Source organism: Zosterops lateralis, assembly GCF_965231275.1.
Source record: "Zosterops lateralis genome assembly, chromosome: 7".
Taxonomy (NCBI): Eukaryota; Metazoa; Chordata; class Aves; order Passeriformes; family Zosteropidae; genus Zosterops; species Zosterops lateralis.
In genome coordinates, this window is record NC_139767.1 from 2,855,883 (window position 1) to 2,924,032 (window position 68,150).

Here is a 68,150-nt window from a genome sequence, read left to right on the forward strand (position 1 = left end):
CCTTTGCTTCTCTCCTCATGTGTCTGCCACAGCTCTCATCTCTGCAGCAGCTGTGATCTGCTGCCAAGATTTGCTCTACTCTCCCTGTAATTTATGACCCTGTCATGCAGTTTATTCACACACACTTTCCCAGTGGCAAGGCTGAGGATACCAAGGTATGTAAACGCTGCTCACAGAGGTGCAGGGAGCCAGCTCTGGATACACACAGCACACGCCTGCCTTTATTCAGGTGACAGCTGAGGTAAATCAAACGGTGGAATAACTGCATCAGGTAAAGCTACACACTTTAATTGGTCTTTGCAGGGTCAGAATGTGAACCTTTCAGCTGCAAAACCTCGTAGATCTCCAAGCTGAGAGCCAACAGCAGCGAGGAATTCAGTGCCTCGAGCTGCCTCTGGCCTAACAGTGCTTCCCCCAGCTCATCTGCTTCCCATGGAACCAGACCCTGTTTCTACAGGAGCCAGGGGCATAAATGACATGGCTGTATGGACTCAGGCACTAGGACACCAACACTTCCTGTCTTTCAATGAGATTCAGGCTCACAGCTCTCTGGGACCTGGCCTGTCAGACAATCTCAGCTCATAAACACAAGGGAGGTAGATGTCCTTAGGCCTGAGCCCCCTGGGTTTCAGAGGGGTTTAAACACCAGCACTCCAGAGCCCAGAGCTCTTACAGAGCCATCTTACAACAACCTTGGTAAAACACCACTGATTTCTCTGTGATCCTTAGCATTCTGTTAAAGATTTCTTTCCCATCTGCAGATGCTCCATCTTCTATAAAAATTCCTATCAAAGGTACGTGTCTCTCTTCCCCACTTTGTCTTACCTATAAGAAATGTCTCAGGCTGCTTTATTTCATAGAGGAAAAAGAGGAATTTTTTAAATTTATATTTCAGGAAAATTTTCTCTAAAGAAACGAGATTTATACGGCCCCTTTGCAGCCTTCCATGTCTATCCCTGTGCACCACTGAAACAAAATTTGAAAAAAAGGAGAAGGGAGAGTCCATCAGGAGATAAATTCTTTGTGTAGCACTGATTTTCCATACTACACATGACATTTTTGACTGTAAATTAATTGAAGAGACCTTCTGTCAAAACTTTCTCCTCATTTTATGAGCATGTAATCTTCACTTTATGCTAAGGCACTCTATGGAAAATGTGAATGTTATTCCTGGAAAGTGAGCTATGACCTCTTTCCACATTGTATATAAATCTGGAGACTATAATCAGATGCAGAAGCAATGTATATCTCCAGACCCTGAAGCTTCTGCCTTTCCCTATAAATCTTTCAGATGCGGAATGGACAGCAAGTGGATTTATACAAATCCCGCCAGATTAATACCCCAATCTGATGATACGTATTTAGGTAATGTTTACTTCAATTTCTGCATGACCTGGCTAAGCAAAAATGTGCCTCCAATAAATATAGCTGGCTTGGGACACATTCAATCAGTACAAACACCAGATGCATCATCAAGAGCTTTGGGATATTTGTTTTTAGCATATGACCACAAGATATGATGCATCTTTGAAACACTTCCTACTTCACTTAATAAAGATGTTCAGCTTTTTTGGTGTTGCCAGAAGTTATCCTGGACAACATAAAGAGAAACTCTCCTCTTCAGACAGTGTCAAACGATTCAGGATTTTTTTTTCCCTCTGTTTCCATACCTATGGAAATTATAATCATAATTCTAGATCATCCTGCTAACAGGCTGAAATTCTGCTCCTTTTAAGAAAAATGTGAAATTTTTTGCAACCGCCTTATGGTAAGGTAAGAGATTTAGTTTTCTATCCACTACATGCCTAAGTACTTGCCTGACCACTGCTCCCATGGCATTACAGGAAAAGTGTAGCCAACAAAGTGGAGGCCAAACTATGAATCCATCCCTCTGCCCAGCACTCAAAGGTGCTGGCTGGTCTTGAGAGGAGAATTCTGCAAGAGAAGAGATGTGTCTGAATCACCAGCTTTCCTGCAAAACACTCTGAAGCTTTAAATCAGTGTGGAAGTGTTTGGAAGCAATGAAACAGATTCCTGGAATATGGGCATGGCTTCTTGTTCCAGGCAAACTTGTTTTCACTTGTGATGTCCCAGTGGAAAACCTCTTGCAGCATCTCTAGCTAAGCCAATCCCACACACACCATGGCTGAATCCCATCAGTGATAAAGCTCCCATTTCCACACAAACTCCTTTGGTGTGGCTGTATCAGGCTGGGTGGCAGAAAGAATGATGTAAAATGGCCCATGAAAGCCATGTATATTTATTGTTACTACAGTAATTCATCATCTCAAGAGTGAGGACACTGCCAACTCTATAAATACTGTCAGAAAGGTAAATGAAGTGAGTGACAGCTGTTGGAAAGCTCCAAATCTGTATGATTTCATGGATAAGTAGCTCACTACAGATTGAAAATACAAGCTCCAAGCCAGTCCAAGATGCAATGAAAACCTCAAACCAGAACAAGGACCAGAATAAAAAAACATATTCAGCCTATTATCAGTTTTGAGTGTCAGGAGAAAAAGTCTAACCCACTATAATCAATGGTTGAAAATAAAGAAGGAATTCAAAGGGTTAATGACAGAGCAGAAACTTTCTGAGTCAGTATAGGAAGTCCTTTGCCATGAGGCCCAACTTTCAACCAAAACTAATCCAAGCACAACTGGAAGGTAACAGGAAGCCACCCCAGAAACAGCTAAGCAATGAGACATTAGGATTAGGGTAACTCCATTGGCCACATTGACTCTCATTAGAGGTTTCCAATGAAAGGGATAGGATAGGATAGGATAGGATAGGATAGGATAGGATAGGACAGGACGGGACGGGACGGGACGGGACGGGACGGGACGGGACGGGACAGGATAGGATAGGATAGGATAGGATAGGACAGGACGGGACGGGACGGGACGGGATGGGATGGGATAGGATAGGATAGGACAGGACAGGACAGGACAGGACAGGACAGGACAGGACAGGACAGGATAGGATTTTTCAATGATATTGAAAAACTATTTCAATACTGATGTCTATAAAGGACCAAAACTGTCCCTTGGCAAAGCTCCCCAGAGAAGAATCACACCTATAAGAAGCCCTGGCTTCAGACTAATTATGAGTTGACAGACTGACACAGAATGAAGCTCCAGCCTGCTTTATTATAATTTCTTGCTAGAAGCTCAGCCTCCACAAAGGGTTTGAATAAGTCGGAAACAGCCCTTCTGCCTTATTCTGGGCCTCTCTCTGGGCTGGATTCCCATCCACAGAAGAGAAAGAGTTGTGAAAATCCCACAGGAGAAGTGACACTATTGCAGGGCCATAGAAACAGCCAAGTTGAAATAAATAAATCAGAAACCAAGGAACATCTTGCTGGCCTGGATTACCGGAAGGCAGAGGGTGGAAAAGCAAGAAGAAGAAAGTGAGAATGAAGACAGGGAGAAGACTCAAGTTCTACCCCAGAAGCTGGAAAGTATAGAGCAGGAGGCCAATGGGAACTTCTGGGTAGGACTGAAAAACAAGTGAAAGTGAGAGCTTCTCCCATCTCTGAGAATGAAGCCAAAAAATCAGATTACTTACAGTAAACGAAGAAGAAGGAAACAGAAAAAAGAAAACCCCCTCAAAGCTGGCAGCAAAGAACTATCCACACTCCTTGGCTCCATGCAATGCTGGGTGGAAGGGGTAAGAAAGAAACAGGGGACAAACTGCAGCCTGGAGCCAAAACATTTCCTTCCTGGATGCTCCTGGCTCAGTTCAGCCCTTTGTGACTCTCAATTTCAACCCCTTATGCACTCCCCTATAATCATCATAATATGTGGTTGTTTGCTTGCTCAGTGTACTCCACTTCCTCACAGCAAGCCAAGCTCAACCCAGCACTAGCATTTATTTCTGGATTTTAACCAGGACTGCCTATAACCAAACAAGACTCGGTGTGGTTTGCCATATTCACTGGGAGAGAATAAAAGGAACTGTGCTCAAACACCAGGGTTTGTGGCCAAGTTCCCCTCATGCTGCTGGTGGTGATATCACCATTATTTCACTTCACTTCAGTACTTTTAAAAGTGCTGAGGAAAAAGGGAGGGTTTCAATTCTGTCTCTCGGCTTTGAGGGAGATGCAAGTGATCCTAGCAAAATGGACATAACTCTTGCCCTTTCATTAAAAGAAAAAACCCTTTATTAGTCAAAAGTCAAATTATTGTTAGAAACATGTAATGACTAAATAAAAACAGCCAACAGAATGTGAGCAGGGCAGACATTGACTGGGAGATGGAACAGCCCTTGAGACAAAATAGTTCCAACTCTGCCTAAAATAACATTTTTCAAGAGCTGGCCCCACTGTTCTTGGTGTGGGACACCAAGCCAGGTCTCACAGCCCCAATCAGTGGTGCTTGTGACATATCCTGAAACGCCAACTCAGACTTCCAGAGCTGTCCTGACAGTTCCCACAAGTGCTGCAGAACTCCCTGGAGGGACATCAGGATGGACTATCCAAAGGATTTAGGGCAACATGGGTAGGATTCAGGAATCTATGAAAGTCTCTGCCAAACATCTCAAAGTGTGACGAAAAACAGGTTCTCAGCTCTTTGAAGCTGTTGCTGCCCACCCAGAAGCTTCACCTGGGAATGAGGGACTGTCCCATGCCACTTGCCTGCCTATTCCCATTGTCGTGGGTCTAATGAGAGTTCCCATTTTTGTTGGTGTTTTGGCAACAGGAAAAACGTCAGGATCTCAGTTTCTGTCCTTAAATCACTAGTATGTGATGCAAACACCTCACTGAAAATCAGGGAAACAAACAAACAGTCTGAAAGCCCCAGGAGAACTCCTCTTCCTGGGAAAGAATGGAAATCTCTTGCCCTCCAAAGGTGCTCCCCTGATTTTATAGGAAGTGGCTCATGAAGGCTGACAGTACTGCAGACTCGAATGCAAAACAAGACCCGTGGCTGCAAACTTCTCATCACTGGCGAACTACAACAATTTGGGTAGACCAAACAAAATATCCTAATCCACGGACAGCTAGAGAAAGGAAATGCATTTTTCTGTGTTGATGACACCGAACAATTCCATTCGTTGGGAAGGACCCGGGAGGAGGGAGAAGAGAAGGAATTTCCACTGAGAGTGCCAAAGATGCAATTAATGTCCTGTCACAGAGCATTTATACCCGGTGAAATCCATTCCTGTGCCGAGAGCTGGCATGAAGTTACGTCTCTCTCCCTGAAGCTGCAGCTAACGGGCAGAGGGAACGGATTTCATTTCGAGAGAGATGTTCCGGATTCCTGGAGGAGACACTCAGCAGTGAATGAAGCACTGTGCAGCAAGAGCCTCAGCAGCCTTGAAGTGCATTTTGCTGTGACCTAACAAAAACCACAGACTTGAAATTGTGATGATTCAGAAATTTTCAGGTCGCAACAGGGGTTCTTGCAAAATATTTGGGAACTGCAGGAAGCGTTTAATGGTCTCCCTATGTCAAGGAGAGGAATCCTGACCTTTTCACTTCATGATTCTTGTTCCTTATAAGCAACAATTTTAGAAGGAGATAATTAAGCCCAAGTGGCCTTTTTTCCTAAGGTTCTTATAGAATAACAAGTGAGTTGGTCCTTTGTGTACTGATTCATCCTCTCTTTGCTGTTGGAATTTGCTGAGGAATGGCTACAGGGACAGACTGTGCTCCCAGTCACACGTGTGGCTCCCCACAAGTGTGTGAAGTAAAGGAAATCAAGTGGAGAAGTTTATCTGCAGAGCAATATGATGGAGCAACAAAAGTCAGGAAAACCTTATAAGGGTATGTGCCTTTCCTAGCCAAGAGTCAAAAAGGTAGGATTTCAGTAGGAAAAAAAATAATTGAAAAGACCAAGAACATGAATCAGAATACCAATGGCTAAAGCAGAGGTTTGGGACATTCCTAATCCTTATTTGGAGGCAGAACCCATGAACGGGTGGTTTATGAATTCAAACTGATGTTATTTGGAGGCAGAACCCATGAACGGGTGTTTTATAAATTCAAACTGATGTCATCTGAAGGAAGACTTCAGGTGAATCTTCCTTTCATTTCCTGTTAGCTTGAGGGACAAACTGACAGAGGGACAGACAAAGGAGCTACATCCATTTCCTGAAATAAATAAGAGACATCTCACCAAGTTTAACAACATGCAATATAATAATTACTACATGCTTGTCGTGTAATTACTGTCAGAGATTCCTTTAAAAAAAGAAACCAGACTGTTCCAAATTATCTTGAAATAATACTTGTAAGACTATTTCTGCTGGCTTGTAAATGATGGCTATGCAAGAAACTAATTTGAGCATCACTGGAAATTATAATTTTGTTTTGTGTGCTTCCAGTAATGTTTTCTCAAACAAGGATCTTACATTTGTCCCTGTATTTGTGTAACTAATTCTGTGGAAAGCATTAGACACAAGCATTAGACAGTTTGCTGACACTCTTTTCTCATTCAAATTTCAGACAATACAATTTTCAGTTTGTGTAAATACTTATACAGCCCTTGAAGACCTAAGTGCAGTGCAAAATGATGTGAACTGGACTTAAAATAAACAGAAATTAGGTCAATGTCAATAATTTAACCTTCATGGGAATGATACCTGACACATGAACCTTTTATATGCCACTTGCAAATAATTGCTAAAAGCAGATATTTCTTCCTCATGTTAGCCCATTCCTACATCCTGTTTCTCAGGTACTTAGCTCTTACATTTAAGCAGATTTCCCTGAGCAAATTTGATATATCATAACCCTGCTGCCCTGGAAGACTTCTCATAACCCTTTCCTTTTCCATGTCAATTGAGCTTAATTAGCAGCTTGTATCAGCAGCAGGATCTGTTCACACATTCATTGGCTCTATACTCAGTAACTGGAAAAATTACCTCAAATTGCCTCCTCATTGCATGTATGTGTTTCCTAGGATGGAAACTCCTCTTTTCCACTGATTCCCACTCAGTAATTCTAGCTTTGGAGCAGGCTAGGTAAAGTACATCAAACAGTCAAACAGCAACATTTTCTGACTATGTGCTTTTCACCTGGCTTTTATCAGAGAATTCCAGACAGAGGGTGGAATGTGAGATGGAATTTGAGGACGACACATCATATCTTAGCTCTCAGAAAAGCAGGAACAGTTTCTTAAAGCAGGTTCTCACTTCAAGAAACTTGACATTTGCTGGTTTATGATGCTGTGTCCCGCTTCAAGAGCTAATACTCTCCCTTGCTGTGGCCACCTTAGTTCTGTGAATATTATGAGGGATAATCTGTGTCTGGTGAGTCAAAAAAAATAGATAAATTTAAAAAAAGGCAGTGCAGTGGATCTAAAAATAAAAATTAGGAAAGGTGGGAATTAGCTCACCACAGCTCACCTCAATTGCCAGGTCAGGTTTCAATTTCCAGTAAGTTTTCAGTAGAGTAGCTTGTGTAAATGTATCTGTGGGCACTCCTCATACAGGGGAAAAGAAATGTCCTTGAAAACAGATACCTGACATCACAACTACATGTTTTCCTGGAACAGAGCACACACTGGATCAGTTCTCTGCCTACTGACATAGTCTTATTCTCAAGAGTGGTATTACTGCTTGCACATCAGTAAAGAGAGCACAGAGGCTTGGAAGTGGAACCAGAGCACGGTGCTCAACATGCTGAACGACTCTTCTGGAGAGCTGTGGATGTTCACCTTACAGGTGTCTGGAAGCACTGTAGGCTACTTCACACTCAGGTTTGAATGAAGAGTTGCTTTTATACCTCGGGAACTGCAGAAGACCTTTTAGGTTAACAATCCCTTTGCCAAGACAAAATACGTGTGAGAAGCATGAAAAGGGTCATCAACACAACCTTCCAGTATGATCTGAACTCGGGTGCTGGTGCAGGCACTGTCCCAGAATGGGGCATGCACTGTGCTTTGTTCACTGGCAGCCTGAGAGCCACACTCACTGTGCACACTCTGCTTTGCACTATTCCTTCAAACCAGGGGAAAGAGACCCTGCTCAGAGCAGCAGAGATACTCATGGGGAGAAAGTGGATGGAAGAGGCTGACAAAATCTGTGTACAGCAGGGTTACATTACGGCATCACACTGAAGAACCCTTCCACTTAATAAAGGTTCAAGACCTAGTATTTATTTTTTTTCACTTTTCTTTTGTTCTCAGAGTTCATCTTGGACAGCAAGAAATAAAGTCAGAGAAAGAGGGTGTGAAATCTATTTTGAATGGAATGCAATGGCACCGATTTTTCCACGTGAGGTGTGAAAGCTTTTAACCTTGAATTCCCAGCAGCAGATAAAACATCACTCGGGGTTTCTATTTCCAACCCGTGTGTTACACCTCACCTTCTCTCCTGTGCAGAACATTACTCCTCCTGAACGGAGCGGTATCCGCTTACAGCCAGCGCTGCTTCGAGGGGAAAAAAAAATAAAAAAAAGAAAAGTAAAGTTTGCCTCTCCCTTCAAAAAAAGCCATTTTGTTCAGCCAGATGTTGTACAAAATGGCACGGCCGCCGCGCTCGAGGGGGGCCGGGCCTCCCACCCGGCGGGGCTCTGCGGGGCGGTGGCGGCCCCCGCCCGGCCCCCGGCGGCGCCCAGGCCAATGGGCGCTGGGGCGGCGGCGGCCGCCTCTCCCCGCCCAGCCCGCCCTATATAGCGCCGGGCAGCGCCGCCGTCCCGTCCGTCGGGCTGTCCGTGCCGAGCCGTGCCGTGCCGTGCCGTGCCCAGCCCAGCCGTGCCAGGATGCCGGACCGCGCCGTGTGGCGGCTGGCGCTGCTCGCCCTCTGCCTGGGGGCCGCGGCGGCGGGGGGACAGCGCCGAGGGGCCGGCGGCAAGAGCCGGCGGCAGGCGCAGACCCAAACCACCTCCTTGCCGCAGGGCACCGCCGCGCAGGGAAAGCGTGAGTACCGCCCGCGGGAAGGGCAGGGCAGGGCACGGAGCGGGGTGGGCAGGGAGCACCGGTGGCCCCGGGGGGCTTTGTCTGACCCCTGAGCCGCCCCTCGGACCCGCACACGTGTGCGCCCCTTCCCTCCCGGCTGCTGCCCCCGGTAACGCCGAACTTCGCTTTCTCTGCCCCCTCTGCATCCCCGTTCCTCCTCCTCTCCCCCCAGAGACCTGCTTTGACAATGGACGGTACTATCAGATAAACCAGCAGTGGGAGCGCACTTACCTGGGAAACACTCTGGTCTGTACCTGCTACGGTGGGAGCCGAGGGTTCAACTGCGAGAGCAAGCCCGAACGTAAGTTGGTGGCCCCTTTTGTCTGCGTCGACACCCCAGCGCGGCTTTTGGTGCCGGATAAGCCGAGCCTTGTACGAGTTAGGGCTGGCAGCCCGGGTTTTCCGCTGGAGTTTGGTACTTAGGGTCAGTAATGGGATCTACACTCAATTACACTGAAGATGTGGCTTGGGATTTTCAGAAATGCTTTTCATTAGCGATGGGCCTGCCACCAGAACCCCGAGCCAAACATCACTCATCTCTCTGGAGGATTGGATCTAAACATTAATTTTGGAGCCAACCTCTTCTTTATAATGAACTGAACTGACTCCTGGACTCGCACGGAGAAGTTCAAATCTGGAGTCACTTTGCAGCTCTGGCTCTGCTCTGTTTGATTGCTTCACCCCAACTTTTCATAGCTGTGCAGTGTCGTCAGCTTGTTTAAAAATATTTCAGCTTACAACTTTCCGCAGCCTCCCGACCGTGCTGTGAGCTTTCTATAATTGAGTGTAAAATGAGATTGTTTAGTCTGTGCAGAAAAAGTTTAGGGAACAGAAAGAAGTTTAAATGCAAGGTCTGCTGGAGGATGAGTCTCTGGGATTTGGTGTAGTCCACTTTATCAGATGCAGTTTATCTGTATTTATTGGTCTGAAGCCACTGGTTTGCCGTAATTCCTTTATGTTGCTCTGGAGATAGAAGAGACAAAAAACTGGTTCCTGGCTGACAGTGTTCATATAAGACAGTTGTGAGCATCTCAGCCATCTGTTCTGCAAGGTTTGTGTGCTGCCTGCCTCATGGCTGGAGTATTTTAAGGAGTGCTCAGTCCCCTTACCCCATAAAAGAGGGTTCAATCTACTTTTCATTCCCCTGCGGAGATTCCTGAGTTTTCCTTATGACACAATGAACTTTATCTGCCCAGCAGTGAAGAAAGTTGTTCTGCCTCACATCTTGAGTCTGGTGGCAGCACTGATGTTCTGTAATCACTTACCCGTGCATGAGTGTGAGCAATTCACAAGTAGTGAACTTTGCTGTTGACTTTGGTGGGACTGCTGCAGAATTTGGGATGAATCTGCTCAATTTCTGCTGAGTTAGAGTGAGGAGGATTAGCATGACAAAGCACACAGTTTCCAGGGGTTGTTTGCTCCTTCCTGTCTTCTCTACTGTTGCCTTCAAACAGCTGGGAATGATGCTTTCAGGATGCCTGCCATGTGCCACTTTTGGTTCCCTGAGAGAGAGAAGAAGAGGTTGCTGAGCATCATGGGGGCCTTGAGGGGGTAAATTTCACCCACTTTCCTCTCTACTGTTTCATCCCATGAGGAAAGAGGAGACGGATAGACATTTTTCCCCAGGAGAAAAGGAATATCTCTGTGAGGAAGCAAGGAATGTGTTTCTGCTGACTGTACGTGTTACTGGTGTGGTTACATGAAGCTGATTATTTAATTCCTTTTTTTCCCTTTCCTCATAGCTGAAGAGACCTGCTTTGACAAATACACTGGATCCACTTACCGAGTCGGGGAGACCTACGAGCGCCCCAAGGACTCCATGATCTGGGACTGTACCTGCATTGGAGCTGGACGTGGGAGAATCAGCTGCACTATTGCCAGTATGTAACTAAGAGCCTGTTCCTAGAGCTATTGTTCCTTAGTGTCATATTTTCCAGAGTAATTTACATGATATTCCCAGTGCCTATTAGCTACAGTTGCATGGGGTTTAATCCAAAGCCCACTAAAGCTTTGAAATTAAAAGTCCTTGCCCCACCTACATAAATTTGCACAACTGTGGGAAAACAGCTAAGAAGCAGGACTCAAAGTACTGCTGAACTCATTACAGAAGTAGATATGCTAGATTTAGTGGGCCACAAGCCCTGGAAAGACGAGGCAAAACCCTGAAGGAGGAAGAGATCAGGATGTATGTTTGTATGCATGACATTACAGGCCTGTACAAGTCTGTGCTAGCCCATAAGTAAGCAATGTTATTAAGAAACATTGATATGGTTGTTACTGCTTAAGCAAGTAGTTATTTTTAGCTCGTGCCTGACAGGTATATAAACCAGCAGTGTCCAATAGAATTGGCTTCATGATGCAAACCATGGGGACCCCATCTCTTCAATTGCCTGACACACAACCAAACTCCTCTTTTATTTAAGAGGTCAAGCGTTATGTGAGAAAACATAGGCCAAAAATTACTGTTAGTGTCCAGCCATACAGGCTAGTAATTTATTATGTACAAGAGTGTGTGTTACATCTTCACAGATGAATTACTAAAGTAGTTTTTTGGTTGGGGGAAAAAGTCTGCTCTGCAGCTAGTGGGTCAAAATAACAACATCAGCCTTAATGAGACTAATCAAAATAAATGATAATAAATGAATGCCACCTGAGAGCCAGTCCTTCAGTCTCCAAAAATGTAATTGAATGCTTGTCAAGGGAACTGGGATTTGATGTCCAGACAGCAGCTTAACATGTTTCTGCAACTCCTTTTTCACTAGCTTGACCCATACTTTCCTCTTGCTCTTCCCTCTCTTCCCTTGGTCCTTTCTCCCCAGCTCCCCTTTCACATCTCTGTCTGGAAATCCTTTCCTTATTGAGTCACTGAATTGTTCACAGTTTCCCTTTAGTTCATAATTGGACTTTCTGTGAGCACAGAGGAAGATTGCTGTGTGTCAGGATTTTTATACAGAGATTTCAAAGTCTCTGAGGTACCTTTTGAGAAAAGTCTTGCTGTTAAAAAGTATCCAGTTTCTTGTTTAAGACACACATGCACATCCTGGTAGTGTTGCCACAGAGGACTCGGAAACCAGCCATCACTGTAGCATGGGAAAAAAATAATGCATTAAATCTAACAAGTAAAGCTGGAGCCCTTCTGAATTTAATGGCATTTTATTGGGCAGGGTATGATAAGTGCTGTAAGAAAAAGAGTCAGTAAGGAAATTGCAAGTGTAAGAGCAGCCTTGTTTCCTCATCATCAGCCTGGTTTAGAGCTCACTGGAGAGTCTCGCTGACTGCAACTGGCTTTGAATCAATCTTCAGAGCTCTGAGATTCCCTGCTTTCATAAATGAGCCCACAAAACATTTTACTGGCTCTTAATAAATGATGGCATGTGGGTGTTTTTTCTGTCTTCTTTTTTTTTTCCCTTGGATTCTTCCAAAGAAGCAAACTCTGTGTTTGCAAACTGCCCTGCACTGTGCTACCCTCCCTCAGCCCGGGCTGCCTCAGGGCTGGGGGGCACGGATGGGCTGGAATCTGCTTTTCCAGGGCAGGCTTTCCAAACCCCAAAAGAGCTCTGATTTCCCACTGGGCTGTCACACCAAGCACCTCCTTATCCTCCCCGTGCTGTCCTGGCCACCGTGTCCCTCACGAGTGGCCGCAGAGAAGCCCAAGTGCCTCAAACGCAAAGATGGAGGCAAAGCCTCTCTCACCAGCCCTCAGCCTGAGGGCAGGGTCTGAGGGGGAAACTCATCACTCCCTGGCATTCCCTTGTCACCAGCCAGGCTTTGCCTGTGGTTTGGAACCTGGAGAAGCTGGCCGAAGGAAGGACAGGAGTTAGCTGAGGACAGGGCCTGGGAGGCTCCGTAAATGGTGGGCACCAGCGGAAAAGGGCGGGAAAATGTTGAGCGCCATTTTACAGGCTGATGTCTCCCCTCATTCTCCTCAGCGTCCCTCCTCCTTCTTGCTGCCCCTTCCCCCAGCTGACCCCCTTGGCCCTTGCCCAGATGGCCCTTACCTTGTCACCCCCATGCCGTCCCTGGAGCGTCCCTCACCTCAGTTCCCCTCTCCCCCCACAGATCGCTGCCATGAGGGTGGCCAGTCCTACAAGATCGGTGACACGTGGCGCCGGCCCCACGAGACGGGCGGGTACATGCTGGAGTGTGTGTGCCTGGGCAACGGCAAGGGCGAGTGGACCTGCAAGCCCGTGGGTGAGTGCCTGCTGCTGGGCCTTCCCCCTTGGCGCGCTCGGGGCGGGTGGGCCCTTTGCCCTTGTCTCCGTGTGGGAATGCCCCGGGTGGGCTCTGATCCGCTTTCCCCTCACAGCCGAGCGGTGCTACGACAACACAGCCGGGACATCCTACGTGGTGGGAGAGACCTGGGAGAAGCCCTACCAGGGCTGGATGATGGTGGACTGCACCTGCCTCGGCGAGGGCAGCGGCCGCATCACCTGCACCTCCAGGAGTAAGTGCTGCCCTGGCAGCTGCTCTGCTTTATTTATATTGCTTATTTATTTGTTTATTTTCTTACTCATTTTTCATCCTGCGTGAGAAAGTTATTCCTTTGTCTGCCCTGTGCAAGTGGCTGTAGTTTGAGAGGGATGGCCATCCTCTGGGAAGTGAAGAGGGGACAGAGATCTGTGTGGTGCCCCGGTCGCCATCTGCAGTCAGGGAACACTCCCCAGAGCTGATCATCAGCGCTGGTCATCAAGGGTGCCTGCATTATTTGGGGATTTAATCTCATGGAGAGAGAAAGGTTTAAGGAATCTGTATGTCAGCTGAGCCACAGCCAGGCATCTCCCAGTGAGTCAGGGAAATCTCTTGGCCCACAAAAAGGCAGAGTTTAGCTTAGGGATGTCAATTTCTGTGCTTTCAAGGAGCCTTCTGAGGGACAGTTGAGGGGTTTTTAACTTAAATACCCTTTCCAGCAGCAGGATCTGCAAGATTAAATTAGTTTCTTACTTTTCTCTCTCTGTTACTATTTAATTTTTGTGTTAGCTAATCCAGGGCTTCTTTTGCCTGCTCTATCATTTCTCTTATCAATTTCCCCCCCCCCATTTCCCGCTCCACCAGCACAGGTGATTTTTTAACAAAGTTTTTGCATCATTGAGGGACATTACCGTAAATACTCCATTTTATTTGTGTTTGCAGAGCAAACAGGACTTTTAAAACTCAAAATCTTGCTTGTTTATTGACCTTCTCTTCCAGTCCTGTTAGCTCCACCACAGAGCTTACTTCTGTCTCGGGTTTGCACTAGTTGCCTCAAGAAAATTTAACTTTGTACCTTATGCCTTGGTTATGCAAGGTTTGAGAACTCTTCTGCAGCTTTTCAGTTGCCTCACATTCAGTTGCCTTGGGGCACACAAATAATGGATTTTTGCTAATGTAAACAGCAGACTTGTAAAGAATAAGACACTTAGGAGGGTGGAGATTAAAATGGAAGACCTGGAGAGACTTGGTCAAGAAATAAGCTATAAAAATCAACCCAGCCTTGACAATATTAAGTCTGTTAAAGACATATGGGGAAAAATCATTAGCTGTCAAATTGGAATGAATAAAACAGAATGTGTTGTTTGTGAATTTTGGAGGACTTATTATTACTAATAAAATGTATTTGGCAGTAGCTTTCTTTCCATAACTCAGGTCCGTGCTGTTGTATCATGGGGAAAATTGCAATATAAGGACCTCTTCATTTTTCATTTTGTTTTCCAATTACATTTGAATAGAGAAATTGAAATTTATGTATATAAAATGATACCTCTAGGCCACAAAATGGCATTGCACTTCAAGTGTGTGCTGCTGTTATGTATCTTTTATGGCCAGCATTTTCCAGCATCACAGCTGATTGCTTCAGTGACATTTCAGCTATTCATTGGGAAGAGCGTTCATGAGACACATTTTTTTCACATTTGCAAAATTGCATGATGAATACCTCACCAATTTACCACACTTCTGGCAAATGCTCAATTTCTGGTCATTCTAGCAGTGTGAATCAGTAACATGTTTTCTACATTCACATTCTGTCCTGTGTGCTCTCTCAGTGGCAGTCTGGCTTAATGCACATGTCCTTCCACAGTTCTTCATAAATCCATGTTCATTGATCTGTGATTATATTTGAGTCACTGTATCAAGTTTCCCTTGAATAAGTAGGTAAAATGTTGTAATGGAAGAAGAACTAGTTAATCCATGTGGCTCTGGCATCCAGACAAAAGTAGTTTGTTGTGCTGTCCTTTGAACCCATTTGCTCAATTCATCGGGGGCTGTGGGTTATTAGAGAGATTTAGGAAGTCTGGTACTCCTGGTGTTACTTGAGCAGCTTGTATTAACTTCACTGCAGCTTCAGGGAGGCTTCTTTTGGAAGAAATGGGATTTTACGTGTTGCCCTCAAACAGGTTTTAGTCCCTTCCAGAAGAGAGAGAGAGCCCTGATTTTGAACTGTGCCCTGTGTATGGTATAAAATGGTATAAAATGACCAAGCTGCAAAGACTCCTGGTTTTTTTCCTAAAAGAAAACCGAGGGTCATAAAAGTTTAGCTTTAAAGGTGTGTGCTAGACCGAATGGCTTTAAAAAGTAGCTCATTTTGACAGTGGCTGCAAAGTGAAAGCACAGTTCTGGAAATTAATGGAAATCTTTCCTTAGGCTAAAGCACCAGGATTTGGGGATGCTCTCAGCCTTTGCAGTTTAGGCTTTGCAGGCTTTAGTGCATGTGGGAATTGCAATAGTGGGCTCCAGAGGATGAGGTGAGCCTTTAATCTGGGTGAGCTTTGATGGAGTTGGTGGTGGAGAGCTGGGCACTGCCCAGTGCAGCCCAGCTGAGAGTCCTGTTCCTCACACAGATCGCTGCAATGACCACGACACCAAGACTTCCTACAGGATTGGGGACAACTGGAGCAAGAAGGATAACCGTGGGAACTTGCTGCAGTGTGTCTGCACTGGGAATGGCAGAGGAGAGTGGAAGTGTGAGAGGCACACGTCCCTGCACACCACCAGCACTGGTAAGTGGGACATCCTGCCATGGAACACAGGGGAGGGGAGGAGGAATGGCACGTTTTCACAGGTTAGGACTTGAAGTTAAGCTGTTCCATCCTAATTGAAGTATTTGAGTCTTGTCTGGGGAGGATCAGCAGCAAAGAGGGTCAGAGTTCAGGAGATGCTCCTTGTTTGTGCGTGTGGAGATAAGATTAATTGGTACCTTGTTTCCCTGCACAAATGGGGCTGGCACGTACAGATGGGGTTGCCTGCACAATCGCAGGGCAGTAAATCACACCTGGGGCCCTGCATTCACAGGAACTGTCTTTGTCTTGGGAGCATGGCACTCCAGGTTAATGTTTGAACTTTATGTATTCACCTCAGGGTAACTTTCCTGAAGTGTCCTTTATTTAAACCCCACTGAGACCATCTGGTTTCTTTGACATGATAAACACACCTACTAATGGCTGAGCTTTAAAAACTCAGAAATGTCAAGGAATGTATACAATGCTGTTTAATACATGTTCCTGAGATAGCTTGTAATTTTGGTATGAAATACTGCCTAGTTTACAGGTAGCATGTTTTTTGTGCCCAAGGTTTAAATCTTCAGCTCCTAAATTCTTTTGTTTGTCATTTTAAGGGTCTAGGTTTCTTATCAGTGAGTGCAATGTAAAACTTCTGTTTTCCTGCACTGCCTGCACTAAATTTTACTTGGCAAATGACCTTTAACTGTTTGGTGCCATCAGGTTAACTTAAAACTCTCAGAAGATCTAAACTTCAAAATGTGTAACACTTCAAGGGTGCCAGTGTTTTGTTTCCATTATTATTTCCCCTGGAGGTTCCTGTGGGAATCAACAGCAAAAATTTATATGATATAGACAACACCAAGCCTCTCTGTCTCTTAGTATTGTTCCAAATGACAACATGCCAAAAACTTTGATTCAAACTTTAAAAATTGCTGACTGAAAGAATACATTTTAAGTTTCTTCTTCTTGTTTTTCAATGAAAAATTAAAAACTAATCCTTTTTGCCTTATCTCCCTACTTCCTTGGTAATTTTTATTCTCTTGTCACTCATCTTGATTTTTTTCTATTCTACATTTTCTTCAAATATATATATATTTTTGTTCTAAAAAAATTGTTTTCTAAACTATTCGCATGAAAGTTTCCAAATCCTTTCTAAAGCCACTCCACAGGGTTGGAAACCAGAGGCTGTCATTAGGAGAGAGGGGGAGTTGTTCTTCCGATGTTGAAATTTGCTAAGTGGAATGATTAAGCTGCATCCCCGGGAAGCTGAATGATGGAGTGCCTAAGGTTTTATTATCTCAGCACTTAATGGCAGCCTTCTGCTGCTGAGCTTTGAGTGCCACATGTCTCCTGTGTCCCCCAGGCTCTGGCTCCCCCAGCATCACCAACGTGCAGACGGCGCTGTACCAGCCGCAACCGCAGCAGCCGCAGCCCCAGCCCTACGGCCAGTGCATCACCGACAATGGCGTCATCTACTCTGTGGGCATGCAGTGGCTCAAGACACAGGGCAGCCAGCAAATGCTCTGCACCTGCCTGGGCAACGGGGTCAGCTGCCAGGAGATAGGTATGACTTGGTGTGGAGTGCCTGTTTGCTCCAGTGAGGCCTCCAGAACTCTTTGTGTGCATGTCAGAAATGTCCCCTTCTCCAGGGGACAAGGGGGGAGGAAATGGTTTGGTTTTTTGAAGTCTGGTTCTTTAGGGCAGGAACATTTCCCAGTGAGCTATATATAACCTGCTGAAGGGAAACAGAGCCCTTGGGGAGCAGCATTAATAACTTCATTCAAATGGAGCTGCAATAACGTATGTTTGGAAAAGAATGTAAAAGAATGGCACGGCTGTGGAGCTGTCTGTTGGTGTGTATTGGCCTGGCTCCATGGCAGTCAGCGTGGGTTCCCTGCAGCCAATGACTTGGCCTGGAGGGGTTGTTGCTGTTTCAGAGCCCTGAGATTTGGGGATTGCTTTAAACCGCAGTCTAATGCTGTGACTTTCCTTCTGAAGCCGTGACCCAGACGTATGGTGGCAATTCTGATGGGGAGCCCTGTGTCCTGCCTTTCACCTACGATGGAAGGACTTTCTACTCCTGCACCACCGAGGGCCGCACAGATGGGCACTTCTGGTGCAGCACCACTTCCAACTTCGAGCAGGACAGGAGATACTCCTTCTGTACTGAGCAGAACGGTGAGTCCTTCCCAGAGGGTCTTTGTGTGCATGTGACCCTGGTGTAGGGATGGAGGAAGGAGCAGGGGGCACAGGAACAGGCTACCTGACCTATTCCAGCAGTCTGGAAGGACTCAAGGCAGTGCTGTGAATGGAGGGCTGCCTGATGACAGCATCAGTGTGATGCTGCCTGATGAGTGTGTGCTCTTGGCATCTTTGGAGGGTTCTACAGATGAACCCTTTGAGTCCTGTTCTGTCCTCTAAGCTGGCCTTAGAATGGGAGTACCTGGTCATGATGGAGCTTTGGCCCAAAGGATGCTTATCTTTGGCTTTGCTTGGGTGAATTGCTTCAAGCAATGCCCATATTAGGCTGCAAAGAGGAGGATATCCATGGAGTACAGTTTGTGCAGTCCTGTCACTCCCTCCATCCTGGATATCTAGCCAGGCTGCCATATATAGCAGTGATCTTGATGTGGTTTGTGGTGGCTGATCGAGAGCTGGGGTATGACTAAGCCAGCAGCATTCCCTCTTGTCTGTGGATGGTCAGTGTTCCCTTCACAGCACAGATCTATCTACCTGTGTGGTTTGACTTCCTGGAATGCCTGTCAGACATCCATGGAGCAGTGTCCAGGCAGCTTCTTGGGGTCTGACCTTGGGAAGAATATTGGGTTGGACTTGATGATCTTGAAGGACTTTTCCAGCCTTGTGATTCTGCATGTTCCCACATGAAAATTCTGCTTCTTACACTGCACAGAGACTTTTTTTAAAAAATTCTGTTCTACTGTGGTTGTTTTTTTCCTGATCAAAGCCAAGCCTTTCTCTGCAGGGCATGTAGTACTTTCTTTTTAAAAAACCAAACAAACTCACCCCCAGAAAAGCACCCAAACACTGTCTCTGTCCATGCACACATGCATGTTTTAGAGGGGCTTCTTGTGATACTCTGTGGAAAAGAGAAATGTGGTATAGAAAAATCTCAGTAAATGTCTTCTTGTTCTCCAATATTTGTAAAGCAGAGTTGCTCAAGAGGTGATTAGTTCAGGTGGATTACAGCTCTCTTTCCACTGCTGCTTGCAAAACATGAAGCTTCCAGCCTGCAGAGAGGTTTTGGCTTGTCCTGTTGTACATAACTGAACTGTAACCCTTTCCTGAGGGTGAATGCTTCCCTTAGGGCTGGTAGGCACCACTGGGGGATAGCTTCAGTGAGATAATGCAGGTATGCTGAGAGCTGTGAGTTTTTCATTCCCTAGGCCTTGGGAGAAGGGATCTGCAAAGCTACTTCTCAAACACAGTAAGCTTTGGTTTTCCCTGTTTCCTGGGAATTCCCATGGCTGGCTGTGCTGCTCGTTCCAGAGCAAAGCTTGAACTGAGCTGACCTTGTGCAAAGCTTATGTTTCCACATCTGAATTAATTAAAGCCGAGGAAAGAGGCCTGTGGATTGTATATAGGGCACACGTGGGAAAACACAGTGCTAGTGGTTTGTTTTCCAAGCTCTTCCATGCAGGCTGCATTTGCATCTGTTCCTTTTCCATTTTTTGCACAGTTTTGGTCCAGACACGTGGTGGCAATTCCAATGGTGCTCTGTGCCACTTCCCCTTCCTGTACAACAACCGCAACTACACCGACTGTACGTCCGAGGGGCGCAGGGACAACATGAAGTGGTGTGGGACCACTGAGAACTACGATGCTGACCAGAAGTTTGGTTTCTGCCCCATGGCTGGTAAGGATGAGAGCCATCAAGGGGTTGTAGAGCTCCTCTGTGTGGTCCTTTGAGCTGGAAAGTGAAGACCTCTCTGTTGTTGGTCAGGTACTGATGATTTCTAATGAGCTGCATCTCAGCCCAAAGGCCTTTAAGGCATTTCTGAAGTTCTGTTTTGTCCCTTTTTTCCCCATTAACCACCTCTAGCAGAGATTTAGGCAGTGCCAGGAGAAAGCAATTTTCATTACTTCTTTGCTACAAGACAGTGGTAGGCATGCTCTTCAGCTGGTGCCAGATGGTGTAGATCTGCTGGAGAACATAAATTTGAGTGTGTGTTTAAAATTTCTTTGTTTAGTTGCAGAAATCACTACCCAGTATGAAGGGGCATTGCAAATGGTCTCAGTCCTCAAGATCTTGTGAATTCTGGCCTCATGAATATCCTCTTGCTTTCTTCTCACCCAGCCCATGAAGAAATCTGCACAACCAATGATGGTGTCATGTATCGCGTTGGGGACCAGTGGGATAAGCAGCACGACATGGGCCACATGATGAGGTGTACTTGTGTAGGAAATGGCCGTGGAGAATGGACCTGCATTGCCTATTCACAGCTCAGAGGTACTCAATTTCATGTTGATATCACGACTTTAATTTAAGTGGGAGGTGAGAGAAATCGGTATTTTTTTCTGTCATTGTGGGCTTGAGAACTGCACTTCACTCTTTGGAGTAGGAAGTGGATTAGAGGAGCTGTGAAGTTCTTATCTTGGTTATGTGCTGGAAAAGTATATTCCAGCCTTTACAGTCTCTCAAGTAGAAGCAAACCTTGATTATCTGGATCATTATATCCTTCCCTCCTTTTGTCTACATTTAGGAATTGGCACCACTGTGACTTTACAGAGAGCTCAGTATAGGCACCTCCCCACCTCAAGAACAGACGAAACTCCAGACTAGTCTGAAGTTTGAAAGCAGAGCTGTTCTGTTTTATTGTTCTGCAGTGAAATTTTCAATTCCTCTGTGCTGGATTAGCCTTTTGCTGGCTAATCTATATGAAAAGCTGGCAGGAAAGCATGGTGATTACTCTTATTTATTTACTCATTTGTGTGAGTGGTCCAAGTGGAGAAGTACTTAAGCAATACCAAAAAAAGAAGACTTAAAAGCACAGACATTTGATCATCCTACAGCCAGCTCACAGCATTGGCTTCATGTCTGGAAAAGGCAGGGGGGTTGCTGTCAAGAGGCCAAGAAAGGACTCTTTAACACCACTGCTGAAATGGGATATAATTTAAGGGAAAGGCTTACTCAAGGGCTTTGGAAGGGTTGGGTTTTTTTCATGTGTTCCCTTCAGAACAGCGTGAAAGGCACTGCTGAAAATTCTGGTCTGTGCAAGTCTTGTTTCCACTTAGACAGCCGAGTTCTCTGCAGTTCCATTCTGGAGGTGAAGTGGTCCTTCTGGATGAGGAGAGGGTAGAGATACTTTGCTTTTTCAAAAGGCAGAAGTTATTTGAGTAGAGCTGTTTAAACACAGCAGCCAGACCTTGGCGCCTGCAGCAGAGTCTGAGCACTCCTCGGTTTATCCTGATGCTGTGCCCATGGTGTGGGAAAATATGGGGAATGAAAGCCTGGACTCACTTCCCCAAGGACAGCTGGTCCAGGATTGACTCTGGACCTGAACTTGGGTCTCCTGGGTCTCATTTAACAAAACAACTTGCTTCTGGGCATGTTTTCATGTTTGTTTTGTCTTTCTGCTCCTTGCTGTGATTAGACTGGCTTTAGGAATCCTGGGGCTGATCCCAGATGGACACTGAATGTAACAGAGTGATACCGTTGTACTACAGCATGGGGTCTGGTGACTGTGTTAGGAGGGAAGAGTAGACTGTGGGCACCAGCAGCATCTTATGTGCATAAAAGATCTGCCTCTGCCTTCAGACTGCTACAGAGGGTAGCAGATATACCCAGAAGAATAACTTCATGAGGATGGCTGTACTTCACTGTATCTTTAGAAATTTGAAGCAGCCCTTATCTCCTTGTGTAGTTGCAGTGATTTGAGGCTGAGGAGTTTCAGCTGAGATGTTCCTCAGAGGAGATGGTTGGAGAGTCAGTGTGGTGGTTTAGATTTTTGTTCACACATGGAATCTGTCTGAAGGAGCAACGAGGCAGTTTTTGTAGCTGGATTGTGTCCTACAGACCTCTTTTCTGCAAGGGTTGCTTAACTGTACAGTGCTGATAGGTGAGCTTGGGAGCAGGGGTGTGTATGCAGCACTACGAGGGTCACAGATTACAGGAGGGCTCCTTTCTGGGTTGGATGGAACTGGTCATGGTCAGTCTGTGTGCTGATCAAGCAGAGGGAATGATGTTCCAGGCAGAAGTGTTCTGTCTTACTGCTTAGAGCTATTGCTGATGTGCTCTGCTCTCTCCCCCAGACCAGTGCATCGTGGATGGCATCACCTACGACGTGAACCAGACCTTCCACAAGCGCCATGACGAGGGGCACATGCTGAACTGCACCTGCTTCGGCCAGGGCCGGGGGAGGTGGAAGTGTGACCCTGTTGGTGAGTCACCTGTGGGCTGTCCCCACTTGCCAAACACCCTTTGTGGCTCTGTGCAAACTGGGGTGGGAGTTTGGGCCCAGTCTTTGTCCACTTTCTGTCCTGAATTGTACAAAAGCAAAAATAGAAGCAACAAGGCATTTTATGGAGGGTAAGTGAAAGGGCATTTGTTAATTTAAGAACATATGCTTGGGTTATCGCACCTGCCACAGAAGAACCTTGGCTGTGGCCAGCAGATATTGTAAAATGTAGCAGGTTGTGGTAGCAGGGCAGTTTAGCCCCAGGCTGTGGTGATTTGGCTGGATTCTGTCAGCTTAGCAGCCTCAACACTGATAAAATATGCAACTGGGCACTGATGCTAGGATCAGTTTTCTTGCCTTTCTCTATCCTAAAATCTTTCAGAGTTTTCTCTCTGAACTGAGGAAGGAACACCAGTGCATGTTAACTTACCTTGGACTGAATTGATTTTTTGGCTGCTGCCCTTTTTTCTAGCAAAGAGAGAAAGCTTAGGATGAGAACCCGTGTTAATAGTGCTCTGGAGGTTAGCTAAAACCGTCATGGTTTTCTGCAGGAATGAGATTTCATGTCTTCTGCCTCCCCCCTTCCCCAGCAAACCTTGATTGGAAGATAAGACCTGGCTGTTTGGTTGGCAATTACTAAATCCAAGAGAGCTTCAAACTGTTGCCAATAAAATCTATTAGAAATTACTAGTTGTGAAGCTCTGCTCTTTTTACAGTAGTATCTGTATGTGTTTGTTCAAGGAACATAGATAGTAAAGTTCCTGTAAAATTACTAGTTTGAAGGAAGGGGTGGGGGGATGATTTCTGCTATCTGTATAGGTGCAATTAAAGTTTAATTTTGTTGGCTCTTTCTAAACAAAGCTCTTATTTATCTAAGCAAACATAATGCTTGTTCTCACTGAAAATTTCCATCAAGCCAGGCATACATGCAGTTGTCAGAGTAGAAAATGTACTGAAGTGCTGTTCTGTGCTGTATTTACACTAGTTAAGCTGACTTCAGGATCTGATCTGTCCCCCTTTGGTTTATACAATGGTAAATCTAGAAAGATTCTGCTGAAAATAAAAACATTTGGAGGACTGTTAAAACATAAATGAATTCTGCTGAATGCAGGAAGAATTTTTGCCTTTGATCTCCTTGAGAGCAGTATGGTTTAGCTTTGAATGAGAGATGAACTCAGTTGGCCAGGGCAGAATTGAGCTCCAGAGTGGATGATCATCTTTCTAGAAGGAACACCCCACTGAAATGCATCACAGCTGAATTGGCCCCCTGATAACCAACTTAATGCATGCAGTGCTATATTAAAGGCCTTGTTTTGAGATTCAAGTTCTGCTGCCACTTTGTTTCTATATTTACAAATAAACACTGGTGTTGCAAAAGTCTTTTGGGACTCACTCTTCTTTGTAGATATTTCACTGTGGTTTCAGTAACACAGGGTGACGAACTGTCTCTCTTGTGCCCTCAGACCAGTGCCAGGACTCAGAAACTCGCACCTTCTACCAGATTGGAGACTCCTGGGAGAAGTACGTCCATGGGGTCAGATACCAGTGCTACTGCTATGGTCGTGGCATTGGAGAATGGCACTGCCAGCCTCTGCAGACCTACCCAGGTAAGAAACCCCACAGAAAACTGACTCATCTGCTGAGTAAGAACTGAGGAAAGCCAACTTTCCACCCCTCAGCTGTTCAGGTTTCTGTACCTAATGCCTCTTGGTTTCCTTTGAAAACGGAACAGATTCTCCCTGTCCCTTGGCAGACACAAACAGGTGTCAGGGGGTTGTAAAGAGGGGCCCGAGCTGTTTGCAGCTATTTCCAAGGCCAGAGTTAGTTCAGAGAATGACCCTCAGTGCACACAACAATTTGGGTTTACTGGCCTTACTGGTTTAATTGCTTCTTGTTATTTAGTGATACCACACGTGCAATCTTCAGCTTATATTGCCTGAAACTCACACATGTAGTTCTTCCTTTTCCACTCATTACAGAAGCAAAATCCATCGTGGGACGAAATGTTTTTCCTGCTCAGTGCCCCAAAGAAATTAAATATTTGAGCTCTTGTTTGTCCAGGCAATTCCAGGAACTCTTTATAGGGATGGGCAATGCCTGTTTGTTGGTTGTTCAGCTTCAGTTCCCCAAACAGAACATAAGGGGAACCTCTCTGCTTTCCTGTGTAAGGTTCAGGTGGCCACTGTCTTCATCTGAATAAGATGAAGTATTAAGACTTGCTGGGCTTCATTTACTCCTGTTGGACTGCTTAAACAAACACCTCCCTGAGCTATGTGAAATATGCATGCCTCCAGCCTGGAGACCAGGGCTTTGGGCTGCTTTAGACACAAGAGTGACTGAAAATGTGTAAATAAACCAAATCTAATGTTTCTGAATGTATATTTGGGGTTAGATGAGCTTTGAAATTTTCTGCCTCTGGCCACAGGTTTGTTTTTCTAGTAATCCTGTTAAATGGGGAACAGGTATATATGCTATGTGGTTGTCCAAATAAATTATTATTAGAAATGCGGGGAATGGGTTGAGGGTGCAGCTATTTAATGGCTAAAACACTTGCCTGCGGATTCCAGGGATCTCTTTGCTGGGATTTTCTGAGAACTGACATGAGGACAGTGCTGCTGAGTGTTCATCGAAACCTCCCCAATGGGGCTGGGAGGGACTGAAAGGGAGAACCAGGGGATCATAAAACCTGTCCTTCTCTATTGGAGGGCTTGTTGGAGGAAAGAGCCTGAGCCTGACCTAGCTGAATGCAATCATTAGTCTTAAGCATTAGAGTGCTGCAAAACTTGTATTTTCATCAGTTTTGTCTCAGGACTTCCACCAACCCTTCTGGTGGTGTTTGTGTACAGGAGAAAAGTCTATCTGTCCTCCATAGAGTCATGAAAATTCAATGCTTCAAATGAACTGATTAAGAAATGTAGTAAAATAGTAGAAGATTAGTGTCTCTTTTCAGGGTATATTCAGTGTCAGATCTGAAATGTTCCCTCACCATGCTGCATGATTAGATCTGGATTTGGCAGGTTGCTTTTGTTAGCAAAGACTTTGTTTGCAGACTTTTTCTGTACTAGACCTCTCCCATTTTCCTTTTCATTGACAGCTTACAGGAAGTGGACCCAAGCAGTGCACATTAACTCCCCCACAGAATTTATTCTTATTCACTGGTTTTCTAGGTAGCAATGAGGCATTAAACTCATTATATGTGCACTCACATTATTGTGAGCCATGCAGCTTTCTTGTTTTTTGATGACTCCACAACATCCCCAGTATGTTAAAACTGGCAGTTCTTTTTTTCAGGGTCAACTGGACCTGTCCAGGTGATCATCACAGAGAGCACAAATCAGCCAAACTCCCACCCCATCCAGTGGAATGCTCCTGAACGATCTCACATCACTCAGTACATCTTGCGCTGGAGACCCGTGAGTGCCACATTTGTCATCGTTGTTCATCAGGAGTACTTTATTTGGCTTTTTCTGGTGTCTGAGAGAAGTGGCTGACACAATTTCAGCGAACTTGAGTTGCTTATTCAGTGTCTTTTTCCTGTTGAGGTCAACAGCTACTCTTGAGCATCAAGGAGAGCCAGTGCTGTATAAACACTTCATGTTTTCTTGCCCAAACTTCACTGGTTGCTGTGTTCATCAAGTGTTTTGTTAAACAAACCCCTAGTACAGCAAGCAGACAAGTTTATATCCTTCCTTACCTTAGGAATGTAAATCTTTGTGGAAGTCTCTTCATCCAAAGAAATGCTGTTTTAGTAACATGTGCGTGTCCAGAGACTACCAGGATGCATTTTATTCTGTTAACGAGGAGGTAAAAATGAGTAGGACATGAAGTCATAAACAGCTCAGTGTAGGATTAAATAAACAGTCATTCCCATCTTCTCCGAAGTCTAAACCAAAACTGGTTAACCACTGCTTGTGAGCTGGTTCCTCTATGAGGAATGATTTTGTTTAACCAACGCAGATGAGCTGTGTTCCAGCTTCACAAAAGAGCACTTTAATCATTAAGAGCATTAGTACCTCAATGCTGCCTGTTATTAAGAGAACAATAAAGGCCCTGATCCAAAGCCATTCAGGGCACTCAAGTCTTTTTACTGACTTCAGTGTATCTTGGATGAAGGCCTGAATGAAATGGACTTTAAAGCACTGGAGTACAAACCTCAGAGGATGGAGCATTATTTTAAAGCTTCCCATAGAGTTCAAACACAGGGTAGAAGGGAGAACTTCTCTGTATATTGTTTTCAGATGATGGATTAGAGAGTTATTCTGAACAGCCTTCAAATCTATATCTTTCAGCCACTACTTCATGCCTTACTGTGCTTTTGATGAAGGAATAAGTTGAATTTATAACAAATAATGCTCCTTTTAAAGGGTAAAGTTCATGGCTAGGTTGTTTTTAGTTTACCCCTGTAAAACCTAATAACTCAATGCCATTGGTCCTGCTTCTTGGCATACTTTTCTCTTCTCCTTTGACTTGATTTTGTATGTGCATTAAAGCCACTCAAGTCATATCTGTGTTTGAATATTACAGTGAATAGTCACCACACAGCAGGTTGGGTCACTAGGTTCCCCTGCTTGCAGCCTGGGGGGGTCTCTCACTGTCTGAGTGTCCTTTTTCTTGCAGAAAAACTCAGGAAGGCAGTGGAAGGAAGCCACCATCCCTGGCCACAGGAACTCCTACACCATCTCAGGCCTAAAGCCTGGTGTGATATATGAGGGGCAGCTGATCAGTGTCCAGCAGTACGGCCACAAAGAGGTCACCCGCTTCGATTTCACCACAACCAGCACCACAGCAGTGACAAGTGAGCTGAGCAGGGGAACATCCAGGAAAACCTGATCTCCTTCACCCCTGTCCTTGCTTTGTGCATCCCAGTTAACACAAAAGCAGTGATGCCTAATGCAGCCTCTCTTTCCTCTCTATTGCAGGCAACACTGTTTCAGGAGAGACAACTCTTCTTCCTCCCGTGGTTGCCACTTCAGAGTCTGTCACTGAAATCACATCCAACAGCTTTGTTGTCTCCTGGGTCTCTGCTTCTGACACCATTAATGGATACCGTGTTGAGTATGAGCTGAGCGAGGAGGGGGATGAGCCCCAGTACCTTGGTGAGAGAGCACTGGAGGGTGCCAGGCCTAGGCATTGCTCACTGACTGACTGCAGCCAGTGCATCACTGCTTTGTGGCAGTCATAGAGCTGGTGTGAGCAGTGAGCATCTCCCTGGCTTTCTGTAGGGTTCAGTCAGGATGTGAGAGTGGCAGGACCAGCTCAGGTTAAAACCTCAGTCTATTGTCTTTTCTCCAGTAATAGCTGTAAGAGAACAAGACAGGTAAATAGCAATATCCCCTCAGAGTACTGTCCCAGAATTCTGCAGAGGAAAGCTGCCTGAACCAGGAGTGGTGGATGAGTAGTAACTCTGGGTAGATACAAATTTTCTTTTCATCTCCATGAATTTGCTCAGTGTTTTTTTCCTTTTACAACCATAAAAGGCACTGGCTTCCACAGCATCCTGAAGTGAGCAACAGTGCAGATGAGGAGAGAGCCCAGTCTGGTTTTTTGAGCCTGCCTGCTGGCTAATTTCCTTTGGCATACCTTTGTTCTTCCTTCAGAATGGACAGAGAAATCTTTCCCAAATGCCCTCTCTTGGCTGCTTGTCATCTCATGGATATCTCATGTTCCAGTCTGCTCTGTCAGTTGTTTTATTTGGATCAGATCTTCCTCATCTTTGATAATACAACAATTTAGCTGAGCTGGGAAGCTGGTTAAAGGCACTGGACTCAGACACAGGAGTTGAAACTCTTTTTCCAACATTTACTTTAGAGCCCATGACACCACTACATGTGATTTCATTGTAACTACTTCTTCCTAAATATCTCACCTCAAATAGTTGAGATTATAACAGTTATTGGGACGTGAATGTGGTAGAAGAATGTGACAAATCAATCTCCTTACCTAATAGTTCTTCCTGGAGTGTTGCTCCCCTGAACTCACAGGCTTGGACACTGAGCAAAAGTGGCTCTTGTGGGGACTGCCAGCATTGTCACCACCTTTCTTTCTGCCCAGACAGCTGAGGTGTGCTGTGAAGCAGCTCCTGAGCTCATCTGTCTACAGACAGAGGTTTACATGCAGATTGAAAGGAAATTCCCAGTTTTCCCTAAGATGCTTGGCTTCAATCTGGCCAGCAAAGAGCTGCTTCTTGGGGAATTTTCTACATCTGGCACGTAGGTGGACATCTGGGAGAAGGGAGGGAAGTTCACCAGCCCTCATAATGTCATTCTTCTTCACCCATGAGTCAGTGTTTCCACATAACCTCCTCATGTGAAAGTTTTTCCATATATTTCTGTACTGAAAGTTCAACAGTCAGGCTATGAAATGAGTATTCAGCTGAGATGGCTGCAATGTGCAGGGGACTGCTGCTCCAGCTGCCCTGCAATATCCCACATCAAGCCTTGCTGCCTCTGGTTGCTGGTCCCAGCTCTCCACACAGCTTTTCTCAGGTGAACCAAAGACAGTGCAGAGAAACTGTTGTTTTATTGCAGGAAGACTGTGCTTCAGTCCAGATTAGAACAGACTGCTCAATGATTTAATTTGGAGGGAAAGCAAGAAGATGGGATTGCTGAAACAAATTTTTCTCTCCTGCCTTCCTCAGATCTTCCAAGCACAGCCACTTCTGTCAACATCCCTGACTTGCTTCCGGGTCGCAAGTATATTGTTAATGTCTACCAGATCTCTGAAGAAGGAGAGCAGAATTTGATCCTGTCAACTTCACAGACTACAGGTATGTGTGGGTGGCTGTTGCTGCACTTGGAAAGCTTCTGTTACTGTTTGCTCAAGAACTTTTGGTTGTCTCTTATCCTCACTCTTGCTGTCTTCCTCTGTTTATTCTCTTAAACAGCTCCTGATGCGCCACCCGACCACACAGTGGAAAGTGTGGATGACACATCTATTGTCATCAGCTGGAGCAGACCACAGGCTCCAATCACAGGTTTGTCCAACTGGAAGGCACTTATTCTGCATTATTCTTAGAATCTGAAATGTAGGTTAAAAAAAAAAAAAAAAGAAATATAACTCTGGGACAAAGGTAGTGCAAAATTCTGTCTGGTGGGAGAGACCAGCTGCAAAGCACATGGGCAGTTTAGCATTTCCTTGGCTTCAGTGACTGAACCAAGCTATGCAGAAGGCTGGATGTAAAACAATTCCTTCTGGATTTGTGTGAAATAAAAACAAGCCCCAAGACCTTCTATTTGTATCTGTCACCCAGACCATCCCATAGTGAGCATGAGAACAGTACAGGCCTAGATCCACGTGTCAGACCTCATTCTGACCCAGGTCAGACTGTGCTTTGGAAGGTGGTGTGAGTGTGTGGTCTGGGGGTGGGACGTGAACACAGGCAGGCCACAGGTCCTGCTGAAGTTCAGGACTATTTTTATCAAAGCTCAGTAGGGAGATCAGTTCAGCCTCATTTCTAGCATTCTTTGTGCTTACTGTTTGTGCTGAGGATTACACATTTCTCTTGCCTCAGGCTACAGGATTGTCTATGTGCCCTCTGTGGAAGGCAGCAGCACAGAGCTCAACCTCCCTGACACGGCCACCTCTGTGACACTCAGTGACCTGATGCCCGGGGTCCGCTACAACATCAGCATCTACTCAGTGGAGGAAAACCAGGAGAGCACTCCTGTCTTCATCCAGCAGGAAACCACTGGGGTCCCACGCACAGGTAGTGCTCATCTTGTGTGTTTCAGTCACTGAGATTGCTGTTGGTAGCTGAGTGGGTGCTTCAGTGAATTCAGTTATGGCTTTGTGTGGTTGAGTTGTGAGTTTCACTGGTATTGAAGTTCTGTAGTAAAATCATATTTATTGACATAGTCAAGACACAACTCTGTATTAAGAGTGTTATAATTCTTAGGGATTGGACTGGAGGCAGGTCTTGCATTGTCTGCAGAAGAGAGATCAATTTTCCAAGTTATTTTAGGGCATTCTGCTAAGAAATCCTCTGAAGTGCCTGGTTGTATCATTTTGCCCCAGCACTTGGCTTGCAGATGTTCAAGGTTATGTACTCAGACGCCAAAACATGCATTCAGATTGTTCACCTGACTTTTCCCTATCCCTTCCAATCCTACCCATTATTTTCCTTTGCAGTCAGTGGGGATGGGAGATTGCTCAGCATTGACTGATGTGCCAAAATGACACCATAGGATCTAAACATGAGGCACTCAGCATTTAAAAAACTTCTGGTTTCAGGGTCCTTTAAGTATCCAGTTGGACTAAATAACCAAACCAAAAGAGGGGATAGTGAAATAATTGGAATTTGATGTGGTAAGCAGTGGAATTTCATGGTCCTGCAAGTTGCAAGCACGTGTTTGCAAATGGGAATTTACCAGGAATGAACTCAGCTCAATGATTTTATGGTTTGGCTTCTGCATCTTCCAAAAATGTGCACTGGTTAACCTTAGGGCAGTATCAGTCCTAGTCTCAGGAAGCTTAATTTAAACACAGGAATTCAAGGGTGCAGTACTGTGGCCCAGCACTGAGAGAACTGCATTTTGCATTTGACTATAGTAAGGCCAGATCAGCCCCTGTACTTGTTTAATCATAAAAGGTGGATTTCAAGTTAATCATAGACATTCAGAACATGCTGTGGGTTTTGAAAACCCTCTCTTTTAATTTTAGAAGGAGGTTACTGTTTCCAGCCCCTGGAGTTCTTTTTCTCCCCTCAGGCTTTGGTTCTGCATATACTTGAAGTTCTGTAGGATATTGCATCTGATCTTTCGGTTCTCTTTCTGTCACAGCAAGATACCTTCTGAAGACATGGTATACTTCAAAGTAGATAGCGATGTTTGGAGTTGTAGTCTGCTTGAATGTTGTCTGGAAGTGTGTGTAGGCATGTCTACAGTGAGGTTACCCTGACTTTTTAATTTGGTAAATATTATTGGGCTAGCCATTGCTCAAGCAAAATTCTTTTTTTTTTTTTCCTTCCCTGGAAACCTGTAATTTCTCCTCCTGCTCAGGACTCCCTCTGACAACTGTTGTACCCCTGTGCTTTCAGATGAAGTGCCTTCCCCCAGAGATCTGCAGTTTGTGGAGGTTTCTGACATCAAGATCACCATCATGTGGACCCCTCCGCAGAGCCAGGTGTCCGGCTATCGGGTGGAGGTGATCCCCGTCAACCGCCCCGGCCAGCATGGCCAGAGACTGCCCATCACCAGGAGCTCTTTTGCTGAGGTCATCAACCTGATCCCAGGGACAACCTATCTCTTCAAGATCTTTGCTGTAAACCAGGGCAGGGAGAGCAAACCTTTGACTGGAGAGCAAACCACCAGTGAGTCTCTTTTCCTCTGTGCTTTTTTCAGCCTTTTGAAGCCTGTGTTTCCCTGTCGCTTGGAGAAATGTATAAACAGAGCACTTGAAGTGCAACAGTTCTAGCCCAGGAGGTATCCCATCAGTAGGATGACAGGGCTGGGAATTCATTCATTCTAACAATGATCTCTTCAGCAGATTTATCCTCCTCCAGGGCTTTCCAATGGGAGTTTAAGTCTCATGGTGCTTTGAAACAATTTCGTATGGCTGGAATTCAACTTTTTTATTACTGACTGAGAATTGATGGACCCTGCAGTTCTTTTACAGCACAGATCACAGCCTGTGATTCTTACAATTTTAGGGTTTGTTTTTTTTTTCGCTGGTACCTTAGGGCAGATTTCAGTATGACTTGCTGAGATTCCTCTGAAAATCCCCATCTCCCTTCTGACAGCTCCATCCATACCTGGCTCCCCTGGCAGCAGCAGCAGTTGTGCCTGCATGTGCAAGGGAGGATCATGCAGGATCCTCAGAACCTGGTTGCTGCTGATCTAGTGGCAGTGCAGCACCTCACCAGTGTGAGGAAGAATGCACTTTGTCAGGCACTGCTTCTTGCTTTGCAGCAGTGCAGAGAAGAGAGAGGAGCAGTGGCTGGGCAAGATGTAGTTTTCAGATGGAAGAGTAGGAGTTTTATCTGGGTTTTGGTGGTTATCTCTGTTTTTGATCCAAGAGGAGCAGATCAGACAGAACATGGGACGTGGTTTGTTTGATCAGATCCTGTTTATTGGGCAATAGAAGGGTGAGTGGGTGTTTGTGGTGTTCTTTGGCTGGGTGACTTTATTCAAAGGGGCAAAATTTAGCCATGTGTATCTGCTGCTCTTCTGATATTTTTCAGTAAAAAGAGCAACTTCTGAGAAGCCAGCCCAGCTCTTAGTAATATGAAAGGGGGAAGGAAAGGAAATGGGATAATCTGTGAATATAGCCATGCTGTTTGAGAAATACCCTTACTTCCATCCATGAAGTTATGAGCAATGAATAGTGCCTGTCCCTTGACTGTGCAGGAAGAATGGGATCCTTATGTCTATCCTTTGCCATAGGTGTCTAATTTGAGCCCAAATGGTGTGAGCACCCTCCCTCCTCTTTCAAGTGAGGCTTTCAAAAGCAAGGATGCGACTTGGGAATCTGAGCTCTCTTGGATGTGTTTAGAACAAGAAGGGCTCAGTTCCCAGCTAGATCTGTAATTCTTTGTGGTTGTTTTGAGGAGCCTGGGCTAGGTGTAGGATTCCTCTGAAACTCCACACAGAGGTGTACACTGGAGCATAGACATTTAATTCAGACAGCACAGTGCCTGTCACAAATGTCTGGAGTCGTTTTCCATAGGCTGTGATCATCCGCTTAACTGCTTTGCCTAAACCACATTGCAGAAACTATTCACATAAATTGCATCCTGTAATCGAAAGTCCTGGGAAACAGAAATCATTCAGGGTTCCCAAGGAAAACCCTGCAGCAAAAGTCTCTTCCCACGGTGTCAATATGATTCTCTTTTTGGCCTTCCGTTACAAAGCAGTCTACAAATAAACTCCGAGTGTGTGTGTGGCTTTTTAATCTTCCCCTTTTTCCTCCAGTATGGAGAGAGGAAGTGATAAAAGCCTAATAGAGCTGGCAAATTAAATTGTGCAGAAAGGAATTGACTTTAGGCTACACATTTTAGGAAGATACAATCTTTGTCAGATGAGACTTAGCTCAGATTTAAGTACCAGCAAGGGATAAAGTTGTCTTTCAGCCTGTGGGTTGGAGATGGGCCTAAGCAGGGCCACACTCATCCGTTTTGTTTTTGAGTTCTCCCCAGTTTTTTCCAGTGGTGGAAGAAGGAAGATCTCACTTCCTTTTTCCTCCCTCCTCAAAAATGGAGAAAACAAAAGCATCTTCCTGCTGAATCACTGGGAGAGTGATTAAAACATTAATTTTTGTCACCAAAATAATGCTTCTGCAGAAAGAGAAAAAAACATCTGCCAGCAAAAAAGAGCATTGATGAAGCCTCACTGCTCTTAATTTCAACATATGGCTGGAACCTAGAAAAGGTGGGGAGACTTGCCATGAACTCCTTGCTGCAGCCAGTGCTGCCCTGCCTGCTGTGGGGGCAAATTCCCCTCCAAAGCCTCACCTTGCCTCAACCAAAGGCTGTGACATCTCCACCGGTCACTGTAGCTCCAGTGAAGGAGCTGTGCTGCTTCAGCCTCTTGTTTGTGTGGTTATCTGGGTTATCAGCTTCAGCAGCTTCCCAGGGGCACTGATAAAAAGGGGAGGAAGCCTGGTAAAAGCTGTTATTCCCTGAGTCCCAGGGGAGGGATCAGCACGCTTGGAATTGTTGTATGGTCAGTTCCATGGTGTGAATATTTTTAAGTAACTGTAGGAACTGGTTTTCTGCAGAAAGTCGCTGACTATTACTTATTTTGACATCCAAATGACAAAGTAGGGGTGGTTTATTTTGGGAAGGGATTTTGAGAGGACTGGGCAAGGATTTAAAAGAATAAATCTTTTGCATGGAAAAGGGCTAAAATTAGGTTTCCGTGCTTACGCTGACAAGTCTAAACTGAGCTGGTTTTTGAAAAATGCTCAGCGCTCATGAGAAACTATTGAAATTCCTGAGTGTGTTGGGGTCATCTGTCTTGTCTCAACCTTTAGGCTGCCTTCCCCATGGGCTGCAGAGATGGCAGCGACCCAAATCAGTGCAGCCCAGAGTGCTCAGGTCTGCCCGTCTCGGTGCGTTAATGGATGGCCCTGAGGTGGGGATGTAGAAGTGCAATAACTTCCCAGCTCTCTCATGGTCCCACCTTCTCTTCCCTCACACAATACATCAGAAATACAGGCCCAGTGCCCACCCAGAGGTTTGGGAGTGGGGATGAAGTGGAGATTCAGCTGATGGGTGTTGTGCTTTGCCTCCCCAGAGCTGGATGCCCCCACCAACCTGCGGTTCCTCAACACCACGGAGCACTCGGTGCTGGTGCTGTGGACGCGGCCCCGCGCCGTCATCACGGGCTACAGGCTGACAGCAGGGCCCACCAGGGGAGGCCAGCCCCGCACCTACAACGTGGGACCCTCTGCCACCAAGTACCTGCTGAGGAACCTGCAGCCTGGCACCGAGTACACCGTGTACCTCGTGGCGGTCAAAGGCGACCTGCAGAGCAACAGGGAGACCGGGGTCTTCACCACTTGTGAGTGAGACATCACATACTCCTCTCCCTCTGTACCCTGGCCCTTCTTCTGTGCTGAAAGTGCCTTTTGTGAGTTGATTTACAGGAGCAGCATTCCTTTTGAAGTAGCATTCCAGCAGAACAGCTCGGGAAGTGCTCCTTGTTGTTCTTTCTGAACTCGTCAGAAAAAAGAATTATTTGCATCAAAAAGCTTTCAGTAAAATACATTTCAGCTTTCCTGATGATTAAAAACAAGAGGGAAAACTTACTACTGGTACTTCACTTTTTGCTTAACTGAATGTCAGAGGAACTTAATTTTACTTGGTCTTCCTAATTGCTTGTTTTTGGCATGACAAATCAAGGAAAGCATACAACTCCCTTAAAATGGGCAAGGAATAATTAGTCTGGTACTTACATAAAGCTGAAAGCAGTCATTTCTCCAGCCCAGCCATACCATCTAAGGCAGCTCAACTGCAGTTACCCAAACTGACACAAACATTGTATTCTATCATTTTATTTTATATTTTTGCATTTCAGTCATCTGTGTTTGCGATGCTAGTTTGGAAAAAACATTAAGCAAATTTTGGAAGGAAAGGGAGTTCTGTAACAACCCCCCATTCTTCTAAATGGAACTAATAGATTCAGTGTTTAAATAATGGTGATGCCATCATATAAACTAGAAAAACTCAAAGCCACCCAAGCCCAGAACCACATCCTCTTTTCAAAAGAGAATGTGGTTTCTTTTAGAACAATGTGAAACTAAAATAAGGGCTCAAACTTTCAATCAGAGTAACATTGTTGACATTGGCAAGGTGCTTTTTGCTGACAGTCTTATCTATAAATATTCCTCAATTAGAATGTGATTTGGCATCTCAGATTTAGTATTTCCTTCAAATTCTGGCTTGTCTGAATGAAACCAGTCCAGTTTGAGGCTATAGATTTGATTAACCAAGCCTCTTCATTAATAACACTACTAAGAAGGCCATTTCAGATGAAACTCAGTGTTGTTATTTAGGCTGATTCTGGCATGCACAAAGGCTTTGGCTTGTGTGGTGCTTCTGACAGATGTCAGTGAGACCACAGATGCCTCACGCTGATGTTGGCTCCTTTCTGCTGACTTCACAAGATGCTGGTTAGGGATGAGATGGTCCTTGCTGGGACAGCTGGATGACAGACAGGATTGTGGTGTTCTGCTGAGTGGGGGGCATATGGGAGGTAAATTAAAAAAAAACAAACAGCTGAGTTTTGAGGAACACTTTAGATATCATGCCAAAAAACTGGATTCCCCAAATTCTTGGGGCTGGATGCATAGAGGATCATGCATCCACTTGAGTTATTTTTGCTTTCCTCAGGAACAAAAGCTCTGGCTATGATTAGACCACTTGCATGCTGTGTCTGTCCAGCAGCAGACAAAAATCATCTATTAGATCCTTCCCAAATCACTGGATTTTCAGAAACGATCTAGTCCAGCACTCACTTCATACCTCTGGCTATTTGTGCTGCTATAGGTCAAGTTTTCAAACTGTTTGGAGCCATCACAGCAGGTAGACTTCAATTCTGGTCAATTCACTCCACAGATCAGCCTGCTGGCTCTGTTCCTCCTTTCAACACAGAAGTGACTGAGACCTCTATTGTCATCACCTGGACACCTGCCCCAAGGATTGGTTTCAAGGTAGGAGGAACTGAGTCCCATGTTGTTTTTTCCTCTTGCTTCACTGTGGTGAGGAGGGCAGATTAAAGCCATTTCCTATGTGGTGAAGATGGCAGCACAAAGGGGAGAGGTGCAAAGGGCCTGCTGCTTACAGGGAGCAGGTTTAGGTGACAGAGATCAATGCAGTCCTGGGGCTTCAGGACATCTAGACCACAAGTTACAGGACTGACAGCTGGTTAGTCCTGATGATCAGTCAGGGTGCTGGTAGCTGTGACTGAAAGAGCAAATCTCTGTCCCCTGCAGCTGGGGGTGCGCCCAAGCCAGGGCGGGGAGGCTCCTCGGGAGGTGATCTCGGACTCGGGCAGCATCGTCATCTCTGGGCTGACCCCCGGCGTGGAGTACACCTACAGCCTCACAGTGCTCATGGATGGCCAGGAGAGAGAGACCCCCATCGTCAGGAGAGTCACCACACGTATGGCACCTGCTTTTCCACCATCATTCCTTCTTCCACTCCCCTCTGCCTTCTGGGAGGCAGTTCTGGTCTTCCCTCCCTGTTGTGGTCTGGCTTTTCTTTTGGACGCATAGGTGACAGTAGCACTGCCTCATGCAATGCAGGGTCACAGCTTCAGGGGAGTTTTTTTGGCTAATTCCTGAGGTTGAGGGTGTTGTGGGGAGAGGGGTGCTGGGGTAGCCAGCATGATTCTCAGTGCCATCAGTGACCCCTTTGTCTGAACACTTGCAGCACTGGCTCCACCAACCGGCCTGCGCCTGCAGTCCAATCCTGACACCGGCATCCTTATAGTCTCTTGGGAGAGAAGCACATCTCCAGGTAACCATGTGAATTCACTCTGTGCTCAAACCTCCTCTTGTAGCAGAATGCCAACACTTCTGTGGTGCCTTGCAGTTTGGTAGGAAATGTGCTGTTGATTGATTTGAAGAAAAATGTATGTTTCTAGATACATTTAAGGATATTAATTCACAGTTAACTACAACTTGCCATAGGACTCTCAGTGATCTACAGTCTGTATAAAATGCATTTTGGAGCATGAATATGTTAGAATATTTCAGCTGTTTTAAGAACTTGAAGGGTTTCCTCAGGTATCTCCAGTGGTTGAAAAATTGTCAGAGGGAAGGAAAGCAGAATGGACCACAAAGATTTCCAGAAGTGACAAATGAGTTTGTGCTATGGAAAGTGAGCATGGAAGTTCTGACAATGTTCAGGATGAGCTCTTTTCCCACAATAGCTGATGGGAGCTGCACAATTGACTCCCATAAAAGGTGGATTGAGATTTTTTGAAAACCTCTGTTGGTAGCTGAATCTTTCCCTGAGAGAATCCTGAGAGAAATTGGGATTTTCAGTTTGGTGAGGTCTCAGAGGGAATGGCAATCCCATGAGGGTGGCATGGGAAGCTCATTTCGGGGTGCTTGACAAAGCATCCTCTTTCCTGCTTGGCTCAGGGTGGCAAAATCTCTTGTAAAATGTCATGTGTTTGCTTCAGCTTGAGGACTGATGTGAGTGGATCCAGCAGGAGACTCCTGACTGTGGCCTCTGTGTTTCAGGCATCAGCGGGTACCGTGTGACCACTGCCCCCACGGATGGGCAGCAGGGCTCTACCCTGGAGGAGGTGGTGGGTGCAGATCAGACCACCTGCACCTTTGAGAACCTCAACCCTGGTGTGGAGTACAATGTCAGTGTCTACTCTGTCAAGGATGACCAGGAGAGTCTCCCCATCTCAGAAACCATCACACCAGGTAACGAAAGGATGAGCAGCAATTTCAGCTGCCCAGGCTCACATGGCTGAGCTCACAGAGAGCTCTGCATTGCAGAACTTATATTAGTCTGATGGTAGAGGGCTTAGACTTCACATATATTCTCAAGAAGCAGAACAGCCATGTTCCAGCATGTGACAGAGCTTCTTACAACTGTGTGTTTCTCTGCACGGGCAGCCTACGTTGTGTGTCACAGGTCAGCACATGGATCTGCTGTATCAGTACTCTGGGCTGGGCAGCAGCAGGGATTTAACTTAGCCCTGAAGTGCCCCAGCATCTGGAGCACAGCTGGTGGGAACAGGAAGTAGATGAACAGAGGTATGAGTGAGAAGTGAGCACAGGAGACATTCTGGCAGCAGTAGAGGCAAAAGATCACTTGATCCCTTTGGAGAGGAAAACCAAGATGGAAAGGTCCATCACAGCATTTGGGACACAGAGTGGTGTGTGCCACCTCACATGGCAGCTGTGGGGACTGCAGAAACTGCCTTTGTAGCCACTGTAGCAAAGTTAATATGCATTTCCCCAAATGGCTCCATTTAGTTTTCCTTTGTGAGGGCTTCGTTTGTTTTTGTTTCTGCTCTGAGATGATGCCAGCTACTGTGTTTGCTTGTTCTTGTAACACTGCTTTAAAATTTCTGTGCTTCACTGAAATGCTGTGTGCTCCCTGAGGTGAACTAATACCAAGATGCTGCACAGTTGTGCAGTAATAGCTTTAGCCCTTCACCATCTTCTGGTGGGGGAAAGCTAAGAATGTATGTGTCTGGCTTTTACAACTCTTTAAAGGTGATATGGTACATGCATTCCATGTGGATAAACAATTACTTTACAGAAAATTGGCTCCTTTTTTTTGCACCTATTCTGTAAAATAACTGTTTTCCAAGAGGGACATCAAAATAGAACATAACCACTATTATTAAAGCAATATTTATGTCCCATAATTTCTTTTCAAACTAACTTGTAATGAACAGAATGGATACGGAGTCCTGCATCTTTGACTCACTAATGTCTGATCCTGAGTAAGGAAGAGCATCCATTAGTTTCCACTGATTTCAGGATCACCCTGATAAAGTTACACAGCCAAATCTCATGGCTTAAATCAATACAAGTTTATTGACTTCAGCAACTGAAGGTTTGGCCACTGTCAATTAAAAATGCATCAGAAATTCCCTATTCCCTGCCCTGCATGATCCTAACATGCAGGAAATGAACACCTTGCTAATGGAATAGTATCAGTAGGGAAAACAGTCACAGCTGTGCTTATTTTCCCTACAGAAATTTAGGCAGCATCTGAAAGGTCATTAAAGAGCCTTCTTATTCAGTTCCTAAGACTTGAGATTCAGAACAATCTTAGCCACGTATGTCAGGCTCTTGGCCACATCATGTGCTAGACATAACCTCTGAATTTGGGGATGTTGTCACTCTGACAGAATTAATACCTTCTAAAGGTCATTTTTAACCATTTTCCCTGCTTCCAAGGAAGTGTTCTATTACTTACTGTTTCATATCATCTGTTTTAGCACATATATTGCAGCAGTTAGTTGGTAAGTAGAACCTGAGGAATTCTGGGCCAGATCCTCAAGCCATTGCAGGGATTTGAGGCTTTTTTCCAAGTGCAGTGTAAATAGTACAGACAGTGGACAAACTGCCTTGGAACTCTGTGAAGGTTCTCACCAGCTTAGGTTGTGATTTAGCCCCTTCAAATGAGCTGATATTTTTGTGGTCCCAGTGATAAAAGTTAAGTTCACCATTTAACAAGGATTTTAGAGGGTCAATCAACAGAGCTGTTGTTTTATTTACACTTCAGTAAACTTTGCTCTCTTGTAATTTACCTGTAGAAAGAAAAAAGGGCTGTGTTTTCTCTGCTTCTGTTTTTGTCAGAACATGATGGGTCTTTGTGGCTTATCATTGCTCAAGGTAAATTCGCTGCAAGTTAAGTGCCTCTTGTAGGGCTCTTTGGAAATGACACATCTAAAGAGGATTGGGGTTTCAGCTTCTGAGGGGATCGGGGCTTCAGCTTCTGTCTGCTCAGGAAAGCAGCTCCAGACTGCATTGAAGGGTAAATATAGGAAAACTAAAAACAGCAAAAGCAAAAACACAATGAGAAACACCCCACCAAAATCCTTTGTTTTCCCCAAACCCCAAGAGAAACTGTGCATATCACCGCAATTGCTTCCCGAGTTGTGTCGATGTTGATAGTGATGAACACTGCTTTTCTCTCCCTTGTCTTTCTTTTGCCTCCCGTGTGTCTCTGCCCCTCCCGTTGGCTCTTTAACTCATTAGAGGTGCCCCAGCTCACTGACCTAAGCTTTGTTGACATAACTGACTCGAGCATCGGCCTGAGGTGGACCCCGTTAAATGCCTCCACCATTATTGGGTACCGCATCACAGTAGTTGCGGCAGGAGAAAGTGTCCCTATTTTTGAAGATTTTGTGGACTCCTCAGTAGGATACTACACAGTGACAGGCTTGGAGCCGGGCATTGATTACGACATCAGTGTAATCACACTCATTAATGGCGGAGAGAGCGCCCCTACCACTCTGACACAGCAAACGGGTGAATTTTGAAAACTTCTGTGTTTTGTGACGTGGGTGGTGTCACTGGCTGTCACTGGCTGTCGAGGTGCTGGGGCTTTGTCCAAAGAGGAACTTGAGCCACTTGCTGTGGGGAAGCCAGACAGACCCAGCTTGCTCCTTTCCCCAGATGGCTGCTGGGAATGGATGTGGTGCTCCTTGTTTTTGAATTGGAGGCATTTTAATACCATGAATGACTGCAGACTTGCCAGGCTCATTCACCTTCTGCTATTCAGATTGCCAGGATCCAGTTGGAATCGAGAGCCTGAAACACGAGCTGTGTGTTCGCCAGACTTTAAAACTGTGATTCCTCAAAATAGGAGCGCTAAAGGGCGGAGCAGATCAGCAGACACCCTCCAGCCTTGACAGCTGTTTGAGCTTCCAGCAGCCCGTTTCTGTGGTGGCCTCACTCTTTCCACAATGCCCCAAAGGATGCAGATGACACCTCTCCCTGAGCACATGCCAGTGACAGCCATGCCACACCGTCAAGGGTCTCTGTAGTGCATGAGCTGAGGGCGAGCTGGAAACTGGTTCTTGCATGAAATCTTGTTGTGTTTGAAAGTCCTGAGGCTGTAAATCCTTCGACACCAGTAGAAGTAGAGTCATAGGAAATTAGTGATATGCCCTCCCCTCTCCTGTTGTGTGCATGTATGGATTCTAGATGAGATTACTTTTCCATCTGTAAGCTGCTGTATGGCAACTTTAAACCTCTCTTGGCACCACATCTGTAATACAGAATCCAGCTGTTAGAAGCACATTGCTGAAACTTGCTACCTTGTTTTTAAATTAGCCCCGAGGGGTACATTTAACATATCAGGAGTAGCCAAGAGGTTAAAGCAGCCTGACAGTAGTGCAGATATATTTTTCTCTTAACTGTAGTAGAACCAAGTGTAGTTTAGAAGTCTGTCTGCATGAGTCTGATGCCGTAGTCTGTTGTGCATGAGATACTTTTCTCTGGTGATTGATTCCCTGAACAGACACCTTGATCAGTATGAGTCTGAGAACTGAGGTAGGTCTGTTCTTTGCTGTGTAGCTGTGCCTCCTCCCACTGACCTGCGCTTCACTAACGTGGGGCCCGACACCATGAGGGTGACCTGGACTGCCCCCACCTCCATCGTGCTCAGCGGTTTCCTGGTGCGATACTCCCCGGCCAAGAAGGAGGATGATGTTGCAGAGGTGACAGTCTCACCCTCAGACAACATGGTCATCTTAACAAGTAAGTGGGTTACCTGCAGAAGTCAGACAAACATGAGAACCCTGTCATCATAAAATCATAAGGTTGCTGAGAGAAAAGATCTCCAAGGTCATTGAGTTGAACCATCAACTCAGCACCACCAAGCCATATCCCCAGGTGCCACCTCACACCCCCTGAACATTTCCAGGGGTGGTGACTCCACACCTGACCAACATTTCAGTGAAGAAATTTTTCCTGATATCCAACCTTGACCTCCCCTAGTGCAGCTTGAGGTCTTTTCTTGTCCCATCACTTGTTACCTGGGAGAAGAGACTGACCCCCACCTTGCTACAGCCTCCTTTCTAGTAGTAGAGGGTGAGAAGGTCCACATGACACAAGATGAGGCAAAAAAAAAAATCGTTTAAGTGTGGCTGGCCAAATTCTCAGCTGATCTAAAGTGATGTTACAAGTAGCCTCATACAAACTCACAACAAATGGAGATTTGGCTCTAGCTTTACCCAAGTTAAATCCAAACCACAGGCAAGTTTTTCCCTATCAATCCAAGGACAGTGATGAATCAGGCTGTGAGGCAACTGCATTGATTTGCAGCCTGGTTAGGCATTAACAGTAAAGACATGTTGTTCACCTGGTTTGCCAATAATGTCAAGGACTCTCAGTGCAGAGATTCAGGGAGAGCATGAGAATATGCAAAAGGTCATTGCTCCTTTGTATGCTCAGGTCATTGTATGCTCAGACCAGAAAACACATCCTGTTCTGGAACCTTACAGGACATGGCAGCAAATTGCGGGCATTTTCCAAAATCTGACGTTAATTTTTGGGGTAAAAGCTGTGTTGGGTTTTTGGTTTTTTTATCTCTATCTGAGAATCTGGTTAGTTAAGTGAGAGACAAGATGTGTTTTCAGAATAAAAAACTAAATCTAGATCTTGTGTGAGTTAGAACAGCTGTGTTGGAAATCCTTGGCCCTATTTCAGTTTTATCAGCTAAGGCTTTGGCCTGGTGTATAACTAAACTAGTAGATAACTAGAAGGCACCCTGTAAAAAGGTAATTGCTTCTAGTCAGTCTTCACAAACTAATGAAGCAATGATGTAAGATATCGTGCTCCTTCAGGCTAAAGCACTGCAAGGAACCATAATGCCACAAAAAATAACTTATTTAAACTTTTCTTTGTCCTGGAGGCTCAGATCTTCTATCAAGCAAAACTTGATTGTCTCCTAAGATGTGCAGTTAAAATTGTGCAGGTTGATTAGCTTCTAGATGTTAGCAAAGAAACATGTCCAAATTCCTGTTCTTCAACTCCACAGACCTGCTCCCTGGCACTGAATATCTGGTGAGAGTCTACAGCGTTTCTGAGCAGCATGAGAGTGCACCTTTGTATGGAGTCCAGAAAACAGGTACTTGGATGCCCATGTGGTTAATGCCATCCTTTAAGAATTCATTAGTGGGACTTCATTACTTTTTTTTCCCTGTGATGATGCCAAGCTGTCGGATTATACCTTTTTCTGAACCAAAGAGGGGGCAACTGAGAGGTGTTTTAAAACTTTTATTCCATTTTTGGTCTCATGTGAGGGATGAGACAGTACGTATGTTATAATTCACCCCATCACAATCAGAAGCCAAACTGTTTCTTAATTACAATACATTATAAGCCTTTCTTGGCCTGTCAGCTTTTGCCACACAATGCTGTTAATGCCTTAAAGCCAATCATCTAAAATTACTCCTCGTGGGTCCTACTACAATCCATCTTATATAGTTCTAATTGTCTAGTCTTACTTGCAATGCCATCATTTGAAACTTGTTTCTAGTTCCATTTCTCTCTCAAAAGTGTCTGTCCTATTCTGTGGCATTTCTAAGCCAGCATTTTCTATCTCAAAGTTTGCATACAGATAACTAGAGGCATGCTTTGTGAGCTTTCTGTCAGGCTTTGAGAATTCCCTGCAAATCCATTTCCCACCCCAAGCAGTTTGGGTTGAGCTCAGCCTTGTGTCTCTGGAAACCCTCAGGTCTGGATTCCCCCACGGGGCTGGACTTCTCGGACATCACGGCCAACTCCTTCACGGTGCACTGGATCGCCCCTCGCGCCACCATCACGGGCTACAGGATCCGCTACCAGCCCGAGCAGGGCGGGGGCCGGCCCAAGGAGGAACGAGTGCCGCCCTCCAGGAACTCCATCACCCTCACCAGCCTGCAGCCAGGCACCGAATACGTGGTCAGCATCATCGCCGTCAACGGCAGGGAGGAGAGCCTGCCCTTGGTTGGCCAGCAGACCACAGGTGAGCCTGGAGGGAATGCTGCCTTTGGAGTGTCCTCTAGCGAGGCAGTTGTTTTTAAATCACGTCTCCCCTACTAGCTTTGTTCATGAGGAAATGCCTGTGTACTGAGGTAGGGCCTGATTTAGAAAAAGATGGGAGGACCAGTGCTGCTTTCAGATGTTTCTAGGGCCAGCAGAGCTGTTTTCATTAAATCCACTCCAGTGCCATGTGGATACATCTCTTTGGAGAGGAATGTGCCCTGAGCCAAAGGACAGACAGATGAGTGGCAGAGGAGCATGGTATATAAGTGGAGTATGTAGCTGATGTACAACTGTGCTTAAACTCCCTTCTCAATTCTCTGGTTTTCTAGTGTCTGATGTTCCAAGGGACCTGGAAGTCACCCCTACCAGCCCCACTAGCCTCAGGATTTCCTGGGATGCTCCTGCAGTGACAGTCAGATACTACCGGATCACTTATGGTGAAACAGGTGAGGGCAGGCTGCTACAGCTGGTCCCAGACCAGAAACACTATTCTGAGGCCATGAAAGCAAACAGCAAAGGCACCTTGGGCTGTAGCAGACATATAGATGCCTTTTTTAAAAAAGAGCAACTCATATTTTGTCTACTTAAAAGAAAGAGCATCTGGAGTATTCCAGTAATTTTACTGGTGGTTCTGTGTACATATTCCATTCTTTTCCTTAGAGTGGTCAAAACAGCTTTGACTGAACAACCACTGAAATCAACAGGGTCCTGTCTTCAGCTTGGTGCATATAGGACTGTCCTGGTTTTTGTAGAGATTTTAAATGTATGCTTTACAGATCCATCACATTTCTTTCTTAACCTACTCTTCCTAGGTGGAAGCAGCCCAGTGCAGGAGTTCACAGTGCCTGGCACCGTGTCTACTGCCACCATCACTGGCATCAAGCCTGGTGTGGAATACACCATCACTGTGTATGCTGTAACTGGCCGTGGAGACAGCCCTGCCAGCAGCAAGCCAGTCACTGTCACCTACAGAACAGGTGAGACCTCCTTAAACCAAACAAGGCCAAACCTCCCACAGCTTTGTGTTGGCTTTTCCCATAAATGTGCACCACTGATCCCTGGTCTCTTTTAGTAGCCATGGGCTGTAAGGCCAGCAGTTTCAGTGGAGCTGTGTATCTTGGTGGGCCCAGCATGAAGACTGACATGGCACAGGAGGGGACTGTGGACTTGGAGAAGGGAAACCCTGTGGAGCGCAGATGGGGATAAAAGCAGTGCTCAACTGCTCATTGCAGAGTGGAAATCCTGTTGGGCTCTCAAAATGTGGGGTCACTGCTGGCTTAACTCTAGTGCTTCACTGTCAGATTATATGACCCTGAGGAGACCTAACTTTGTAATGCCAAGACTGTTGTCTCACTCCTGATTTGGATATAGCCTAATCCTACTCCTGCTGTAGCTGCAGATAAAGGCACTTAGTAGCCTTTAAAACAACAAAAATCCTCAACTTAGGTTGATATGAGATCACTCACCCACACATGATGGTTAAGGCTTTTTTGGTCTGGGTTAGCATGAGAGACAAATGAATAGCAACGTGTGTTTTCTCTTCTAAGCAGTGCAGAATAAAAATCAGCCATGACACAACAGTGGAGGGAGGGTTTCCTGTACCAGCATACTCAGAAAAATGTTATTTGTTCCTCAGAAATAGACACACCATCCCAGATGCAAGTCACTGATGTCCAGGACAACAGTATCAGCATCAGATGGCTCCCTTCAACATCCCCAGTCACAGGGTATCGGGTGACTGCTGTCCCCAAGAATGGACATGGGCCCACAAAAACAGAAATTGTCCCTGCAGGTAAGAGTCATCTCATCCTTTACTGGATCTGTAAAGAATGCAAGATGTGACCACTGAAATTCTGCTGCTGCTTGCACCATTTTTTTGCCATCCTGCTGATTTTCAGTTCTATCTCATCCAGGACAGATGAGTTTGGGCAGATTTTTGCCCCAAAAGCTTCATATTTCTTTGACACCAGTGTACTGCAAAAGTTCGTTCTCAGCAGCCTCAGTGTGCATGAAAAGCACCTGCATTTCAAAGAAATACCATTGGAGTTTCTAGGATCCAGCAAACCTTGCTCTGAAATCCTTCTGGAAGTCACATAATGTGACCCTTGGTCACAGCAGGATTCAGTCACATACACTGCAGGTCTGTAGTGGAGTACCTGTGGGACCTGCCATGGCAGCTCTCAGGAAAACTGCATTTCGTGGGGTCAGCAGAGCACTTGGGGATGCTTGTGATGCAGCTGAGATGGTCAGTCTTATCCTAAAAAAATGATGAAAGCTGGTCTCCCTGTTCTACCCACTCTGCTAACCTGCCCTTTCAGCTGTGGAGCCTTGGAGCAGGTACAAATTGCAGTTGTGCACTGCCAGAGAAGCGTGGTGCAATTTAAAGGCAAATTTAATTTCTCAGTCCCACCTTGTTTTAATGACATTTATTCATGGTATGGCTTAGACAGGCCATTCATTCAGGGCCTGCACTCTGCAGCTTTGTGCTGTTCTTTGACTGATGGTATTCTTTCCTGCCAGATCAAACCCAAGTGACTATTGAAGGCCTGCAGCCCACAGTGGAGTACACGGTCAGTGTCGCTGCTCAGAATCAGAACGGGGAGAGCCAGCCCTTGGTTCAGACAGCTGTCACCAGTACGTATTTCACTTCAGGGAAACAAACATGTATTCTATTGATGTCTGAACCTACCACCACATTCCCAGGGAAGGGGAAAGCCAGGGGCCTGGTCTCCAGGAGAGAGTGAACTGGTCTGCCCTGTGAGAAGTACCATGCACCTAAACTGCAGCTTCCAGCAGAAACGCAGTCCCTCTGCCTCAAGCACTGCCAAAATGCAATTTCCCACCCCCTCAAAGTGCTGTGCTTCTCATTTTCTTTCGCTGAAGCCACAAAATCTTTTGGGCTTTCATTTGCCATCAGCCAATCAGTGGGTAAAATGTGTCAGGATCCACTTTTTGTGGAGCTAGGTGGCAAAGGTGATTGCTGTCAAGGCACTGGACTGGGCTTAGGAGCACTTGCCCTATGTGAGGGGGTAAGGGAAACCACATGGGTTATACCAAGAACCTGGGATGAAGCACTGCAAAACAAAATAATTCCAGGACTGAGGTGCTGTGTATAAAACAGCAGTGCTGCTCTGGTCACAGGGGGGATACAAGAGGGACCTTGCAACTCGGGGTATGTTTGAAGTAAAGTGCTTTTGAGGGATTCCTCTGGGGTAGGGATTTGTGTGATTCTTATTTCCCTGCTCAAGCTTGTACTCAAAACCTTGACTCAGCCTCAAACACTACAGACAATGGGAGCTTCTCCAGAGCTTTGCAGAGATGAGTGAAGAGTCCACATTCAAAGCAACAAATTCCTGGACAAAAATCACCTTTGCCAACTAGAAAAGGTAGAAAATTGAGGACTAATACAACATGGCAAATGAAAAAGATTAAACTTTTTAGAAAAGCATGATTTTGATCCAATATAAAAATCACATGCCATATCCTCCCATTTTGTATAACAGATGAGTGCATTTCTGTGATAGCCACTCCAGACTTCTGAGGAACAAGGCTCACTTCCCCTGCTCTGAGCTCCCACCTTGCCAGGAAAATCCCATGAATTGGTTTAACTGGGAGGTGTGCATATCACCCACTTGCACCTGTGGACATTCCATGTGCACTCAATACAAAGCTGGAAAGTTTGTTTCTAACTGATTTTACAATATGATATGCTGAGTAATTTTGCTTTCTTGATGAGGTGTGTTAATTGGACATTAATTTGTGAAAGAAAACAGTGGGATGGATTCTCCTTGGACTGGCACTTTGCACAGCAGCTCACAGTAGTGAACAGCAGGTGCAGCATGAACCCAAGCTTACAGAGCCAGGGGGGTTCTCTGGCTGCCTGTGGCACTAGCAACCATTTACATGGGAGAAATGGATCTTAACATTCCCATTTCTTGTTTCCTCTTGTCCACTTTTAAGGTGGCTTGATGCTACTAGAGTTGTGTGACAGGAATTTTGGTGCCAAGGGACTCAAATAGGTGAGAATTGGCATCCTGGCTGCTTTGAAGGTGGCAATACAGGTCCTTTTGGTTTCAGCAAAGCCAGGATTGCCTTCCTGCTGCCTGGCACCTGCAAACTCAGGCTGAGGGATGTAAGCATGTGTGCAAAGTGCAGCAGAGAGGAGAATCCAGTGCCCCCTTGCCATGCCAAACTGAAAACCGCTTTGCATGTAATCAAAATGCTTTTTATTTTCCTCACCCACAAACCTGCTTTGTATCACTTAACCTCTTACCGTTAATTTGCCTAACAGACATTGACCGCCCTAAAGGACTAACATTCACTGAGGTGGATGTTGATTCCATCAAAATTGCTTGGGAAAGCCCTCAGGGGCAAGTCACCAGGTACAGGGTGACCTACTCAAGCCCTGAGGATGGAATCCATGAGCTATTGCCGGCCCCAGGTGGCGAAGAAGACACTGCTGAGCTGCATGGCCTCAGGCCAGGTTCTGAGTACACTATCAATATCGTTGCCATTTACGATGACATGGAGAGCCTGCCCCTCACTGGGACCCAGTCCACAGGTACAGCTCCCACCACCCCCAGCAGGCCATGGCAGCAGCCCCCAAGGGTAACGTGTGCTTCCATGTGCAACTGGTGCTCCGTGCCGGGACGGCCCCAGGGGCAGCCCAGGGGATGGGATTGCTCCTGGGGGATGGCTTAGCTGGGGCCAGAGAGCTGCCTGCCAGCACAGTCAGCCTGCATACACGTCAGAGAAGGCAGGCCAGAGAGCAGGTACACATCCTAGAGAAAGGAGGGAGGGATGTCCAGTGGTGTCCTGTCTCTCATCATGGAGCCTGATCCATAGTGAGCCCTCTCACAATGCTCTTGTCTTGCCTTCAAGATATGGGACACCTGAAAGCACAGGTAGTCACCAACAAGAGATGAGGGCAGCTTTCATGCCCCAGGAACCTTGCTGTTGGAGCCAAAGATCAGCAGGAAGGGCTGGGAGATTGCTGAACCCTCAGGTGTCACAGAGCCTGCAGATCCCTCACTGGCACTGCCCTAGGATCCACAGCCCACTGCATGCCCACACCCTGCACCCTCATCACCTGCACAGGAGAGTGCCTTCTGTGCCAGGCTGATCCAGCTACAATTCCATGCATTGAAAATTCCTTGATGAAAAAGGAAAATTACTGCAAGGAATTAGCTTAATATTGCTTCCAGCAATATGGAATCCATTGCAAGCTTCCAGCACTACCAGATGTGACTTTATTATAAAGACAGGTAGCACCTATGTAATAAAGGTCTCCCATTCATTTGTGGCTGAAAAGTTGGCACTTTAATTCCAGGGGTGGAATGAATTCAGTGGGTCCTAGTGTACAGATCTGCTGTGCTAAACTGAAGCAAAGTGATGTAATGATGGAACAGCTGGCTGACTACCTGCCAGAAATGCAAATACAATACTTTTTTAAACCCACCCTCTGTGGTTTACCTTTTGTGGGCTGTTCAAAAGTGAATTTGAAGTCATTCAAGACTTTCCATTGACTCTCATGGGCTTTAGATTGAGCTCTGAGCAAAGCCAGAAGGAAGAATTTTCCTGTATTTCCACTTTGTAAAACTGGAAAGCTTTGACAGCAATAGTGGGCCATAGTGGGAACTATGGTAAGGTATATCTTTGTTCTGTTTACAGCCCCAGGCTTACCAACAGTAAGGCAAGAAAATGTTTCACTAGACACTCCTTTTTTTAGGCAAGCATTTTTGTATGGGTAGTGGATGTGTTAGCTTGTGGACAGGCTCTTGTGTGATGAGCCTCATGGCCACCACAGCTCTGCTTTTCCATTGCCTTGCTCGCTGTGCAAGTGGCTGTAAAATGCTTCCCCTCTCCATTTGCAGTATTTTTATATGTACCTCTGCAATTCCTGAGCCTGCTTCCTACTCACTTTTGTAAATCAACCATCGTATTTTGGAAATGAACAGATGGGGGCAAGTGGAGCACAGGACTAAACCGTGAGCTGTGTGATGAAAAGCAGAGACTGGTAGAATCATTAAAACAAACTGGCCTTCTACAGATTTAAGCACCTTCCCAAGCCTTTACCTTATATCATAGCAAATGTCATTGCTCACTTACCTTCAGGGTTGAAGCATTGATATCTCCTTATTTCTGCTGAAAAATGTTGCTGTAGTTTTGAGAATCTCCTCCTGAACAATGTGTCCCCTCCCACAGTGCCTTATGCCTGTGTTTGCCCAGGGCACTCCTCTTTCCTGGCCTAAACCTGCCTCGTGTTCAGGAGAGAATATTGTCTTATCCAAGACTATATTTTTTTAAAGTAACCGTGTGCCAATCTGGATTTTTGCAGCAATTCCACCTCCAACAAACCTGAAGTTTACTCAGGTAACTCCCACCAGTCTCACCATCAACTGGAACGCACCCAACGTTCGCCTCACTGGCTACAGAGTCAGAGTGAACCCCAAAGAAAAGACTGGTCCTATGAAAGAGATCAACCTTTCTCCAGACAGCACATCTGCAGTCGTGTCTGGCTTGATGGTAACTTTTTTCTTTGTGTTGTGTGAAGGAGATTTTTGAAGAAATTTGAGATTCCTGTGTCAGGAGCTTCAGTTGGAATGGATCATTACAGCTCCTAAGGGTCTGGCTCTGAAGCTCGTGGCAAGTCAGACTGTAACTACTCAGTACTGTAGTTTTCTTAAAAGGCAAGTAATTGGCCTGCTGGGGCTGCATTCTACTCCTTTCCTCATCTAGCACTGAGAGACTGGATGCCTAATCAAATGCAAATTACCAGGTTCACAATCAAAAGTAACCTAGCAAAAAGCTTTTACTCATCTTTCACAAAAGAGGTCAGATAAAGTGATCTAACGAAGAGATTTCAAGCTGTGATATGGGAGCTCTGGCAGTCTATTGCCTATTTTTTAAGATATCTGCAAAATATAAGTTAAAAATGCAAGTCTTTTGTGAGTGAGCTTAAACTTGCTATATAGCCATCTTCTCCACTGGAAACATTTCAGGAGTTCCTGAACTGGGGAAGGCTGAAAATAACTGCTTTTATGGTTCCTGCAAGCTTAAAAAGCTACTGATCTGTTTTTAAGGAGTTTTATGAATCATTTTCAAAAATAAGCCTTAAAAAACATTCTAATCTAGGTGCACCCATGGTCTGATGCAGCCAAGGACAAAACCCCTCATGCTGCTACTTACACAATTCTCTTTTATTCACATTATTTGATTCCTTATCATAGCAAATGACATCCATTAACCCAGGGAAAAATAGGAGGGAAATTAGAGTTTCTCTGAAGAACCAGCTTTGAAGCACAGATTCTAAAACGAGGGGTGGTAAATAAGCTTCTTCCAGGATTTCTTCTGCTCCTCAGTGTGCACAGTGTGCCAGGGTCCATGCTTACTCTTTTATTACAGCTGGAAATAATTAGAATGATCCCATCAATCCTTTCCCAATGTATTTTAAGGTTTCATATTTCAGTAAGTGTTGACTGATGAACGTGGCTCCACCAAACACTGACTGAATGCAGGAGTGTCTCCCCCCGTGCTGGGTCCTTCTCATAACATGATGTAACTGTCCATTCTAGGTAGCAACCAAGTATGAAGTGAGTGTGTATGCCCTGAAGGACTCCCTGACCAGCAGACCAGCCCAGGGGGTGGTCACAACCCTTGAAAGTAAGTGCTGGCCCTCCCCAGATGACCACCTGGGGCTGTGTGGGTGCAGAGGCCAGGAGCCTGCTCTGTGTCTGAGGTGGGGCTGTGTCCAAAGCTCCATCCCAGGCCTCACCAAGGCTTGGCTGATGAGATTGCCAGTCCCCACTGTACTGACAGGACCCTTTCCCTTGTGGTGCAGATGTGAGTCCCCCTCGCAGGCCCCGGGTGACAGATGTCACCGAGACAACCATCACCATCACCTGGAGGACCAAGACTGAGACCATCACTGGCTTCCTGGTGGAAGCTGTCCCTGCGGGTGGCCAGACCCCCATTCAGAGGACCATCAGCCCTGAACTCAGGAGTTACACTATCACTGGTAAGTGAGGGCTCCTGCAGCTGCAGGACCATATCAGAAAGTACACTGGGTTCTTGTTTTGGAATTGAAGATCTGATGAAAAATACTATAGGAACAAAAGATGGGAAAAAATACCTGAGGCATCAAGACTAGGCTCCAAGAAGAGGTTACTGAAAGACCTTTTGATGGCCATCTTAGGTGGCTTCCTCTCCTTAGCTAACATTTGTGTTCCAACTTCATTTTAGGCTTGCAGCCTGGCACTGACTACAAGATCTACCTGTACACTTTGAACGAGAATGCACGCAGCTCCCCAGTGGTACTGGATGCCTCCACTGGTAAGGATCTTGTCTGGCCTTTTTGCTCATGTTAGCACACAGTAACCACATATGGCCAGTTAGGAGTTGTCTGTATCTGATCACATTTAATTTTCCCTGTGACTCACAGCAGTAGGTTTGAGAAGAGTGTCATGCAGGTGTAAGTCGGGTGAAGAATGTGCTGGTCTGCCCTGCGTTTGACTGGTTAAACCCTTTTGTTTCCACCCCAGCTATCGATGCTCCTTCTAACCTGCGCTTCCTTACAACCACGAGCAACTCCCTGCTGATCACCTGGCAGCCTCCCCGAGCCAAGATCACTGGCTACATCATCAGATATGAGAAGCCTGGCTCGCCAGTCAAGGAGGTCCTGCCTCGGCCCCGGCCTGGCACCACCGAGGCCACCATTACTGGTAACTCTGTTCTGTCTGGGGGCTCTTCACCTGAAACACTTCAGTTTCAGCAGAGAGGGAGGGGGAAGGCCTAATTATAAAATGCATTGATGATTAGCTAATAGACAGCAAAAATTGTGTTCTTTTATTGTGGTTTCCAGTACTAGAGAGTGGTCCTGTAAGCACAGCTGTCCTACAAAGACATTCCACTTCACTGATCAGAACAACCACCACATTCAAACAGTCCAGTGCTTCTTTTCACTGTCACTACAATTGTTGTCCTTCCAATGAGGAAAAGCCCCTGATTCTGGCACCCCACCAGTCACAAGTGCTAGAGATCCCTTATGTTTGGGTCCATGATACAATCTGACACAGTCAGATTGCAAACTTGCTCTGAGGAACAGGAGTCTGAACTCTCTGCCCTGTCCTGAAAACCTCGGGTGTGAAATGCACATACCTGATACTGCAGCCACACCCACCTCTCATTCTGCCTTAGTTCTTACACATAATCATAAAAGAAAAGCAACTCATAAGTCTAAAATTGTTCTGTGTCCTTCCTCCCTCCCTAGGTTTGGAACCTGGCACTGAATACATCATCTACATCATTGCTGTGAAGAACAATCAGAAGAGTGAACCGCTGGTTGGCAGGAAAAGGACAGGTAAACAAAACTCTGGATTTCTGTGTGCCAGCAGGAGATAGCTTCCATTTGGAGAATGCAGTGTGAAATACATTGAAGGACACTTGTGGAGGACTGAAATAATAATGTTTTTAAAAATGTCCTGTTCACACCTTTTCTTTGAGTCAAATAGACTTTGTAAGAAGATTTTCCTTTCTAAGGATGCAGGAGGTACGCTTCCAAATTTATATTAATCACATTTACCTGTGTTTGAACACTGTCAATGGAACAGTGTGCTTGGTGCTGGATTCTTGCTTGTGTCCCTAATGGATAATTAAATCAGGGTTAACATTACTGTCTAACACTTGAGGGTATCAAATGCAGAATCCATTCAATTTGTTGCCTGTTGCATTCCTCTTATTTTGCAACTTTCACAGTATGAGACAGATACCTATAGCAAGCAAAATACCAGCTGGACATCCAAACATGATCAAAGGGCAAGTTTCTTCCTGCTCACCAGTGATTCCTCTTAAAATAATAACCCACAAGTATCTCTTGTAATCATTTCTTCTCAGTTTGAGCAGTGGTGGGGGCTTCTTTGGGTTGCAGTGCTCCAAAGCATTGCTCAGCTGTATCAAAATTTCATACCAGCACACACTTCTTATGCCTGTGTGTGAAAGATGCAGAGAGAGAATTATGCAAGGTCATAAAAAGTGTTGCATCTTGGGGTAATTGCTAATATTCGATGCTTGGAGTGGTGTAAAACAGCTGTTTGATTTGCTGTGGTTGCTTTGCTTGATGGCCTCTAACCTTTCTTTGTCCAGACGAGCTCCCCACGCTGATCAGCAGACCACACCCCAACCAGCCCGACATCCTGGACGTGCCTTCCATTGACGAGGGAACCCCTTACCTCACCAACAACAGGTACGACAATGGCAACGGCATCCAGCTTCCAGCCTCCTCGGGGCACCCTCAGACCGTGGGGCACCAGGGCCAGCAGGTGTTCTTCGAGGAGCACGGCTACCGGCGGCCCGGCCCCACCACCGCCACTCCGCTCCGGCCGGGCTCGCGGCGCCCGCTGCCCAGCGTGGACGAGGCCCTGGAGATCCCGGGGTACCAGGTGCCCATCGTGGTGGAGCCCTCCTTCCCGCACTCCCGCGGGCCCCGCCGCAACGACAGCACGGGGCAGGAGGCCCTGTCCCACACCACCATCTCCTGGAGGCCCCTGCTGGAGAGCTCCGAGTACATCATCTCCTGCCAGCCCGTCAGCCATGACGAGGACACTCTGCAGGTAAACAGAACCATGGGGTAGCCTCGCCTCTCTCCCACCTGAGAGTCTCTCAGTCCCTTTGCTGTGCTGAGGGAGTGGCGGGAATTAGCCTAAAGAGTCTTCTTAACACATGGCTGGGACCAGGATGGATGAAAGCCTCCCTCATCTCCTTTATGGAAAAGGCTACAGGATAAAACTGCCAAAACCAGAAAACTGAAATGATATGTCAGCAGTGACATTTCACCAGGGAAAGGAGCAGCAAGCTGAGTGGGGTTTTCAAAGATTGAGGTGCTGCTTCTCCAAGCTACAGGACTCTTCCTGTGTCTCCCTTGGTTTCCTTGAAATGGCAAAACTAACACCTTGTGATCCATAGTCCAGAGTAGCCAAGTCTAACTTGGTGTGAAGTTAGAAGTTCTCAGAGTATCTAAGGGGAGTGATCTGGCTCCATCATGGTGCAGAGCATAGGGTCATCCTAAACACCCTGTCTTTCCTCTGAGAGAGGTAACACTTAAAGGGGATTCCCTCCCACCTTTCTGGTGACCTTGCATTGTCTCTTGTTGCAGTTCAGGGTTCCTGGCACTTCCTCTAGTGCCACGCTCAAGGGTCTTACAAGAGGGGCCACCTACAACATCATAGTGGAAGCCCTGAAGGATCACCGGAGGCAGAAGGTGCTGGAGGAGGTGGTCACAGTTGGCAATACTGGTAAGTAATGGCCTTAGGGAGTCTGGCTGAACCTGTGCAACCCCCCTGCCTCATTCCCCTTACTCAAGGTAACCTACCTGGTGCCCAAGCTTGACAACAGTTCAGAAAGGAAATTTCTGACAAGGACAGTTTGTAGCAGGACACTGGGACAAGTAATTTGTGAGGCCCTCTGGTTTTGGATAACTGACACACACTGATGGTGGGATGAGAGCTGTCCTGAGCTGCTGTGTAAGCACAGAGAAAGTGCTTTGAGGCTCTAGACAAGCCCCAAGGCCCCAAGAGAGATCTGGTATTTGCTGTGTTTAAAAGGAGTCAGAATCACTGGTACCTTGAATCTGTAACAGACAGGACCATCAGCTCTTGACCCTGCCCATCACACCCTGACCTGGTGGTTGTAAAGCACCCACCAGCCAAGGCACACACCTCAGGTAACAAATCACTCTGCCCAACAACAGGGTCTGCTCTCCTCCTCCCATCCCCCTGCCACGACCCAGAACCTGCAGCACCCCAAAAAACTGCACATGCAGCTACCAACCCCCTGCTGCTCCTCAGCATCTTCCAGCACATTTTCTCCTCAAAACAGGCAGAGTCAGGTTGTTGCTCACCAGCAGCAAATACAGAAACTCACACTTGCTTGTAACTTGGCAAATCAAAATGAAAATAGCCTTTGTGTCAGTTTTTTTATCATTCAGCTGCTCTGACACATGCAAATGGAAAATAAATCACAGGGAGCTGGGCTGCTGACAACCATCAAGTGTATGCCCATGGGGTAGTTCCATTACTGCCAGGATATTACAAGAAGAAAAAAGCGTGTATTCACTGAAAATCATTCTGTCTTTCAGCAGTTCCCATTGCTGTGTGTGATGATGCCTGTTTCTTCTCTTTTTTTTGTTCCAGTGTCTGAAGGAATAAACCAGCCAGCTGACGACACCTGCTTTGATACTTACACTGGCTCCTTCTATTCCATTGGCGAGGAATGGGAGCGCTTATCTGAAACTGGCTTTAAGCTCTGGTGCCAGTGTTTAGGCTTTGGCAGTGGCCATTTCAGATGTGACTCTTCTAGTGAGTAGCTTGCTGTTAACCATCCCCATCCCCACTCTGCCCCAGCACCAGTGCCATGTTTGACAGAATCAGCCTGAGCCAAACATGATGCAAATGAAGGCAGGGTCTACCTGAAGTCCTTGAACCAAAGCGGTGTTTTGCATCATGAGAAGAAGTGATGGAAAACTTTGGTTGCCTCTGAGCTGTGCAGCTAATCTAGAATTGCCATCAGCAGCAATCAATATCAATTGTATTGATACGAGACTTTTTTACCTTTGCCAGACATGTCTGGGTAATACGGGAAGGTGTGGATTTCAGTGGGTATTACAGCCAGTACTGGTGTTACAATACATCTGGTTTGCATTGCAGGCAGCCTTTGCAAAGCAGCTTGCAAATCCCATTTTCTAATTTTCTAACACTTCTGCTCAGGGCATTAAGTTTTATTCTTTGCAGAACTGTGGTTTACATGGAAAGATATCCAGCTTGACATAAGGGAATGGAACAAAAGTCTGTGATTGAGCAGTTTAACACAACACATACCCAGCTAATTGAAATTAGGCTTTTAAATTGTGGAATAAGCTCAGCAAAGAGTGTATTTCTGCAATTTGCATAGATTCAGAGGAGTCTATGTGAAGACACTTAATTTTACAAGAAAAGATGCTTATTTTACAGGATTAATATTTATATTTCATTATTTGATACACATGGCTTAGCCATTGTATCTTGCGAGATTGTGGTAAATTTTATGCTGGGTGTTTGCACAAAATAGAGCATTTAAATTTTTTTCTCTCTTTTCCTGCCCCACAGCTATTAAATTCCTTTTCATTTCTTTTCATCTCATATGAACCAAACCTCCTCTCCCTATTCTTTGTCACATCCTATGTTTTTCCCAAGAGCCTTTATACATTTCCCAGAGCTGAAACAGCCTACAGCAGTTAAAAGCTGCAGGATCTGAACCCATTTCTACCTTGGGACTTAGATGACCTGTGAAGATTCTTTCTCCTGCCTTTCCTGAGAGAATGCCAAGCTGTTTTCCTCATGTTCATGTGTGATGCTCCTGATTCTTGTTCCTCTGCCTTCTCCAGAGTGGTGCCATGACAATGGAGTTAACTACAAGATTGGGGAGAAGTGGGACAGGCAAGGGGAGAATGGCCAGATGATGAGCTGCACCTGCCTTGGGAATGGAAAAGGAGAATTCAAGTGTGAACCTCGTAAGTGTCTTTCTGCTGTTTTAGTCTGAGCTCTCATTCAGGGAAGTCTCAGCATGCCAGCTCTGTCCTGCCAGGGGGACAAGCAGATTATCAGCTGAACTGGTGACAGCTTCAGTCTGTTCTCACAAGAGATGAAGGCATAAATCTCCTATTCCTGAGCTTGAAAAGAAGAAAAGCTTTTGTTAGCTCAGGTCACTGCACACTGAGCACCTGTCTGCCCCTGGAGCTGCAGGCCAGGGACACATCACTGCTCTCAGGGGAGTGGATTACCCCAGCTGGACTTCCCTGCGGGGCCTGTCACCTCAAGGCCTTCACACTGTGACTTAAACTGCCTTGCTCTTGTCAGGAAAACACCTCCCTGTTGCAGCTTAAAGTGTCTAGAGAGCTGTGAGCCTGTCTGATGTTCCCCTGCCAGTCAGGGAGCCTCTGGTCAGACGAGGGGAGCACATTTTCCCCAGGGGCTCCCCTTCTGGTCACCAGGCTGCTTTGAGAATGCTTAAAGCCAAGGCAGGCCCTGCTCCTGAGCTCTGCCTGTGCCTCCACAGATGAGACCACGTGCTATGACGATGGGAAGATGTACCACGTTGGGGAGCAGTGGCAGAAGGAGTACTTTGGGGCCATCTGCTCCTGCACTTGTTACGGAGGACAGCAGGTGAGCAGGAGGGCTATGTCAGGTTGGGCACAGGGGATGGACAGGCTGTGCTGGGCTGCACTTCTCACACTGCTGGGTTTCAGGCCATGGAAGGGGCCAAAACATCCAAGAAGAAAAGTAATTAGGAGAGCTGAAGTGCTTGCATCAGTGCCTGTGTGGTGTAACACAGGAGCAGCCTCACTGGTGCTGGTGGCTCTAGCCTCATGTATGAATGCTCCTGAATTAATGGCTGTAAGCTAAAGGAGAGATGGATTTAGAGTGGGTATTAGGAAGAAATTCTTCCTGTGAGGGTGGACAGGCCCTGGTACAGGATGCCCAGAGAAGCTGTGACTGCTCCTGGATCCCTGGAAGTGTCCAAGGCCAAGCTGGATGGTGCTTGGAGCAAGCTGGGATGGTGGGAGGTGTCCCTGCCCACAGCAGGGGAGTGGAATGGGATGAGCTTTAGGCTCCCTCCCACCCCAGCCCAGTGTGGGATTGTGTGAGCCTTGGCAGCTCCTTGGCCACGGCACTGACATTCCCGTTGTGTCCCCGCAGGGCTGGCGCTGTGACAACTGCCGCAGGCCCAGCGTGGAGGTGGCCCCCGAGGGCTCTGCTGGCCACACCTACACACAGTTCACACAGAGGTACCACCAGGCCACCAACACTGTGAGTACAGCTTTTGTTCTCTGCCCCATCCTGGTGTGATTATCCCGGCACAGGTGGCGGGGTCGCTCGGGGCGAGCGCGGCGCGGGTTGGTGCTCCCAGCAGTGCATGATGTCCCAGGGCACACAGGGCTGCTTCAGCTCACCCCTACACACACTGCCACAGCCCCAGCAGGGCCTCGATGCATGCTCTGAGGCACCAGTGCATGCAGTGATTTCCAGCTCTGTGCTGGGAAGCAGCCCCAGGCGCTGCCAGCAGCTCCCAGCACAAACCGCACCCAGGACAGAGCTCTAAGGGAGCTAACTCTAACTTTCCTTCCCTCCTGACAGAACGTCAACTGCCCCATTGAGTGTTTCATGCCCCTAGATGTACAGGCAGACACACAACATCCACGGGGAAAGTAACATCGAGCAAGACTTCTTGCGGCCATGGCAACAGACAAACCAAAGTATAAATCCCTCTGTGCCACGATTACCATCCAAACTGGAGTGATGCTAGCAAAACTGCATCTAGTGAGAATGGCCCCCTGCTCTGGAGCCATTTTCCCAGCTTAAGCTCAACTCACAGCTTCTCCAAGCGCCCACTCTTGGAGTGTTTCAGACTTTTCTCATGATTGGTAGCGATTGTCTTGGTTTTGCTCAAAGTGCTGAATTCCAGTCAACATTTTCAAATTTAAAGGGGGCCAAAAGGAAAAAAAAAAAGGGAGGAGGGGGAGAGGTGACAAATCACAAATTTGGTGGGGGATCAAAATACTTTGGGGGAGGGAGGGTGTATAAATTCATGGTTCCCGTGCTACGCAAGAACATTTGAGTACAACAATACTGAGGTTTAGGGATAGGAAAGTCCACCAAACACTTCTGCTTTCACATAAGCATGCAGCCAGCAATAAGATAGGAACAGCAAATCCAATCACTGTGATATTTAAAATATGCACAGTTCTAATTCTTTCTTGATGATCCTAGTATTTTTCTAGCTGTATCTTTATATCTCATACTGTTATTTATCAGTTTTGTTCCCCTGACATTCAAGTGTTTTTATATGGGAATAAAATGTATGGAAGACACTTAGTATGCAGTTGACAAAAGAGGAATTTGGTGTAATTATGATCAGTGATTATTTTTATACTGTAAGTGCCAAAGCTTTACTACTGTGGAAAAGAAAAAAAACCAACTCTTTTAATAAAAAGATTTACAAACCAGACATATAGTTTAAGAGATTCTCTTTGCTGCCGTGGAATTTAGGATGAAGATGATTATCCTCAGCTGGATTATTCTGAGGTGGATAATACTGAGCGGGATGATTCAGAGCTGGAGTAACATTGCCTTGACACGAGATGGAACAAACATCCCAGAGAAGAGTGAAGTAAACCTGGAGAGAATATGGGTAGAGCAGTTTCTTAATTAAAGGCTTCCAGCTGCACCCCTGTCCTGTAGAGCGCAGACAGTGGGTAGGTATGGCACGGGCAGGAGCCACAGGCTTGCTTTGGGACAGCAGGGAAGGGAGGGAAAGGCAAACAGCCCCTGCTTTGCACAGGAGCTGAGCTGGTGCTGGTTCCACATCTAGAATTAAATAAGCTTCCAGTGGCCAAGTTGCCAAAATTAGCCAGATTGTCCAAACCTGTGAAGCTGAATGTGTTCAAAGCTTCAAAACCCAGCAGGAGCCAGGCCCCAAGGGGGTTTGAGCCTGGTCTCCTGTGCTTCTACCTCATGGTGGGGAGGGAGGGAAACAAAATGCTCCTCACAGCCCTTTTGCAAATGAAGCCGGTCTTGATTAGAGTGAACCAAGGCAGCAGTGAGGCTCTTTGCTTGTGCTGCCAGGACCTGTAGAGCTTTGCAAAGGCAGGACAGGACAGGTCCTGTCAGGATTGCTCAGCCCCTTCCCCTCTGCTGCACATGCACTGTACTGCTCCAGTCTCTGGGATTCTCTGCACCCAATAAAGCATCACACAAAAACACCATTTGGCTTCTTGACATGTATCAGGGATTGCTATCTACGACAGAGATTAACAGGGCACCCAGAACCTCTGCAAAGAGTAGGGTGGTTGCAGCAGCAGTCACTTCTACCCCATCAGTGTTCAAGAGCCAAACACCTCCCTAGAAAACCTGAGAACTAAAACTGACAGAGGAGCAATTTTCCATTAAACTAGATTGGTTTTCCCAAGTGAGGGCTACATATTTTGGACCAGACAACTCTGCAAGGATCCTTTCACAGTCACTTTGTCATTAAATAATTCACCAACACACTGAAGAGGAGTTGTAGTCCAGTTCCTCTCCTCTGTCACATCTCTTGTACCAGCAGCAAACACCTCCCCTGCCCTCAGGGAGCATTTCAAGATAAAATCATGTAAACAGCACTTTTCCCCAAGCTCCCTGTAGAGGTTTGTCAGTGCCCCAAACCAGAGGGTGCTCACAGCTATGCCAAGCCCTGCAGAATTTAAGTCCTTGGCAGCTTTTTCAGAAGAGGAGGCACATCTCCACAGGGCTTGTCTGCTCAGCTTTGGGTAGAGCCCGGGACAGCCAGAGTCAGGGCTCTCTACTCCAGGGAAAAGTCTTTTCGTGGCTGAATAAAAAAATCAAACTCCTCTGTTACTGCCTGCCGAGGCCCAGAATGATTCCTCTCTGCTCTCTGTTCACTTTACATTTTGGGAGCTGCTGTCCTGCCAGCATAGGACCTGCCAGGGACAAGGTGCCCCAGGGTGACAGTGCAAATCCCAGCCTGGCAGCAGCTGCTCCTCAGAACACCTCAGCTGAAGGGACGTTCCCTTCCTTCTGGGAAACAGACACCAAGCAGGGCTCACAGTCTGATTTAATGCCTGCAAACATCCAGAAACAGCTCAGGCTTCAGGAGGGACACCTTGAGACCACCACAGCCCTTCCCTACAACCACTCCCACAGCTTCAGGGGAAGCTTCCTTCCAGGGGAAGGTGCCAGGCTAGTTGGAATTGTCACTGCAGCCCAGGGGACAAGCCATTCCCAGAGACATTCCTGTGAAGTCACCTCACACCTGGAACCAGACCAGAGATTTCTGTCAACCTTTATCCACTCAAGTGAGGCAGGATGGTCAAGAACTCTTGTTTGGGACATTCAACAATCCAATTTCCCCCCTCTGACAACTCCTGCCTGTCCTTTAACCTTACTGCAGGCACGGCAGGAGGCAAAACCTTCACCCTGCAGGTGCTGCAATGTTGTGTACAAGTCATGCAGCACAAGTAGGACAGCAGACAGGTCCTAGAGAGGGATTAGTTGAGGTGGACATTTCCTGTCTCACCGGGAAGATCAGTACCTATTAACTTCCTTTAGTAAAACAAACAGTGCCCCAGGGCCAGCAAACAAAGGATCAGGGGAATACACAGAACAGGAGCTGCCAGGTTCTTACTGCCAGTGTCTGTTTAAGCCAATGCTGTAGAAGATGCAGGTAAAGAATGGATGGAGAGATTCCCCAAAGAACCTCACAGCAGGTGATTCTTCTCTGTGGAAGAGTCCCAGACCCCAAATTTTAAAGTAAAACTCCAGGCAATGACAATTCATGAGAAGCAACAGCACAGAAAAGTCAGAGGCCAGGGTTTGGGTTAGCACAGAAAAGGAACCAGCCAGGAAGAAATGGAGAAATTTTATTTTGGATTGCTGTCTTAATCTGTACCAAAAAAGTCGAATGCTCTCTACCCTGTCTAGTCTAATCCAGTCACTTGGAAATAACCCACTGTAGAGATCAGAAAAGACAAAATAATCCACTGTAGAGATCAAAGAGAGGAGTCTGGTCCCTTACAGGCTGGAGCAGGGGCAGGTGGGATAAGTGTTAAAGGAAAACCATTGTGTGGGTTATGGTATCATTTAAATAACTCACCTAGGAAGCTTCTCTTTGCTTTGCTCCATTTGAACCAGTCTGGATCAAACAGGCAATCAGGTAAAACAAAAGACACAGCCACAGTCAGCAGCAGAGGCAGCAGCACACCCCAAATTTCCTCTTTTCCAGGTCCATCTCCCACCTGGGCAGCCCTGCTTGAGCCAAGGGCACACATGCACACACACTCCCTGCTCTGCACCAGCTGAGAGTTGAGCCCACAGTTTTTATTGAAAAACTCTGGGCTGCCCCTGGGCAAAACTCAACAGATTTTATAAAATGAAACGAAAAAGATAAAATCCCTTTGGAACAGGTGCAGTGAGTGCCAGCAAAAATGGATCTGGGCTCATCCTTCACTTCTCTCACTGTGCTCCAGAGTTTCACTTTGCTTTTCCCCAAACTTAAGTTCAAATCTGCTTAACGCAAACTGCAGACCGCAGGGAAGGGAAGGGGCTCCATGCACTTCCCTCCTTCCAGCCTGTGAACTCTGCTCTGCTCCCAGCATGGGGACAGGCCTGTCAGTGGCTCCTCTGCCTTGCAGAAATCAACAGAGCAGAGTGTGTAGGGCAACATTCAGAGCACCAAACCCCAGAGTGCCTCCTGCAAAGGACCTGCTCCCCCCACTCCTCCAGGGAAGAGGATGATGGATTAGAAGTACCTGCTGACTAAAAAAAAAAAAAAAAAAAAAAAAAACCACCAACCCAACTTAGTTCTAGACAGTACAGATCTTTTATCAGTTCCATGAGAAGCTGAGCAGAAGCCAGGCTTTCACACCATTCCACAGGCCATCTAGTGAAGAGTCTGGACCATAAAACCTACCTCAAAAGTAAACTTTTTTCCTGAGGACACAGAATTTGGGTGACAGGGACCACACAGACAACACAGAGCTAACAACTGTATGTTTATTTGCAAAAAGACTGATTTTCTACACTGGAAGCCAACTTGTACTGCCTCCTTCTCCCTGAACACGGGGAGAGGCCTCTTCAGAGTGACCAACCGTTGCTGAGCACAGGCTGCAGGAGCCCCCCCAGTCACACCAGTGACACCCAGGTGCTGGTGAGGCTGTGCCCAGAGGGCTCAGTGGTGGAACAGACGGAGGTTGGTGTGGATCAGGGTGATCCCCAGCTCGTTGCAGGCCTCGATGACAACATCGTCGGCAGCTGAGCCCGAGGGGGCGGCGATGAACTGCACTCCACTCTGCACAGGGAGGAGGGCAAGATCAGGGGATGGAAACACAAAATCCAGCTCAGAAGGAGCTGGCAATCCCAGTCCTTCACCCATATCCCACTGAACAAAGGCTTCCATCCCTAAAGTTGTTCCTTAAGGGAGCAGAAGTTCTCTCTGCTGCTAAGAAATAACCCTAAAAGGGTTCCTCTGGAAGCAACAGGCCTTGGCTTGATACTCCTAAATGGTTTAATAGACTTTAATCTTCTATTCATCCCAAATCAACAAACTGAGCAGTGACTGTCCATGTGAGAGCAGTAACGACCAGGAACATCCTTCCCAGGATCTGCTAACCCAGTGCAGGGATTTTGCTCAGCAGTGCACACAACATGCAAAGGAAGAGCTCAGGCTGCACAGCCACTTCCCTGGAGCCACCCCAGATTCCTGCCCTGGCCTTACCCGCTTGGCTCTGTCGACGTTATCCCTGAAAGGGAAGAAGGCATCAGAACTGAGGGACACAGCAGACAGCTTGGCAATCCACTGCTTCTTCTCTGCTTCTGTCAGCTGCTTGGGCACCTCCTCAAACAAGGCCTGCCACTTCACCAGGTCTTCATCCTGCAGGCATGAGAAGCCAGCTCAGCCCCAGAGCACACAGCAGTTCCCTGCCAGGGGGATGAGTGATGGCCTCCCTCTGATCCCAGGCTTTCTGCTCCATGACTATGCTGCTGGGAACTTCATACCAGGGGAGGTTAAAACATACTACCATCAGCTCTTCCTCCATACTTTTAACTCTTTCCCTCTCCTAACCACAGGACCTGAGGGATTCCTTCTCTCCCTCCCAAATTCCAAGCAGCTCTGCCTGCAGCGTGCTGCTCCATAAATGCCAGCAGGCATCTGGGAGATGACTTGACCCATAACCAACGGCAGCTGAGTTTATGATTCACCTTCTGAAACAGTAACTGATCCAGTTCTTACCCCTTTAAACAAGCAACTGCTCACAAGGTGATTCACAAGCTCCCTAATCCAGCTCTTGGCTTTTGATACTTAAAAAGGACATACTATTTTGTTGCCTCACTGTGGCCTGTAATGGGGAGGTCAGAGGGATTCTGAGAATCTGAAGTGCCACACAAACAAACAGCTCTGTGTGAGAAGGTGCCACTGGCAGGGCAGGGAGAACTGGAACATGAGCTGGAGCTTCAACCCATCCTCACTGCTGGGAAGAACCAGGAGCTGAAGCCAAGCCGCCCACTGAGGAGGCACAGGGCAGGCTCCAGCTGTGGGCACACTCAGGGAGGGGCAATCAGGACACTTTGCTGTGGGGCAGTAAACATGGGATCCCCCATCCCAGCACACCCCAGCGTGGGGTGAGCCCCAGGGCAGGATCTGCCTGGCTGCAGGGCAGGCGTGGGCGGCGCTCACCTCCCCGATGGTGCCGGTGACGTACTGGTCGATGGCGTTGGAGATCTCGGCCCTCTTGACGCCGGACCGGAAGCGCATGGCCAGCACGCGCGGGTGGTGCCGCAGCCACCAGGCGTTGGCCTTGTCCCCGGCCAGCCGCGTGCAGTGGATCCGCGACTGCTGCCCTGCGCCCATCCCGATCACCTGCGGACACACGGGCATTGTCAGCGACACTGCCTGGCAGGGAATGCCTCCCCTGGCTGAGCTGCTCCTCACCCAGGCTGAGAAAGTGCTGGTAATTAGTGGGGGAACTCGGGAAATGCCTGCGTTTCTGATCCTGTAAACTGGTTACTGTCTGCACTGCTGACTGCTGCAGCTCTTCTGAGCTGACAGTCACGCTATAAACACTTCTAAATAACACAGCCCCAGCCACCAGGGTCAAACCCTTCACCTCAGGAGAAGGATACAATTATGGCTTCCTGCCTCCTCTGGAAAGGGGCACTTCAGTCAGAGCGTTCGTGTCTGAGCCCAGGTCACCCAAACACCATCATCCCTCTGCTGAGTCAGGCACACACAGCTTCACCACATCAGCTGAGAGGGGCAGCTTGTCTGGCAAGGCTGGTGAGGAAGTAAACCCACTGCTCACTCAGGAATGCTGGTCAGTGGCACTGTTACATCCCATGAATTGTCAGGGCCCTGGAGCATCTCATCTGCTGCCATCTGCCAGAACCCAGGCCTTTTGAAATAGCTGCTGCTAACCCTATTTAACAGCACTTGGGCTTGATCTCTAACAGATAAGCAAAATCCACACAGTGGCTTGATCTCGAGGAAGCTGCTATGAAAATGCAGCATTGGCTGAGCTGCTGCAGCCAGAGCCAGCCACCAGGGATGTCAGACTTGGGCTGGTAACTTCTGTCCATCCTGTGGGTCCCACTTCCTGCAGAGAGCTCCTGCCATTTCAATCCAGAGATCTGACAGGAAACAAGTCTCCCCCATCATTTCCTGCTCAGCCACAGCTGAGCTGTTCCCCAGACTGTTCTCCAGGGACAAAGTGCTGAGGCTCAAGGTGCTGGCCAGTGCCTCAGAGTTCCCAGCTCAGGCTGGGACAGATGGTAAAGCCATAAGTCCCAGGCTGCCCTCAAAGGAATGACTCATTTGTCTTCCCATCCATCAAGGCACGGTGACTTCACCTCTTACCAGAAGCATAAAACATTTTGCTGGATCCTGTTCCCCCAAGGAGCAAATGAAAGGCTTGGTTGGCTTGGGCTGCTATCATATATAATCTGCTCAGCCATAACTGAAGTCATCAGTGTGTAATAAACCCACAGGGATATTGGTGGTAGCACAAACACTGAACAGATGCAAGGTTTCCTACAGTTCAGTGGCATCTTCCCCCTGACAAACACTGCTGATGTCCAACCTCTGCTCTCAACCCACCCACTTGAACTTGCAGGGGACCCCAAAAGAGCTTGACAGCAGCTGCACACTGGTGTGTTACCACTTCCACAGAGGTTTATCCTCCCTCCCTGCACAAAGGAGAGGGCTGGCTGTGCCCCACAGCACGCCAGGAACTGCCACCCAGCCCTTCAGAGTGGGACTAGCAAGGCTAGGCTGAGGCAGGGACTTTTAGCTGGGGATGCAAATGTTGGAGAGTACCCCAGATTGACTGCTAGCAGGGGCCAAAATGCCATGAAACATTCCCAAGTCTCTAATATTTCGGATGTCCTGTGTCTTCTCCCAGCCAGAACAGTGTCTCAATCTCCATCACATCCTTGAGAGCTGTGGCCTGGCACTCCTGTGAGGGCATGGGGTGCTCTGCCACCTGTCAGCATCCAAGAACCTTTCTAAAAGAGCCTTTTCCTTTCCTCTCTGAGCCACTCACAAAGTATTTCACATCTTCACATCTTTTGTGACCTAAATTTTGTCAAGAAATGAATAATTGAATTTTGGCTTGTATTCAACAACTCCAAAATGGCAGGGACTTTGTACTTCAGCTGATCAAAGTGATGCAGGCTGTAAACTCTTCACAAGCATCCCCAAATCTACAAAGGTTTATCTGTAACACTGGTTCGAGCCACTGTTTTGCCTTTTTTAAAAGCACAGGTCCTGATGGAACACTGCTGGGGAAGATTTCCTCAATCCAGCCTGGAATTTCTGGTCTAAAGAAGAGATATCAGTAGGTTGAGCTTCTGCTTAATAACAAAACCTCTAGACTTGTACCTGCATCTCCCCTCACACTGGCCTGTACCTATTCCCTATTCCCTTGCCTTTTTCATTTTATAACATCCTTCTTCCTACACCTCATCACTCCCTGCCCCACGTGGTGCCCTTCCTTCACACTAAAAACACAGCCGAAACCCCAAAATCCTCCACAAAGGAGCCATTTCCCCCCCTTCCCTACACAAAAATTAATTATGTTTCTTTCAGAGCTTAATCTCCTGGGAATCCAAAAGTGCTTAAGCAGAGCCTATTAAGTGTGAGCAGTCAAAGGAGACAGCAGCACAGGGTGAGCAGAAAAAAACCCCAAATCTATCACTTAATAGAAAAAAGATTGGGTGAAAATTAAGAATTACTTGACTAAAACCACTTTGGTTCACAGGAGAGTCAAACACACTCCACAGCTGGAATGCTGTGCAACAGCACAGGGTGGATGAGATGGATAATGC

General features: G+C 46.5%; 2 protein-coding genes across 4 annotated transcripts in view; one reads left to right on the plus strand and one right to left on the minus strand.

The window, feature by feature from the left end:
• Positions 1-8,345: 8,345 nt before the first annotated feature.
• Positions 8,346-60,313, plus strand: FN1 (fibronectin 1). 3 transcript variants are annotated; one of them, XM_083865317.1, is made up of 46 exons: positions 8,346-8,864; positions 9,076-9,204; positions 10,646-10,783; positions 12,963-13,094; positions 13,210-13,347; positions 15,719-15,877; positions 17,241-17,441; positions 17,876-18,055; positions 19,575-19,751; positions 20,193-20,345; positions 22,148-22,276; positions 23,757-23,900; positions 25,585-25,706; positions 26,911-27,088; positions 27,213-27,389; positions 28,931-29,059; positions 29,177-29,266; positions 29,804-29,998; positions 31,328-31,600; positions 34,524-34,790; positions 36,347-36,441; positions 36,724-36,892; positions 37,163-37,249; positions 37,981-38,172; positions 40,471-40,743; positions 41,794-41,976; positions 43,259-43,348; positions 43,958-44,227; positions 44,577-44,693; positions 45,060-45,224; positions 45,884-46,039; positions 46,768-46,881; positions 48,539-48,808; positions 50,585-50,772; positions 51,822-51,909; positions 52,088-52,264; positions 52,489-52,578; positions 52,788-52,967; positions 53,516-53,605; positions 54,388-54,854; positions 55,397-55,535; positions 56,433-56,597; positions 57,662-57,787; positions 58,333-58,439; positions 58,974-59,084; positions 59,412-60,313. In XM_083865317.1, the coding sequence occupies exons 1-46, from the start codon at positions 8,708-8,710 to the stop codon at positions 59,484-59,486; spliced, it is 7,452 nt and encodes a 2,483-aa protein (XP_083721443.1). In that variant the 5' UTR covers positions 8,346-8,707; the 3' UTR covers positions 59,487-60,313. The 3 variants fall into 3 exon arrangements, with proteins under 3 accessions (XP_083721443.1, XP_083721442.1, XP_083721441.1); XM_083865315.1 differs by lacking the exon at positions 40,471-40,743 and having other exon boundaries at positions 8,567-8,864; positions 59,412-60,311; XM_083865316.1 differs by lacking the exons at positions 40,471-40,743; positions 48,539-48,808 and having other exon boundaries at positions 8,566-8,864; positions 59,412-60,311.
• A 3,497-nt stretch (positions 60,314-63,810) lies between these two features.
• Positions 63,811-68,150, minus strand: part of ATIC (5-aminoimidazole-4-carboxamide ribonucleotide formyltransferase/IMP cyclohydrolase) — a 19,869-nt gene continuing 15,529 nt past the window's right edge. Inside the window, exons 14-16 of the mRNA XM_083864587.1 lie at positions 65,506-65,688; positions 64,546-64,701; positions 63,811-64,119 (exon numbers count right to left, since the gene is read on the minus strand). Of these exons, the coding sequence (XP_083720713.1) occupies positions 64,000-64,119; positions 64,546-64,701; positions 65,506-65,688 (459 nt within the window). The 3' untranslated portion in view covers positions 63,811-63,999. The remainder of the gene's footprint in view (positions 64,120-64,545; positions 64,702-65,505; positions 65,689-68,150) is intronic.

Bases quoted from the DNA above. Each gene is read 5' to 3' on its own strand.
- FN1 (XM_083865317.1), top strand. From the start codon at position 8,708: ATGCCGGACCGCGCCGTGTGGCGGCTGGCGCTGCTCGCCCTCTGCCTG. The intron at 27,390-28,930 runs GTGAGAGAGCAC...TGCCTTCCTCAG, and splicing joins GGATGAGCCCCAGTACCTTG to ATCTTCCAAGCACAGCCACT. The intron at 43,349-43,957 runs GTACTTGGATGC...GGAAACCCTCAG, and splicing joins GTATGGAGTCCAGAAAACAG to GTCTGGATTCCCCCACGGGG.